This window comes from Convolutriloba macropyga, chromosome 3 (assembly GCF_964194025.1).
Source record: "Convolutriloba macropyga chromosome 3, txConMacr16.3, whole genome shotgun sequence".
NCBI classification, from domain to species: Eukaryota; Metazoa; Xenacoelomorpha; order Acoela; family Convolutidae; genus Convolutriloba; species Convolutriloba macropyga.
This window is the reverse complement of record NC_134470.1, coordinates 81,821,805-81,893,893: the sequence shown is the minus strand read 5'-3', so window position 1 is coordinate 81,893,893 and position 72,089 is coordinate 81,821,805. Positions and strand designations below refer to the sequence as shown.

General features: G+C 33.8%; 1 protein-coding gene across 1 annotated transcript; it reads right to left on the bottom strand.

Moving 5' to 3' along the window:
* Positions 1–56,550: 56,550 nt before the first annotated feature.
* On the bottom strand, positions 56,551–64,550 carry LOC142336762 (uncharacterized). Its single transcript, XM_075385674.1, has 3 exons — positions 64,276–64,550; positions 62,334–62,530; positions 56,551–56,629 (listed from the first exon to the last, which is right to left on the bottom strand). The coding sequence occupies exons 1-3, from the start codon at positions 64,474–64,476 to the stop codon at positions 56,551–56,553; spliced, it is 477 nt and encodes a 158-aa protein (XP_075241789.1). The 5' UTR covers positions 64,477–64,550.
* Positions 64,551–72,089: the final 7,539 nt, after the last annotated feature.

Genomic DNA, 72,089 nt, shown 5'->3' with positions numbered 1-72,089 from the left:
AGAATCGGATGGATTGAAAATAACTCAAAATTGCTTAGAACTGGATAATAAGAAACAATTTTCTTTAAAATTTTGACTTTAACCAGGAGATGATTGATCTATGATGTTTAACTGAGTGATTCTATGTACCTGGTTACATTTTTGAGCCGAGTCTTGGGAGGTCTTGTTAAAAGGTTGACTTGCCTTTACCACGCTACGGCAGTACTGCTCGACCTTTCTTAATGGCAACTGTGGGGAGGGTGCAACTACAGAATGCTTGAACACTTTTAATTTTAATTATTAGGCTGACTGAAGTCTAATATTAAGCTGACTGAACAATATTAATGTATCATTTGTAGGGATATCGATATCAATATTAATATTAAATATATTTCTGAATAAACAATCACTCATTTATCATTTATGAAAATTGTAGTTCTGTCATGCACCTAGATTGTAGCTGGCTATCCTTCTGAACTTCTGCCAAAAATATTGTTAGGAACTTTTTCCATTCTGAGTAGTAGTCTGTTGAGACTAGGATTCTCGGATAGCTTTCACACGCCTGAGAGAAGTTGATATAACTCTAGACGGTAGAGTAGGAATATCCTTTATCGTTCAGCAGTTGTTTCCAAGGAATATCCTTATTGTTTTCTTGATGGTCTTGTTTCACTTCCCCCATATGTATCCTCTGTCGGAAATTGTCAGTAGATATAAACGATTCAGCTTTCCCTCCATGTTATTGACTGTGGTGAGATAAGACTCAAATTTACCAATATTGAATGAACTCCTGAGTTTATTGTGGAAAGATAAATATTCCGGCACATTGACTTCAAACTTGTCCAGTGTTTCCTGATGCTCGTAACTTAGTAGGTCCTTCTTGAACTTGGAGAGGAACAACTGGAAGAGTTCTGTTTTAGTTCGTTTTCCAGTCTCACTTTCATGTTCGGCGGTGTTGTCGGGTTTGCATTTGTTCTCCTTACAAAATGTAATCATTTGAGTTGTTAAATTAGTCAACTCGTTTATCTTCTCTTCAGATAAAGAAGTGGATGATAAAGCTCCAGTTATTAAAGTCTGGTCAAATGACGAAAATTGTTTAAAATTTTTTGCTAGTTTTTGTAGTGAAGTGAAACTCATGATGAATAGCCAAAAAAGCCGTGGAGAATAAAGGTCCCCACGTGGAGAATTATTCTAGAACATTCTTTTTTCTAGAATAATCTGACATGATTTTTAAGTTAAAATTAGTTATCATTTCCCAAGTAATTACATGTTTTAAAGTAAAATAAAGATTAAATCCTTCTAGTAAATTGAATGATTTGTATAATCCATTAAAAATTAAATAAAGATTTTAATAAATACTCACTTTACTAGCTAATTTTTAAGGGTATCTTATTTTCGAAATTTTCACTTGTTTTCATTCTGTTAGTGGTGGTGGCTTTCTTTGTCAATGGCGGCGGCCATTTTAGCATGACATGCACTTTTCATCCGATCTGCTAAGCACTGTAATGCGATGTTAAACCAAGCTTATTGACTTCTTGTACTATTAGTGGTTGCTAAATATGAAAGAAAGCGAACAATAATAGCACAGTCAAAAACACTGAGATCGGTGGAAACACAGTGATTAGTGTTTTTCTATGTCTTCTTGAATACTATACATATAAACATGCTCTCTGAATTGATTTCTATTGTGACCATATCTATGTCTATGAAGATAAATACATAGTCTACATTTCCTATTTCTAAATCTATATAATGATATATGTTTATAAACATTACACATACTACATGTTAGATATTGATCAGGATCAGTATAATGATATCCCAAATGTTCTATATAATCTTTAACCTTAACCATATTTTTACATACATAGCAAGAATATTCTAATTCTTTACAATCATTACAACATTCTTTCCAAGGTTTATTTATACACTTATCGCATTTCATTTTCATTTTTCGAAAGAATTATTTTTTGATTATTTCCCTAAAAAAATACATCATGTCTCAATCAACTAATACTAGTGTCATAAACTTCTGCGATGTCTGTAATCTATCCTTTGAATCAAAGAAGGCTTTATACAGGCATCAATCATACGATCTCAAACATAAGGAACTATTGGAGAAAATGTTTGAGTCTGAAGAAGAAGAAATCTTGGAGAGGGTGTATAATTTGGATGAAGATGATTATATTATTAAAACTAAACCAGCACCAAACCTAAAACTAAAACTGAAGAGGATATCTACACCAGAATTAAGTATGAATGTAAAGAATGTCATGAAGATATTAGAAGTAAAGTAGCTCTAACTAGTCATTCATATAGTCACAATCGCATGTATCTAGAAGACACAGAAGACTTCGATATAAACTCAAGTCAGAACATGAGAGAATTTTATATTACTGATAAAGGTGGGAATTAAATTGAAGATATAGATGAAGCAACTAATTACTCTTTAGAAGAAATTAAAAACTGTTACCAGTTTGGTAAAGTTAAGAGTTTTAAATATAAGATCACGGCTGAATGTGATTATAAGAAGAGAACCAAAGAACAAGTTAAAACTACTAAAATATTTTTCAATACTGATTATATTAATAATAATGCAATATATGAATATGCTGACTTCAGTCGATGGCTAGATTTCGAAAAGGAAATATATGAAGGTTATGGTTATGATTTTGAGTTTCTTGGAATAAGAAGTATTCAGTTAAACATTGAACCAACTAAAGCATCTATTGGTAGTTATATAGATTTACCTTCAGATCTCAAAAACTCTATAATGATATTAAATATACGTAGTTATAAATACAATTGCTTACAACTAACTATAACTGCTTGGCTACATCCCGCCCCATACCATGCAACTCGAGAAAGTAAATATGTAGATAAACTAATTGAACCAAGACAACAACATGAAGATGATTTTGCTTATATAATAAGAATACAGAAATTGTATAATATTAATATTATTTGGGTATACACACCTTGTGGTAATGGTAAAATAGAATTGTTTAAACAAGTGGATGATTTTAATAAAGATAGAAAAGATGTAAGAATACTAGTTTGGAGTAATGGTCAAATAGAACACTGTGCCCTAATAAAAAATATAGAAACCTTGTTAGAACGACCAAATAAAAACAACATTAAATATTATTATTGTGATAGGTGTACCTATTGGTTTAACTCACAAATTAAATATGATAAACACGAATGCAGCACCTCATTCAAACCAGAGATTGTTTGTCCTAAGAAAAAACATATTACTTTTGTAAATGAACAGAAACATCAGAATATAAAAAACATTATAACTGCCGATATAGAATGTTGCATTGTTGATCCACGAAGCGGTTTCACCGATGTCTCAACTAATGATTTAAAATATGTAATAGCTGAACATATTCCAATAGCTGTGGGTTACACCTGGCAAGGTAACTTCAAGCACTACTTCGGTCTGGGCTTCGGTCTAGGAACTGAGAATAATTTCAAACATAATGAAGAGATGATATTCACAGAAGAAGATAAATGATATCATGAAACTAATAACACTTGTCATATCTGCAGCAAAACATATATTAATAAAGTAAGAGATCATTGTCATGAAACTGGTAAATATAGATGACCAGCATGTAAAATATGTAATCTAAGATACAAACAACAAAACTTCATTCCAGTAATATTCCAAAATGGCTCTGGCTATGACGTCAACCTACTATACAGTGAACTCTTTAAACAGAATAATGATAAAAGAAAAGTAGATAACATACCACTAGCTGCTGGTAAACCTAAGATGTTTAGCATTGGTTGTCTCAAATTTTTAGACAGTTATAACCTCTTAGCTATGCCTCTAGATCAAATGGCAAAGATATACGGATGTAAAACTAAAACATTATATCCATATGAATACTTTGGTTTGGATGATTACCAAGAAGTTATAGGTGATCTAAAAATAGAAGACTTTAAATCCTCTCTACATAATAAATTACCAACACAAGAAGAAGTAGATAACTTTAATAATGAAAACAGTAATAAAACTGGTAAAGATCTAACTATAGAGTATTTACAAAATGATGTGGAAATATTAGACTATTGCATGAATGAATATGTTAAACTAAGTATGAAAGAATTCAGGCTCAATCCACTACATTACGTTAGTCTCCCGGTTTATAGTTTTGATTGTTGGTTAATGTCAAGCGGTGTAACATTAGATACATTACAAGATAAACAAATGCTAGATGATTTTGTTGGAGCAAAGCGAGGTGTTATATGCGGAATAATGGGTGATAGATATATAAATATTAGTAATACTAATACTAATGCTAATATTAATGACAATACTAATACTAATACTAATACTAATACTAGTACTAATACTAATACTAATACTAATGATAAAATTATTAATAGAAATATATGGTACATAGACACAAACAACCTATATGGTTATGCAATGATGCAAAAGTTACCTTATAAGGATTTTGAGTTTATTACTACTACTACTACTCTAGATGTAATATTGAATACTCCAGATGATAGTTATCATGGTTACTATATAGTTTGTGATATTGATTATACTAATGAATGTAAAGAGAGAACAGAACAGTTAGCACTAATGCCTAATAAGAGAAAGATAAATGATAATGAATTGGGATACCGTCAAAGAGAGAAAAGTAAAGCAAGATCCGAGAAATTAATCTTATACCAAAACAACAAAACAGAATATATGGTTCATTATAGGAGGTTAAAGTTCTATGTTAAGATGGGAGTAAAAGTAACACAAATACATAGAGTAATTAAATTTAAACAAGATTATATATGTAGCGATTATATACAAAACAATACAAATAAAAGAGCAACAGCTAAAACTAAGCAGAAAAGGATGTAAGGAAATTAATAACTCCTTATATGGAAGAATGTGCATGAATCCTCTACACTTCTTTCAAAGCAAGTTCTTGCATGATGAAGAAAAGATAATGAAAAGTGTAAGTAAACCAACATTTAAGAATATAACTAAATATAGAGATTATAGCCAAATAGAATATATAAAGAAAAAAATAGAATATGATTCTCCAGTATATGTAGGCGTTACTATCTTAGAATTAAGTAAATTACACATGTATGATGTATTCTATAATATTCTACAACCATCCCTCAAAGATCTAACACTTCACTATATGGATACGGACAGTTTCGTATTAAGTTATAGTGAAGGTAAAATTAGTGATGAGCATATGGACTTAAGTAATCTAGAAATACCTATAAAAACTAATAATAAAGTCCCCGGCAAGTTTAAGCACGAGCTGGGAAGTAGGATTATTGAGGAATTTATAGCATTGTCCCCCAAAACATATAGCTTCAAAAATTATCCTAAAAACACTAAAGAAAAAGGAATAAAGAAGCACAATAATGCTAGACACATAGATTATTAGGATGCATTAATGAATAATACACAGAGAACAGTAGATGAATGTAGAATACAAAAAGTTGGTGATAACATGACATCAACAAAAACAATTAAGATTAGTCTAAACATTTTTGATGATAAAAGATTTTAAAATATTAAAAGCTATCCTCATGATGAGAATCTATATCTATTCAAAAGAGATTAAATAAAAATGATCCGCCAAGCATCATTAGATGGAGACAAAGACCTACTGGTTAATAATATTCTAGAACTAACCATTAATGATGATAGAAAGTTAATTGAAGTTGCTATTATATTATATAACGAGCTTTGCTAAATTTTATAACACAAAATTATAGACCTAATTTATTCATTACATCCATATGGTTGGTAGTTAGTATATTATAAATCATTATCTGAGCCATATATTTTTCCATAGTGTCTCCCATGATTGTATTCTTATGTAGTGTAGCTCCAGCTATTATATTTTTATTATATTCTAGAAATTTTATTATCTTCCCAGCCCCATCTACATATTTAGAATAAGTTGAAATTGTTAAATCATCAGGATTTGGTTCCTTAATATGATCAATAAACTCATCTATATTATTACAACGTCTTTTACAAGCTAAACATCTTTTTAGATTAAGAGAGAAGCTTTTCATTATCCATTTTTTTACTCTTATTATAATTTTTCAATACATATAAAATGACTAAACTAGATAAATTTATAGAATTAAACAATCTAGAAAAACAAAACAGAAGAAATAGAATAGAAGATAAATTAAAAAAACAAGAATATTATGTGAAATAGAAGAGTTATTTGATCCTCTAACCAAAACTATCAGAAAACTGCTTGGCAGATAAACGCAAACAATGAACAGAATCTAGCATTAAGTGAACAAACATTAAGAGCAATAGATTGGCAAAATCAAGAGTTAGATAAACAAACTAAGATGATCGAGCAAGCTGGTTCCCAGTTTAATGAAACTGCTTCCAAGATGGGTGAAACTGCTTCGTAGATTGGTGAAACGATAAAGGGGACCATAAAGTAATCTCAAGATATAGCACCAGTTTATGTTGATACAAAAACAGCCAAATTTCTTCATGACATGGGGGCTCAAACTAATCCTCAATTAAATTTAGAACTCGTAGATTTACCTAGTAGGAGATATAAAATGAATGGTGTTGATATAACTCTAGAGCAGGGTGCATTTTTAGTTAGGGATAATGTATATGAGTTTTCAGAAGGAATTACTGATTTTCTTACTAAAAAAATGTAACATATGATGATAAGGTTGAGGAAGATGAGAACAAAATTAAAAAGTTTTTAAAGGATATTAGATAGGATTTAGGAAAAGGGGATAAGAAAAGCGCTAGATATAGAACAATAAAACGTATAATGGAGGTAAGAGATGATATATTTGGCAAGGGATTAAATGGCAACCCAAATAATTTAGTAGAAAGACTAGAATTGTTAATACTAGAAACAAAAGCTGGTCATGATGGGTTATATGATGAAATGCTAGATAAATCTAAGCAACTATTATCTATGAATATTATTAATCAAAACCAACTAGATAATTTTGTTTTTAATTATGGTAAATGAGCAAGCTCACAACTTCGTTGATAGGTGAAACCATAACTACGTCCATCAGGGAACCTGCTTCGCAGATGACTATGTCCATGAATAAAACGTTAGAAAAACTACAACAACAGCAACTAGCTAAAGAAGTATTCAGTCCTCAAATAACAAAGTTTAAAAGACAAAGAATAATACCACTATATAAAGATGAAACATGGTCAGCTGATTTAATTGATAAGTCATCTCTAAGTAAATACAATAATAATTATAAGTTTATATTAACAGTTATATATACATTCACAAAATATGCATGGGCTATTCCATTAAAGAATAAATCTGGTTTATCTATAACTAATGGTTTTAAAATAGTATTAAGTGAACATCCACAAGGTGGCTCCGAACCTAGAAAACCAGAAAAGTTATGGGTAGATAGAGGTAGTGAGTTTTACAATAAAACATTTAAATCTTTACTTAAAGAATATGGAACCGGCAAAGCCGCTTCTGGGATAGAGCTATATTCTACTTATAGTGATTTAAAGGCTGTGTTTATAGAGAGATTTAATAGAACATTATTACACATAATAAATAAACCAATGTTCATCAATGGCGATGGTAATTGGGTAAAAATATTAAATGATGCTGTTGTATTTTATAACAATAACATTCACTCAACAATTAAAATGACACCAGTTGATGCTTCTAACAATCCTGTAAAGTTAAATACTATGTTAATTCTACCAAAGCAACACCAAAATTTAAAGTTGGTGATTATGTTAGAAATGTAGATAAACGTAATATCTTCTCCAAAGGTTACACTTCTAATTGGAATAGAGAATTGTTAAAGTTAATGAAGTTTTAAAAACACATCCACCAACATATAAAATAGAAGATATTAATGGAGAGATAACAGAAGGTAAATATTATGAACAGGAACTATTGAAATCCGAGTTTGATCTTGAATCTAAAAATAAGGTTTTGGAATCATTAAATATATTTCTTAATATAAATAATGACAAGAAATAGATTTAACAAAGCGAAACGTTATGTAGGGAATGGAAACAACTTAACACTAAGTGAGGCTCGTGGGTTATTCCTAGAAGATAATGATGATATTGATTTGAAGGATACCTATAAAATTACAAATGTTCATCCTCCTAGAGATGAAAAAGATGTTGTTAATAAAGAGTATTTCGACAATAACTTATTATCCTCTTCTAATAAAATAGACATTTTAAGTAGAAACATAACTGAACTAAGAAAGGTTGACTTTGATAAAGTTACAACTAAAACATTACAACTAAAAGAAACACAAGTTAATGAAGAACTAATTAATGAGTTTATTGAATCAACAAATGAAGTCAGAAATACTGTTAAGTTTTGTAATAAAGTTGCTGCAGATACTATCTCTAAATATAATCAATTAAAGCAAGAATTTGATAATAATAAGTTTAATCAGAATATCACTAACATACAACTAGATGAAATGTTTACTAACGGTCTGAGAGAAATGAAAGAATACAATAAATCTCTTAGAGGTGTTATAGTACAATATATAATTGCTATACTTTTACCAAGTAAGTTACTTGATAATAAAGAGAAAGATAGACTTGACATGCATTATAGTTTTAATCAAGAAGATATAATGAAAGAAATGGAAAGAATTTTTACTAATGAAAATAAGCAAAGCAATGACCAATCCAACAGCACCGAGTGAGAGATTACTATATCCAGATTTATCATCAGTATCAGAACGATTGATACGTGAAGCTGCTGCTGTCAATGAGCAGCAGATAAACGAAAAGATTCAAGCTAATAATAAATTTAACAACAATATTAACATTATAAAATATATTAGAAATTATTATGAAACTGAAACTAATAACTATAATAAGAAGCTAAGCAGATATAAGAATTATGTTAACGTAGCTGAGATAACAGAAATAGTATTATCATCAATAGCAACAACTGCAACAACAACATCAGTTTAATTAACAGGTATAGGATTAGCTTATTCTATACCAACAGCTTTTGCTACAGCAGCTGTTTGTGGTTCATTATCAAAAACAATTTATACTAAAATTAGAAATACAATTATAAAGTATTCACAAATGTATATATTAAGTAAACAGTTTAGTGATAAGTTTAATAAACTATATACTAAATCAATGAATGATAATAAAATAGATAATGATGAATATAATGAATTTGTTAAGTTATATGAGGATTATACGAAGAACAAGAAGAATAAGTTGAGTATTTTTTTAGATTAAAGATATTGGTGCTTAGTAATAACAATGTTTTTCGTAATAATAATATTAGTATTAATATTTATCGATAAATATATAATCATAATCATAGCTATAATCATAATCATAAACATAATATAATCATTGATATAATCATAATCATAATATAATCATAAACATAACCATAATCATAATCATAATCATAAACATAATATAACCATAATTATAATCAAATAATTATCTTTTCTTTGTAACTAAGTATAACCCTCTTCCTTTTTGTACTACTTTTATACCTTCACCAGTAGTTGCAAATTTAATTAAATCGGGTGTGGCTGATAAAGCAGCTCTAGGGTTTCTAGATGCAGCTTCACTTCCTATTTTACTTGCTATTTCTAATGCTCTTAGTGGATTATTAGCTACTTTCTTTCCAAAGTTAACTGTAGCCCTACCAACACTTTTAAAGAAATCTTTAAGTCCTTCTGCTTCTATTGTTGCTTCAGATACTGTCATTGATTTATTCCTTCTACATAAAACACAATTACCTTTTAACATTTTATTACCTTTTGAAGTAATAGCTCCTCTTATATTAACAGTACCACTATAATGTCTACCTCCAACACAATATGAATTAGTTTTGAACTTATTTAAAAGACTCATTTCTATATATAAAAAATAATGGAAGTTAAAAGTATAATCCCTTTGTTGTTATTAAGCCTAAGCCTACGGGTTCCACCCGCGAGCGAAGCTCGAAGACTGAGCCTAAGCCTAAGGTTAAGCCCAAGCCCAAGGTTAAGCTTGAAGCTAGAGGCTTGGCTCTAGAGAATAAAAAGAAATTAAACATTATTTATGCTAAGGGTTTTGTTAATACTAATAAGAAATAGTCAGGGGTTAACAAGAGTAACAATTAGAGCTGACTAGCTATAAATATAAGTATAAGTATATGGTTATGTATAAGTAAGAGTATATAATTACAACAATAACTATATTATACTATAATTATAAATTATCGCTAGAGTTATATCTAAAATTATGATTATCGCTAGAGTTATATCTATGACTGAAATTATATCTATGACTTAAATTATATCTATGACTTAAATTATATCTTTGATATTATGTCTACCATCTTATTACCATCACTATTCACACTAATAACCTTTCTAGTTAATACTAATGCATGACATATAACATCTGCAACTGCAGCACTAAATTTAAAATTAAGTTGTATTGGTTGTGGACCTATATGATCACTTTGATATCTAGTATCAAATACATATATTCTATAACTACTCTTGAATGTTCTATGATTTATATATGGTTTTATATTATGTGGTAGCCCATTATAATCTCTATTAAAGCTAACAATCTCTTTAAAAGCCTCATTATAATTATTGGTACCATAATTAAAATTCATTCTATCCTCGGGATAAAAATCACTACCAATCGTACAATAACATTCAGTAACATTCATTACATCAAATGTACTTGCATCATGAGTTTGTTCATTAACATTATTATTTTCAAAACCAACTATTATATATTGCGGTCTTTCCATACCACTTTCCATACCAAGATCAAACAAGAAGTTAGTAGCATTGGGCACATTCTTATAAAATGTCTTTCTTTCATAATAACTAAAGTCTACATTATTCTTTTTATTTAATCCTTTCTGCACAATAATTCTATTATCATTACTAGGATCAATACTAGGTACACACCATGATATATCTCTAGTTTCTATATTACCATCATTGGCAACTGCACCAGGATTAGCATTGACTCTATATAGAGCTCTATCATTATTATTCCTTTTTAATATTAGTTTAAATCCTAAACCATAAATAATCTTTTCTAAATCTTTTACGAAACCAAATAGATCACTCATTTTAACCATCATATACATATGACCTCGTTGTGCAGCAATATGGTCACCCTTGAGTTGACTATCTCTATTGCCCTGATTTCTAACAAAACCACTCTCATATTCATCATCAGTACTAGTTAATAACTTATACATCAATAGATAAGGATGACAATGATCTATATATTCAATAGTCCTACCACCACTAGTTTCAAGCTTAATTGAACTAAACAATGCCATCATACCATAATTAACTAATCTGATATTAGCATCATTAGCAAATACACCACCAGCATCATCTGATACAACAAACTCTATCTCTAGATATGAATCACGCAAATTTAAGTGATTCTCTTCTCTATTGAGAATGATATTAATATTAGTATTAACCATATTCATTGTTGCTAGATTATTAGATTTATATTTTATAATCTTACTTTTATGTATATCATTGTTATAACCATAAGTTGTATCCAAATTAAAATCCATCTTTATTAGATAAAAAATGACAGACAACTTGATTCTATATGAACTACAAAATATACACGAAGCTTTAACTAAAACTAAAGAAGAGCATACACTTAACTTTAGAATGATAAAACCAACAGAAAAGTTTTACTTCAGTAACCTATACTTAATACAACTAAATTAGGTTTAATTAGATTATCTGTTTATAATTCAGTGTTTAATGTGAATAGGAGAAACAATCAATTCTTATATGCTAGTACTGTTATAGAAGATGATGCAGCTTTACCTCGGGCTCTTAGCTCTGACCCTAACCTTAACCCTATCTCTACCTCAAGCCCAAACATTACATCTAAACTTAATCATAATTATAAAGGAATCCCATTGCTATATTCAACTATTACACCGGGAGCATATGAGTTAACTGATATAGCAGAATTAATAAAAGAAGAAACTGATGGTAATGTTATAATAGAACCTGATAAGAATACGATGAAATGTTTAATGGAAATAAAACAAGGAGCACTTAGCTTTGATATAGAAAACTCACTAGCCTCATTACTAGGATTTAGAAAAATAATTTTGTAAAAAAGGTAGATATAAATCTCAGAAAATTATTGATATTGTGGGTTTTAGTACTATTAACAATCATTGTAATGTGATATCTGGAGCTAAAGATAATGTTAAAGATACAGACATACTATATACTTTTAATCTAACTGAACCACCAGGTTAATTGATAAATATTATACCAACTAATATCTTGTATCAAAATATAACTAAAGATAGAATAGAGTATATAGAATTTCATATTAAAGATGAGCATGGAAGACCTATAGAGTTTAATGGTGATGTATTAGGTTTTACTTTTCATCTGCCATAGTCAGCAACTTCGTTGATCTGGTGTAGATATAAACTTAAACTTAAACTAATCTACAAAACTGTCCGATCCCAATTAATTCTTAGTTTACCACAAATATTTTTATTTTTATTTATATCAATGTCAATATAATTATAAGGCTCTTTCCATACCTTATTACATATATTAGCAAAATCATTATAACTAAGTTCAACATTATTAAAGAAATCTTGATATATAGATATGAGGACTTTACCTCTCTGTTCAAATAAAATAAATAGATTACAGTTCTCTCTAACACCCTGCCTATCCAGAGAGAACAGGTTTTGATTAAGATATATCATATTACAGTTGTTATGTCTACCTCTACAAAAGTATTCATTAATAACTGGTTCTTTGGCTCTAACATCATCAACATCTGCTTTTGGGTTTATTCTTTCTATACCATGGTACTGATCACCAGTAGGTCCAATGATGTTTAGCTTATCAAAGTATATACTAGCTAGAATTAGTTTTTTCAATAAGAATGTCTTACCACATTCACTAGGACCAGATATTATACATCTAAAGTTATCTGGGAATGCGGCTTCAGTAATTATATGATCATCATTTAATCATGAATATAGATCATCATTTATGTTTACAGATATCGGTGAAACCGCTTCACGGATATTATTAGTAGGACTATTACTAATGCTATTACTATTGCTATTCCTATTAGATTTACTCCTTTGATATTTTTCATCAAATAGATATATAAAATTATCTCTATCATTATCATTATCATTATCATTATTAGCAAAGCTACTTCGTAGATCATTATCATTAACATTATCATTATCATTATCATTATCATTATCATTAACATTATCATTATTAGCAAAGCTACTTCGTAGATCTTTATCAATGACAATATCACTATCATTATTAGAAAAGCTACTTCGTAGATCATTATCATTATCACTAACATTAACATTATCATTATCATTAACATTATTAGCAAAGCTACTTCGTAGATCATTATCATTATCATTAACATTAACATTATCGTTAAGATCACCTCTACTACAATTCAAACGAAAACACTCATTATATATTCCTGGATATTTACATTGATTAACTAGAATATTCAAAGCACTTTTAATTCTAAATCCTCTATCAATAAGATAGATCATGTATAAACAATAAGCCCCACAATAAGATTCATCATATTGTTGTATTTTCTTATTAGAGCCTAGATCAACATATTCTTGTAAAAATAAAGGTGGAGTTTCTACACCAAAACTATCAAAGTAATATTTTGGACCACCTTCTCTTCTTATAACTAAAACCCAATGTGTACCTTCATTTGGATGTAGATTTACAATAATATTAGAGTTAGGTTCATTTACCATTTCTGGTTTATCATCTCTCATTACAATCTCAATTGGTGTTAGACTTATATCTTTACCTATATCTTTTATTCTGATATCACTCATAGCATTATTATCAATATTAAATTTATTATTGAATTCCTCAAAAGTTAGGATGAGCATTTTTATATAATAAATTTATTAAATCTAAGTCTAATTATAAGTCTAAGTCTAAACCTAAATCAAATCTATATTTATTATATAAAAATGGAAACGGGTAGTGCAGTTTTTTTATTATTATTATTGGAGTTTTTTATATGGTATATGATTCAAGACCAAGTAAATATACAAAACTGGAAGAAAGCTTTGGTGAATTTATGAATAGGAGTCTAGATAGATTTGAATATGAAAAGTCACCACTATATACTATTGTTTATGGTGGAACTGGAACGGGTAAAACATATTTTATTAGACAATACTTAAAGTTATACTTAGACCATGATCAAATTCAAGATCAAATTCAACATCAAGTTCAAGATCAAGTTCAACATCAAGTTCAAGATCAACATCAAGTTCAAGATCAAGTTCAAGATCAAGTTCAACATCAAGTTCAAGATCAAGTTCAAGATCAACTTCAACATCAAGTTCTAGATCAAGATCAAGTTCAAGATCAAGACCAAAGGTCCATAGTTATAGTTTGTAAAGATGACAGAGACTGGATAGATCCTGAGTCTAATAAGTTCTATACTGGGTTTAATAAATGTGATATAAATATGATCACAAAAAATAATATGCATAAGTTTCAAAATTGTGTAATAGTACTTGATGATATGGGTGATAGGTTAAATAAGGATACAGGTTATTATTTTACTGAAGGCAGACATTATAATATTCAAATGATTGTAATGTGTCATAAACCAGCTCAAATAATTAATACAGCAAGAATGAGTTGTGATATTATTTATTTAACAACTTATAATGGACCTGACCTATTTAAAAACTTTAATGGGATATATAAATGTGAACATGACTTCAATAAAATAATTAGTGAATTAAATAGTAACTATTATAATTGTACAGATGGAATGTCAGATGAACTTCGTTATGGTATAATTAAATATAATAAAAAGGAAAAATACTTTTATTATTATTAGTAGTAATAGAACAATGATATATGATTCAAGAGTTGGTTTCCTTGATTTAAAAGCTCTTAGTTTAAAAGATGATTTAGAAAGAGAAGATATAAATAAACTTATAGCATATATGAAACCACTAATGATTAATGCAACAGATAGAAATGTTATTAATCATGATAATTATCAGTTTTATTTTAATAAACTTCTTACTTAAAATAATATTAAAATTCAGAATGACGTTTTAACAAAAGAGATGATTAAGGGAAAGGGTTTGAAAATTTTATCAAATAGTGGTGCAATTATAGGCACAGGTTTTGTTTATATTTAATTGTTTTTATCCTAATTCAATATCAAGAAATGCTGGAAGTGTAGCAATGGGATTAAGCACAATGTTGAGTAGAGTAAATACATTAGTTAATGTTGGATATGGAGAAGAGTTGGAAGGTGAAACACGAAGCAGTATACTGATAGAGAAACATGGTCGAAGACCTATCAGGGAAGCAGTTTGGTAAACCACGAACTTTGTTCGTATATTGATCAGTGTAACTGTGACTTCGTCAATGAAGAGATGGGAATTTTGAATAGAAAGGGGGGAAAATTTTTAAGCAAACTATATATAAATAATGAAGAATTTAGAGAAGAGATTATAAATTTTGTTAAAGATAAAAAAGAATTAGAACTTGATTTGATCTTAGATAAGAGATGTAAAACTGATACACTCAATACTTTAGGAAATAAATATTTAGCAGAGTGTATCACATCTAAAGATAATACTAAAGATTTAATTGAAATCATGGCTAAATATTATCTGCGAAGCAGTTTCACTGATCCACAAAGTTTTTACACCGATTCTACAGCATAGCTAATATTATCTGCTAATTTACAAAACAACTCTGTTGAGCAGTTTGGTAAACCACGAACAAAGTTCGTTGGAGAACCACGAGCAAAGCTCGTTCACTGATAATTTTATCTATTAAAAATGCTTTTACAATGTTTAGAGTGTAACTGTAAATGTGGAAACATTGCTGTTTTAAAATATCATTATGAATCATTTCATAAAGATAAAACTGATAAATGGATGTGTGGTAATATAATATTAAGTGGTATTTGTGCTAATGATTTTTCCCCATGGGGTTGTTCTTTAAAAAATGAATCTAGTTCTAGTTCTAAATCTAGTTCTAACCATAATTCTAATTCTAATTCTAATTCTAGTTCTAACCCTAGTTCTAGTTCTAACCCTAATTCTAACTCTAGTTCTAACCCTAGTTCTAGTTCTAGTTCTGGTTCTGGTTCTAACCCCAGTTCTAGCTCTAGTTCTGGTTCTGGTTCTATCTATGACTATAACTCTAACTCAGATCCTAACCCCAACCCTAACCCTAACCTTATCCCCAACCCTAACCCTAACCTTATCCCTAACCCTAACCTTAACCCGGGCTCAGAAGTATTAACTAGATGTTGTAATAAGTGTAGTTATATAAAACCACTAAATAATTTTGATGAGGGTAAGTATACGTGTAGAAATTGTACTTCAGCTAAAGTTAATTGTCCATATTGTACTTCTGTTGTTAGATATGATGGGATACGGGCTCATGTAAAGAAAGAACATCCAGATATAGAATTGACTAGAGGGTTTAGTAGAAATATGACTGAACGGTGTAACCGCTTCGCGGATAAAACATTTAACCCTAGTTGGCAAAGTCCTAGAGCTGTAAGTCCTTTAGTTATTAACCAAACAGAGGATCTGCGAAGCAGTTTCACTGATAGTTGTTCATGTAAATACTATAATTTTGTATCATTTCTTATTAATAATGGAATAAATATAGAAAAAATAAAAAATATATAAATTTATTGAAAAGTATAGATAATTTGAAATAAAAAGTATAAAAAAATAAAAAAAAATAACAAAAAAGAGTGGTGGTTGAATCCCTTGTTTTATCCACTACTTATCGGTCATCTAAACAGGGCTTCAGGGGCTTACCTTGTTTCCATTTTTGCTTTCGTTTGTGGAACGCGCTTTCTTTGTTTTATTTTTTTTTGCTGAGAAACTGCTAATTGAAAAAAAACCATCAAGTACGAGAAGAAGAGAACAACCATGCTTGTGAAGTCAGAAAACATTTGCCAAATGTCAAAAAACGGCAAAAATGAGTACAGCGAAACTAATTTTTCTCCCACAGAGTAACAAATGTAGCGGCTGAATTCATGAGCTACGATGTTAAGACAAAACGATGGAATTTTCAGTCTGATCATTAAAGCAATTTAACTTTAGAGCTCAAACAGATTGAGAAAAAAGTTTAATAAATCTCGGGAAAAAGGGAAAGAAATGTTTGTTACATAATTTGGAATTGTCGAGCTGAATTGGAAAGTTTTCAATTAAAAAGACAGGTGAGCAGGATAGAAAACTATCTCACAAACTTTTGCTTAATATATAAGGGACAAGGCAAAAAAGCAGGCAATACCAAAAAATGTCGAAAAACTGAAAGTTAGCAAAAAAGAGAATTTTCGTTTTTTTTCTTTTGTTCAGATCTTCGGAACCAAAAAGTTAATGCTAATATCTACTAGTGAATAGGTTTGCAATTAAATGGGCACAAGAACACAAAAATTGCAATCAACATTAAAAAACAAAAACCTAAGATTAGCAATTTATAATAAAGCGGTGCTAAATTTCGTCAAACATTACCCTCGAATAGTTTTTTGCTGCTGAAATCTCCCATTACCCCAGGGCAATCATTAGAAGACCCCATTGAACCCAAAATCTAAAAAGAATTCGAGAAAGTCACCCTAATTTTGCGCTCCAGAATTTCTAAATGTGACTTTTCACATTGAATTTAGGGTTTACTATTAAATCCATGAAGCTAAGCAGTCGGGAAAATCTTTTAAGATTACGGAAGAAACTATAATACAACCAACTACTAACTGTACTTTTTCTGTTCGTTCCGTTTGACAACTCAAAATCACAGAAAAAGAACGTGACCACATCTTACAAAAAAGACAGCACCAGCTCCAATACGATCCAAAATATTTAAATTAAAAAAAATAAGATTCACTAATAACCGGCTGAGAGGTTGACGACAACTAGAGATAAACCGCACGTAAAAATTCTCCCAAAAATTATATAGATTTTCTGATTGTGTGAATACGAAAAAAATGAGCTTCAATTCTTCTCCGAGAAATAAGAATATTGAGGAAATATTTGATATGAAGATGAAGAAAGTATTGCTAAAATCTTAGCCCTCATTTTATGGGGGGGGGGGGGGGTATGAAGAATTATATTATTTATTTTTTGTACTTATTTTTAAAATTTTATAAACAAGCAACTGTGTGCAATTGCATTATGTGACCGACGGCTCTGATTTTACGCAAAACGTCAGCGTGTAGGGTTGAACAGGATCTGTTTAAAATTTGTATAAAAAGATGAAAGAGGACATCTGGAATCAAATTTACACAATTTTCTCTTTAGGAATAAATTAAACAAGGATGCTCGTTAATGTGCGTTCGCACATGACCCGAGCTCATCTACACTTTTGACATAATTGTCAACCAAGTGAAGAGATAACAAAAATAGATGTTTGAGTTTAAAAAATTGTTTAACAACCTAAATTTTTAATGAATTACATAAGGCTACGCCACATTCCAGCGCTGACGAGATCTATTATTGAAAAAACTACGAGTAAAAAAAACAAACAACAAAATAAGCAAGAACAAAAATTTCGCGGCAAAAACTAAATATCTAAACATGAACGCACCTAGTAACAACGCCAAAATGCAATCGGATAAAAACTTAACTACACAAATTTACTTTGTCCAAAATATACAGCAGATGAAAAGTTTTTTATGAGATTAAGTAACAAAGTCGATAAAAGGAAATAATCAAGCGAAATTCAAAAATCAATCAAGATTTTTTAAACCAAATAATTTCTAAAGTCTTTAAAATCCTTAGCTTTTAACGAAATATTTTTTAATAAATTTACTCAAAATTGATTATGAGACCAATAGGGCCTGTCGTTTGTTAGATTAAGCCATACGAACGGACTACAGAAACAGAAAAACTCAAAAAAATTAAACAATTTGCGAAAACACAAATTATTGAAGTAATTAAAATCATAAGCTATTATCTGAATACTATGTATTCTTCCTTCCACTTTCATTCAAATTATTACAACTAAAATTTTACTGAAAGAATAAATAAGTTCATTTGGGCCACATTTGAAAATCATTGGGATCTGTCATTACGCGAATGTGCTAAAAGAAGAGAAAAAGTAACAAGTACACCACTAAAAATTTTTCAAAACATATTGTCCACACACCAAACATCAGTTACAAAAATATATCACTAGACATTTAAATTTTTCGAACTCAAGAAATTGAATGTAACCTCTCGATGATGAGAATAAGTTACAAGTTGACGAAAAGAACAACAAAAACTGAAAAGTACAAAAAATCAATGAAAATGTTTGATTTCACAAACTTTTAGACTATTAGCAAAAAAATGCCTGCCTCGGATAACCTCAATCCTTGAATTCTCAATTACTAGCTTCTGAGACCGGTCAGTTTTTAACACTTACCTAAAGATTAAAAAAATAGGTAAAAATTGCAAATTCAAAAAAAATTGAGCGAGAAAAGTGTCGACGCCATTAAAAAAAAACTTTTTGATAAAGAATTTTCTTTTATCAATTATTTTTCAACAGCATGAGGATCTTTCAATTAATACGACTTCAAAAAATTAATAAAATTTGATGAACAAATACATTAAAATCACGAAATTTCTGAAAAAAATCCGTAGTATCGACGCCATTAAATTCAATTGCATTCAACGGAAGGCAATAAAAGCACTCCATGGGAGTTTAATAAATATGCCTCAATGAAATCACTAAGATGATTCTCATTGACAAGTCATCGATACGAAAAGACATTACAAAAGGTTATTAACTATGAAAACAACGACAAATACAGGCGAAAACCAAAAATTAAGTAGAAAAGTGCGAGAAGAAAGTTTTGAAACAATTTAAACCATAAACTTTTCTTTGATCACTTTATCGTAGATAAATTTACGGATTTTCTAAGCCATTGGGAACTAACAATTTTAGGATAATGTGATGAGATTCCAGAAGAATCAAAAACATATCCAAAATTTTCCAAATAACCAAAAAATTTATGAAAACTCGTGCATCCAATTCATCAAAACATAAATTTGAAGATAAAGCCGCAAACTAGATTATTTTGCTGAAGTAGAAAAAAAAAGAGTTCCGGTAGTTACTGAGACATTCGAACAGTGCAAGACGATAAGTTTACGATTGGTTAATGTTCAAATATTTGTCTTCTCAAACTTTTTCTTCAAAAAACAGTCTTAACAGCCAATCAATAGTTTTTAAAAGCAGTCAAACAATAACCTCAGAAATGACTTGATCGAAAGACAAGATGTTTGTCATGAATGGGTCAATAAGGTATCACAATAAGTGTTATGGCTAGGAAAACAAAAACAAATACAGAAACCAAAAATTAATAAGAAAGGAGCGAGAACAAAGTATCCAAGCCATTTAAAACATAACCTTTATCTCAAAATTTTGTCAAAGCTTCATTGTACTTCTTCTCAAAACCAATGGGAGCTATCAATATACGGATAATGCGATTAGATTTCAACCGGAACCAAAAATACAATAATTTTAAAAAATTAAAAAATTTTTTTTGAAGTCTCGTGGCATTTAAATCATAAAACCAAGAGTTAGAAAAAACGGTAACCAGAATAATATAGGTTGCAGTAGAAAAAAAGTAAGGGACTCTGCTCATTGCTGAGAATCTCTTACAGTTCACGAAAATATGTTTAAAATTGGTTAGTGTTCAAAAATTTTTTTCGAAAAATTGTTTTTAAAGTTTTAACAGATATGAAGTTCAATAGCTCTCAACAGAAGTCAAAAAATACGCTAAGTCATGACACGATAGAATTACAAAGATGTTTGTCATGCATGGGTTACCAATGAGATATCACAATAAGTCCCATGACTATGAACACAACAACAAATACAGGCAAAAATAAGGAAAATTAGTAGAAAAATGCGAGAAGAAAGTGCCGAAGCTAATAATCCATAAACTGTTCTCTGAAAACTTTATCTATGACCCGTTGAACGTATTTACCTAAACAATGGGAGCTATCGATATTATGATAATCTAATAAGATTTGAACAGGAATAAAAATACGAAAGTGTCCAAAACTTTTAATAATGTTTTTGAAATCTTGTGGCATTGAAGTCATAAAACCAATAGTTAGAATATAAAACCGCTAAACAGATTTTTTGGTTGCAATAGAAAAGAAGAGGGTCCTGTCAGTACTGAGACTCACTTACAGTTAACAAAAATAAGTTTATGATTGGTTAATGTTCAAAAGATTCTTGAAAAACTAAATTGAAAGACTTGACAGTCATTAGCTGTCCAATCAAAGCACTAAACAGCTTCACTAACGCTCATTACGAAATTTCTTGCACTTATAGTCAACGAGTCTATGACATAGGGCTCCAAACATTTAAAAAAACCTCAAAGAAATCAAAATTTCATTAAAAATTACAAAAACTCAGAGTCGAAGCCAAAAAAACAAGTGCGATTCCTTGAAAACGAGTTTTTTGTTCACAAGGCTTCATTTAACTGTAAGTCAGGTTTATTTTTAACCAAACATTGATATTAAAGATGACCAGTCTCTAGGTGACCTAAAAAATATGAAGTTTTCTATTAAAAAAACAGCTTTTAAATAGAATTTTTTTAATAGTAAACTTCCCTACGAGACCAGAACTAGTCATTTTTATCACCTTTCGTGTATTCGGAAAACAAAATTGATTCTTTTTGGGGCCTGAAATGTAGTTTTGAATTAAAATTTGTAGAGAAAAGATCATAATTTGAAGAAAAATTACACTAAAATTGAACGAAATCATGCCAAATATCACGTGTTCACACAAAACTTCAATCCTCGATAACTCCTCGAAAAAAACCAAAATTCACAAAAATCTTTTTATTTTTCAAATTCTACACTGGACGAGCTTTTTAGTGATACCACTCACATTTCTCTACGATGAATATATCGATCGGCCAGAATTGACTGAACAAAAAAAACCAATTGAGTATATAGTTCCTCCCCCTACAAGTGGGGTCAGAACAATTAGTTTACCAGCTAGCGTATTCACTTAATAACAAGAAACGCGATTTTAAAATTCTAGACGTTATAAGAGCCCCGTTGGACCATACGGCGAAATGAATTAGAAAACTTTAGTTTAGGTTTTCGTAGGGTTTTAATTCTTGACTGTTAGTCAGGTTTATTTTTAACCAAACGTTGATATTAAAGGTGACCAGTCTCTAGGTGACCTAAAAAATATGAATTTTTCTATAAAAAAACAGCTTTCAAATAGAATTTTTTTATTAGTAAACTTCCCTACGAGACCAGAACTAGTCATTTTTATCACCTTTCGTGTATTCGGAAATAAAAATTGATTCTTTTTGGGGCCTGAAATGTACTTTTGAATTAAAATTTTTAGAGAAAAGATCATAATTTGAGGAAAAATTACACTTAAAGTGAACGAAATCATGCCAAATATCACGTGTTCACACAAAACTTCAATCCTCGATAACTCCTCGAAAAAAACAAAATTCACAAAAATCTTTTTATTTTTCAAATTCTACGCTGGACGAGCTTTTTAGTGATACCACTCACATTTCTCTACGATGAATATACCGATCGGCCAGAATTGACTGAACAAAAAAAACCAATCGAGTATATAGTTCCTCCCCCCACAAGGGAGGTCGGAACAATTAGTTTACCAGCTAGCGTATTCACTTAACCTTCTAAAAATCTCTCGTGTGAAATCACACAATTTTTTATCGTGTGATGAAAAATCACACGATTTTTCGTGTGAAAAATGCGTCTCGTGTGATTTCACACGAGAAAAGTTTCCTCGTGTGATGAAAAATTACACGATTTTTCATGTGAATGAATGTATGAGGAAATGAAGCAATTTTTATAGAAAATTCAGATTTTTCCTCGTCCTAATTTCCTTTAGAACAGACGGCTGATCTATCCATGATAGTTTAATGCTACATTGGGGTCTTTTTAGTGATTAAAACCAAAGATAATACTTTAAATTGAAAAAGTTGGGTATAAAGTGCATTTTTTTCTTTGTTTTGTCATTTAAAAAGAGAATCTGGTGACTTCAATGTAGTATACGTGAAATCAATGGTTATTTCAATGGACTAAACACCCAACAAAAAGAGCCATTTAAAAAGAGTTTAAAAATTCAATGGATAATGTGTTCAACGTAGATGTAGCGCACTCAAGAGTTATATGTTCAAAAAGTTTCTTGAATAATGCAACCTCTGTGGGTCTTTTACTCATCCCAATTTCTTTTAGAAGAATGTTCTGTCAATTGTATTCTCATGCTATTTCGGGCTTTTTTTAAGTGATTAAGATAGAACTTTAAAATGAAAAAACTGGGGTAAAGTGGGCCACCTAAAACATCCTCTCATAAAAACAGTTTTTATCTTCATGTGTTGACTGTAGGTTGTCAGTCAAACTGAAACTTAGCAGTTAATGGCCTTTGAGCCTTATATTTATGAATAACTCTGACCGGAGCCACGACCTGACGTTTTTCTTTGATAAAGAGGAATCACTTCTTTCTGTTTTGACTATAGTAATTATTTTTGAGTTTCATAACCGGAAAAGCAAGGAAAAAGTTCTTTTAGCGTTTTGAATTGCTTCTCCTAAGTGAATTCACACAAATGTACGGATAAAATGAATAAAATTTTTTCTTGACAAGTTTTTGATAGAATTTTTAAGGAGAACCTGCTAAAACATATTGAACTACAACACAGACTGAAAAGCCGAAATAGCCACATCAGGAAATGTTGCTCTAAGATGACTTACAACGGCTAACTCTTTAGCTGTGATTCATAAAGAGCTGCCATTCTTGATTTCGTGTTCTTTTAACCCTTTTTCAAGGCATAGTTGTAGAGAAAACACAATGAATCGCAAAAAGTGGGGTAAAGTGGGCCACCTAAAACATCCTCTCACAAAAACTGTTTTTATCTTCATGTGTTGACTGTAGGTTGTCAGTCAAACTGAAAATTAGCAGTTAATGGCCTTTGAGCCTTATATTTGTGAATAACTCTGACCGGAGCCAGGACCTGACGTTTTTATTTGATAAAGAGGAATCACTTCTTTCTGTTTTGACTAGAGTAATTATTTTTGAGTTTCATAACCGGAAAAGCAAGGAAAAAGTTCTCTTAGCGTTTTGAATTGCTTCTCCTAAGTGAATTCACACAAATGTACGGATAAAATGGATAAAATCTTTTCTTGACAAGTTTTTAACGGAATTTTTTACGGAGAACCTGCTAAAACATATTGAACTACAACCCAGACTGAAAAGCCGAAATAGCCACATCAGCAAATGTTGCTCTAAGATGACTTACAACGGCTAACTCTTTAGCTGTGATTCATAACGAGCTGCCATTCTTGATTTGGTCATCTTTTAACACTTTTTCAAGGAATAGTTGTAGAGAAAACACAATGAATCGCAGAATTTGGGGTAAAATGGGCCACCTAAAACATCCTCTCACAAAAACTGTTTTTATCTTCATGTGTTGACTGTAGGTTGTCAGTCAAACTATAAATTAGCAGTTAATGGGCTTTGAGCCTTATATTTATGAATAACACCGATCGGAGCCACGACCTGAAGTTTTTATTTGATAAAGGGAAATCACTTCGTTCTGTTTTGACAATAGTATTTAATCTTGAGTTTCATAACCGCACAAGCAAGGAAAAAGTTCTTCTAGCGTTTTGACTTGCTTCTCCTATATGAATTCGCACAAATGTACAAATGAACTGAATGAAAGCTTTTTTGACAAGTTTTTGATAGAATTTTTAAGGAGAACCTGCTAAAACATATTGAACTAAAACCCAGACTGAAAAGCCGAAATAGCCACATCAGCAAATGTTGCTCTAAGATGACTTACAACGGCTAACTCTTTAGCTGTGATTCATAACGAGCTGCCATTCTTGATTTGGTTGTCTTTGACCCCTTTTCAAGGCATAGTTGTAGAGAAAACACAATGAATCGCAAAAAGTGGGGAAAGTGGGCCACCTAAAACATCCTCTCATAAAAACAGTTTTTATCTTCATGTGTTGACTGTAGGTTGTCAGTCAAACTGAAACTTAGCAGTTAAAGGCCTTTGAGCCTCATATTTATGAATAACTCTGACCGGAGCCACGACCTGACGTTTTTGTTTGATAAAGGGGAATCACTTCTTTCTGTTTTGACTATAGTAATTATTTTTGAGTTTCATAACCGGAAAAGCAAGGAAAAAGTTCTTTTAGCGTTTTGACTTGCTTCTCCTAAGTGAATTCACAGAAATGTACGGATAAAATGAATGAAATCTTTTCTTGACAAGTTTTTGATAGAATTTTTAAGGAGAACCTGCTAAAATATGTTGAACTACAACACAGACTGAAAAGCCGAAATAAGATGACTTACAACGGCTAATTCTTTAGCTGTGATTCATAACGAGCTGCCATTGTTGATTTGGTTATCTTTTAACCCTTTTTCAAGGCATAGTTGTAGAGAAAACACAATGAATCGCAAAAAGTGGGGTAAAGTGGGCCACCTAAAACATCCTCTCATAAAAACAGTTTTTATCTTCATGTGTTGACTGTAGGTTGTCAGTCAAACTGAAACTTAGCAGTTAATGGCCTTTGAGCCTTATATTTATGAATAACTCTGACCGGAGCCACGACCTGACGTTTTTATTTGATAAAGGGGAATCACTTCTTTCTGTTTTGACTATAGTATTTATTTTTGAGTTTCATAACCAGAAAAGCAAGGAAAAAGTTCTTTTAGCGTTTTGAATTGCTTCTCCTAAGTGAATTCACACAAATGTACGGATAAAATGAATAAAATCTTTTCTTGACAACTTTTTGATAGAATTTTTAAGGAGAACCTGCTAAAACATATTGAACTACAACACAGACTGAAAAGCCGAAATAGCCACATCAGCAAATGTTGCTCTAAGATGACTTACAACGGCTAAATCTTTAGCTGTGATTCATAACAAGCTGCCATTCTTGATTTGGTTATCTTTTAACCATTTTTCAAGGCATAGTTGTAGAGAAAACACAATGAATCGCAAAAAGTGGGGTAAAGTGGGCCACCTAAAACATCCTCTCACAAAAACTGTTTTTATCTTCATGTGTTGACTGTAGGTTGTCAGTCAAACTGAAACTTAGCAGTTAATGGCCTTTGAGCCTTATATTTATGAATAACTCTGACCGGAGCCACGACCTGACGTTTTTATTTGATAAAGGGGAATCACTTCTTTCTGTTTTGAATATAGTATTTATTTTTGAGTTTCATAACCAGAAAAGCAAGGAAAAAGTTCTTTTAGCGTTTTGACTTGCTTCTCCTAAGTGAATTCACACATATGTACGGATAAAATGAATAAAATCTTTTCTTGACAAATTTTTGATAGAATTTTTAAGGAGAACCTGCTAAAACATATTGAACTACAACACAGACTGAAAAGCCGAAATAGCCACATCAGCAAATGTTGCTCTAAGATGACTTACAACGGCTAAATCTTTAGCTGTGATTCATAACAAGCTGCCATTCTTGATTTGGTTATCTTTTAACCCTTTTTCAAGGCATAGTTGTAGAGAAAACACAATGAATCGCAAAAAGTGGGGTAAAGTGGGCCACCTAAAACATCCTCTCACAAAAACTGTTTTTATCTTCATGTGTTGACTGTAGGTTGTCAGTCAAACTGAAAATTAGCTGTTAATGGCCTTTGAGCCTTATATTTATGAATAACTCTGACCGGAGCCACGACCTGACGTTTTTATTTGATAAAGAGTAATCACTTCTTTCTGTTTTGAATAGAGTAATTATTTTTGAGTTTCATAACCGGAAAAGCAAGGAAAAAGTTCTTTTAGCGTTTTGACTTGCTTCTCTTAAGTGAATTCACACAAATGTACGGATAAAATGAATAAGATCTTTTCTTGACAAGTTTTTGATAGAGTTTTTAAGGAGAACCTGCTAAAACATATTGAACTACAACACAGACTGAAAAGCCGAAATAGCCACATCAGCAAATGTTGCTCTAAGATGACTTATAACGGCTAAGTCTTTAGCTGTGATTCATAACGAGCTGCCATTCTTGATTTGGTCATCTTTTAACACTTTTTCAAGGAATAGTTGTAGAGAAAACACAATGAATCGCAAAAAGTGGGGTAAAGTGGGCCACCTAAAACATCCTCTCACAAAAACTGTTTTTATCTTCATGTGTTGACTGTAGGTTGTCAGTCAAATTATAAATTAGCAGTTAATGGGCTTTGAGCCTTATATTTATGAATAACACCGATCGGAGCCACGACCTGAAGTTTTTATTTGATAAAGAGAAATCACTTCGTTCTGTTTTGACAATAGTATTTATTCTTGAGTTTCATAACCGCACAAGCAAGGAAAAAGTTCTTCTAGCGTTTTGAATTGCTTCTCCTAAATGAATTCGCACAAATGTATAAATGAATTGAATGAACGCTTTTTTGACAAGTTTCTGATAGAATTTTTAAGGAGAACCTGCTAAAACATATTGAACTACAACCCAGACTGAAAAGCCGAAATAGCCACATCAGCAAATGTTGCTCTAAGATGACTTACAACGGCTAACTCTTTAGCTGTGATTCAAAACGAGCGGCCATTCTTGATTTGGTTATCTTTTAACCCTTTTTCAAGGCATAGTTGTAGAGAAAACACAATGAATCGCAAAAAGAGGGGTAAAGTGGGCCACCTAAAACTTCCTCTCATAAAAACAGTTTTTATCTTCATGTGTTGACTGTAGGTTGTCAGTCAAACTGAAATTTAGCAGTTAATGGCCTTTGAACCTTATATTTATGAATAACTCTGACCGGAGCCACGACCTGACGTTTTTATTTGATAAAGGGGAATCACTTCTTTCTGTTTTGACTATAGTATTTATTTTTGAGTTTCATAACCAGAAAAGCAAGGAAAAAGTTCTTTTAGAGTTTTGACTTGCTTCTCCTAAGTGAATTCACACAAATGTACGGATAAAATGAATAAAATCTTTTCTTGACAACTTTTTGATAGAATTTTTAAGGAGAACCTGCTAAAACATATTGAACTACAACCCAGACTGAAAAGCCGAAATAGCCACATCAGCAAATGTTGCTCTAAGATGACTTACAACGGCTAACTCTTTAGCTGTGATTCAAAACGAGCGGCCATTCTTGATTCGGTTATCTTTTAACCCTTTTTCAAGGCATAGTTGTAGAGAAAACACAATGAATCGCAAAAAGTGGGGTAAAGTGGGCCACCTAAAACTTCCTCTCATAAAAACAGTTTTTATCTTCATGTGTTGACTGTAGGTTGTCAGTCAAACTGAAATTTAGCAGTTAATGGCCTTTGAACCTTATATTTATGAATAACTCTGACCGGAGCCACGACCTGACGTTTTTATTTGATAAAGGGGATTCACTTCTTTCTGTTTTGACTATAGTAATTATTTTTGAGTTTCATAACCGGAAAAGCAAGGAAAAAGTTCTTTTAGCATTTTGACTTGCTTCTCCTAAGTGAATTCACACAAATGTACGGATAAAATGAATGAAATCTTTTCTTGACAAGTTTTGATAGAATTTTTGAGGAGAACCTGCTAAAACATATTGAACTACAACACAGACTGAAAAGCCGAAATAAGATGACTTACAACGGCTAACTCTTTAGCTGTGATTCATAACGAGCTGCCATTCTTGATTTCGTTATCTTTTAACCCTTTTTCAAGGCATAGTTGTAGAGAAAACACAATGAATCGCAAAAAGTGGGGTAAATTAGGCCACCTAAAACATCCTCTCATAAAAACAGTTTTTATCTTTATGTGTTGACTGTAGTTTGTCAGTCAAGCTGAATATTAGCAGTTAATGGGCTTTGAGCCTTATATTTATGAAAAACACCGATCGGAGCCACGACCTGAAGTTTTTATTTGATAAAGAGAAATCACTTCGTTCTGTTTTGACAATAGTATTTATTCTTGAGTTTCATAACCGCACAAGCAAGGAAAAAGTTCTTCTAGCGTTTTGACTTGCTTCTCCTAAATGAATTCGCACAAATGTACAAATGAATTGAATAAAAGCTTTTTTGACAAGTTTTTGATAGAATTTTTAAGGAGAACCTGCTAAAACATATTGAACTACAACACAGACTGAAAAGCCGAAATAGCCACATCAGCAAATGTTGCTCTAAGATGACTTACAACGGCTAACTCTTTAGCTGTGATTCAAAACAGGCTGCCATTCTTGATTTGGTTATCTTTTAACCCTTTTTCAAGGCATAGTTTTAGAGAAAACACAATGAATCGCAAAAAGTGGGGTAAAGTGGGCCACCTAAAAGATCCTCTCACGAAAACTGTTTTTATCCTTATGTGTTGACTGTTGTTTGTCAGTCAAGCTGAATATTAGCAGTTAATGGATTTTGAGCCATATAATTATGAATAACTCTGAGAGGAGCCACGACCTGAAGTTTTTATTTGATAAAGAGGAATCACTTCTTTCTGTTTTGACAATAGTATTTATTTTTGAGTTTCATAACCGGAAAAGCAAGGAAAAAGTTCTTCTAGCGTTTTGACTTGCTTCTCCTAAGTGAATTCACACAAATGTACGGATAAACTGATTCAAATCTTTTTTGACAAGTTTTTGACAGATTTTTTACGGAGAACCTGCTAAAACATATTGAACTACAACCCAGACTGAAAAGCCGAAATAGCCACATCAGCAAATGTTGCTCTAAGATGACATACAACGGCTAAGTCTTTAGCTGTGATCGATAACGAGCTGCCATTCTTAAATTGGTCATCTTTTAACCCTTTTTCAAGGCATAGTTGTAGAGAAAACACAATGAATCGCAAAAAGTGGGGTAAAGTGGGCCACCTAAAACATCCTCTCACGAAAACTGTTTTTATCCTTATGTGTTGACTGTTGTTTGTCAGTCAAGCTTAATGTTAGCAGTTAATGGCCTTTGAGCCTTATATTTATGAATAACTCTGACAGGAGCCACGACCTGAAGTTTTTATTTGATAAAGAGGAATCACTTCTTTCTGTTTTGACAATAGTATTTATTTTTGAGTTTCATAACCGGAAAAGCAAGGAAAAAGTTCTTCTAGCGTTTTGACTTGCTTCTCCTAAGTGAATTCACACAAATGTACGAATAAACTGATTCAAATCTTTTTTGACAAGTTTTTGACAGAATTTTTATGGAGAACCTGCTAAAACATATTGAACTACAACCCAAACTGAAAAGACGAAATAGCCACATCAGCAAATATTGCTCTAAGATGACTTACAAAGGCTAACTGTTTAGCTGCAATCCATAACGAGCTGCCATTTTTGATTTGGTCATCTTTTAAACTTTTTTCAAGGCATAGTTGTAGAGAAAACACAATGAATCGCAAAAAGTGGGGTAAAGTGGGCCACCTAAAAGATCCTCTCACGAATACTGTTTTTATCCTTATGTGTTGACTGTTGTTTGTCAGTCAAGCTGAATATTAGCAGTTAATGGCCTTTGAGCCATATAATTATGAATAACTCTGAGAGGAGCCACGACCTGAAGTTTTTATTTGATAAAGAGGAATCACTTCTTTCTGTTTTGACAATAGTATTTATTTTTGAGTTTCATAACCGGAAAAGCAAGTAAAAAGTTCTTCTAGCGTTTTGACTTGCTTCTCCTAGGTGAATTCGCACAAGTGTACAAATGAACTGAATGAAAGCTTTTTTGACAAGTTTTTGATAGAATTTTTAAGGAGAACCTGCTAAAACATATTGAACTAAAACCCAGACTGAAAAGCCGAAATAGCCACATCAGCAAATGTTGCTCTAAGATGACTTACAACGGCTAACTCTTTAGCTGTGATTTATAACGAGCTGCCATTCTTGATTTGGTTATCTTTTAACCCTTTTTCAAGGCATAGTTGTAGAGAAAACACAATGAATCGCAAAAAGTGGGGTAAAGTGGGCCACCTAAAACATCCTCTCACAAAAACTGTTTTTATCATCATGTGTTGACTGTAGGACGTCAGTCAAACTAAAAATTAGCAGTTAATGGGCTTTGAACCTTATATTTATGAATAACACCGATCGGAGCCACGACCTGAAGTTTTTATTTGATAAAGAGAAATCACTTCGTTCTGTTTTGACAATAGTATTTATTCTTGAGTTTCATAACTGCAAAAGCAAGGAAAAAGTTCTTCTAGCGTTTTGACTTGCTTCTCCTAAATGAATTCGCACAAATGTACAAATGAATTGAATGAAAGCTTTTTTTGACAAGTTTTTGATAGAATTTTTAAGGAGAACCTGCTAAAATATATTGAACTACAACCCAGACTGAAAAGCCGAAATAGCCACATCAGCAAATGTTGCTCTAAGATGACATACAACGGCTAAGTCTTTAGCTGTGATTCATAACGAGCTGCCATTCTTAAATTGGTCATCTTTTAACCCTTTTTCAAGGCATAGTTGTAGAGAAAACACAATGAATCGCAAAAAGTGGGGTAAAGTGGGCCACCTAAAAGATCCTCTCACAAAAACTGTTTTTAACCTTATGTATTGACTGTAGTTTGTCAGTCAAGCTGAATATTAGCAGTTAATGGCCTTTGAGCCCTATATTTATGAATAACTCTGACAGGAGCCACGACCTGAAGTTTTTATTTGACAAATAGGAATCACTTCTTTCTGTTTTGACAATAGTATTTATTTTTGAGTTTCATAACCGGAAAAGCACGGAAAAAGTTCTTCTAGGGTTTTGACTTGCTTCTCCTAAGTGAATTCACACAAATGGCGAGATAAATTGAATAAAATCTTTTTTTGACAAGTTTTTGACAGAATTTTTACGGAGAACCTGCTAAAACATATTGAACTACAACCCAGACTGAAAAGCCGAAATAGCCACATCAGCAAATGTTGCTTTAAGATGACTTACAACGGCTAAGTCTTTAGCTGTGATTCATAACGAGCTGCCATTCTTAAATTGGTCATCTTTTAACCCTTTTTCAAGGCATAGTTGTAGAGAAAACACAATGAATCGCAAAAAGTGGGGTAAAGTGGGCCACCTAAAAGATCCTCTCACAAAAACTGTTTTTAACCTTATGTATTGACTGTAGTTTGTCAGTCAAGCTGAATATTAGCATTTAATGGCCTTTGAGCCATATAATTATGAATAACTCTGAGAGGAGCCACGACCTGAAGTTTTTATTTGATAAATAGGAATCACTTCTTTCTGTTTTGACATTAGTATTTATTTTTGAGTTTCATAACCGGAAAAGCACGGAAAAGTTCTTCTAGCGTTTTGATTTGCTTCTCCTAAGTGAATTCACACAAATGGCGAGATAAATTGAATAAAATCTTTTTTTGACAAGTTTTTGACAGAATTTTTACGGAGAACCTGCTAAAACATATTGAACTACAACCCAGACTGAAAAGCCGAAATAGCCACATCCGCAAATGTTGCTCTAAGATGACTTACAACGGCTAAGTCTTTAGCTGTGATTCATAACGAGCTGCCATTCTTGATTTCGTTATCTTTTACCCCTTTTTCAAGGCATAGTTTTAGAAAAACCACAATGAATCGCAAAAAGTGGGGTAAAGTGGGCCACCTAAAAGATCCTCTCACGAAAACTGTTTTTATCCTTATGTGTTGACTGTTGTTTGTCAGTCAAGCTTAATGTTAGCAGTTAATGGCCTTTGAGCCTTATATTTATGAATAACTCTGACAGGAGCCACGACCTGAAGTTTTTATTTGATAAAGAGGAATCACTTCTTTCTGTTTTGACAATAGTATTTATTTTTGAGTTTCATAACCGGAAAAGCAAGGAAAAAGTTTTTCTAGCGTTTTGACTTGCTTCTCCTAAGTGAATTCACACAAATGTACGGATAAACTGATTGAAATCTTTTTTGACAAGTTTTTGACAGAATTTTTATGGAGAACCTGCTAAAACATATTGAACTACAACCCAGACTGAAAAGACGAAATAGCCACATCAGCAAATATTGCTCTAAGATGACTTACAACGGCTAACTGTTTAGCTGCGATTCATAACGAGCTGCCATTTTTGATTTGGTCATCTTTTAAACTTTTTTCAAGGCATAGTTGTAGAGAAAACACAATGAATCGCAAAAAAATGGGGTAAAGTGGGCCACCTAGAAGATCCTCTCACAAAAACTGTTTTTATCCTTATGTATTGACTGTAGTTTGTCAGTCAAGCTGAATATTAGCAGTTAATGGCCTTTGAGCCATATAATTATGAATAACTCTGACAGGAGCCACGACCTGAAGTTTTTATTTGATAAAGAGGAATCACTTCTTCCTGTTTTGACAATAGTATTTTTTTTTGAGTTTCATAACCGGAAAAGCAAGTAAAAAGTTCTTCTAGCGTTTTGACTTGCTTCTCCTAGGTGAATTCACACAAATGTCGAGTTAAACTGAATAAAATCTTTTTTTGACAAGTTTTTGACAGAATTTTTACGGAGAACCTGCTAAAACATATTGAACTACAAACCAGACTGAAAAGCCGAAATAGCCACATCAGCAAATGTTGCTCTAAGATGACTTACAACGGCTAAGTCTTCAGCTGTGATTCATAACGAGCTGCCATTCTTAAATTGGTCATCTTTTAACCCTTTTTCAAGGCATAGTTGTAGAGAAAACACAATGAATCGCAAAAAGTGGGGTAAAGTGGGCCACCTAAAAGATCCTCTTACAAAAACTGTTTTTAACCTTATGTATTGACTGTAGTTTGTCAGTCAAGCTGAATATTAGCAGTTAATGGCCTATGAGCCTTATATTTATGAATAACTCTGACAGGAGCCACGACCTGAAGTTTTTATTTGATAAATAGGAATCACTTCTTTCTGTTTTGACAATAGTATTTATTTTTGAGTTTCATAACCGGAAAAGCACGGAAAAAGTTCTTCTAGCGTTTTGACTTGCTTCTCCTAGGTGAATTCACACAAATGGCGAGATAAATTGAATAAAATCTTTTTTTGACAAGTTTTTGACAGAATTTTTACGGAGAACCTGCTAAAACATATTGAACTACAACCCAGACTGAAAAGCCGAAATAGCCACATCAGCATATGTTGCTCTAAGATGACTTACAACGGCTAAGTCTTTAGCTGTGATTCATAACGAGCTGCCATTTTTGATTTGGTCATCATTTAACACTTTTTCAAGGAATAGTTGTAGAGAAAACACAATGAATCGCAAAAAGTGGGGTAAAGTGGGCCACATAAAAGATCTTCTCACAAAAACTGTTTTTATCTTTATGTGTTGATTGTAAATTGTCAGTCAAGCTGAATATTAGCAGTTAATGGCCTTTGAGCCTTATATTTATGAGTAACTCTGACCAGAGCCAGGACCTGACGTTTTTATTTGATTATGAGGAATCACTTCTTTCTGTTTTGACTATAGTATTTATTTTTGAGTTTCATAACCGGAAAAGCAAGGAAAAAGTTCTTTTAGCGTTTTGACTTGCTTGTCCTAAGTGAATTCACACAAATGTACGGATAAAATGAATAAAATCTTTTCTTGACAAGTTTTTGACGGAATTTTTACGGAGAACCTGCTAAAACATATTGAACTACAACCCAGACTGAAAAGCCGAAATAGCCACATCAGCATATGTTGCTCTAAGATGACTTACAACGGCTAAGTCTTTAGCTGTGATTCATAACGAGCTGCCATTCTTAAATTGGTCATCTTTTAACCCTTTTTCAAGGCATAGTTGTAGAGAAAACACAATGAATCGCAAAAAGTGGGGTAAAGTGGGCCACATAAAAGATCCTCTCACAAAAACTGTTTTTATCTTTATGTGTTAATTGTAAATTGTCAGTCAAGCTGAATATTAGCAGTTAATGGCCTTTGAGCCTTATATTTATGAGTAACTCTGACCAGAGCCAGGACCTGACGTTTTTATTTGATTAAGAGGAATCACTTCTTTCTGTTTTGACTATAGTATTTATTTTTGAGTTTCATAACCGGAAAAGCAAGGAAAAAGTTCTTTTAGCGTTTTGACTTGCTTGTCCTAAGTGAATTCACACAAATGTACGGATAAAATGAATAAAATCTTTTTTTGACAAGTTTTTGACAGATTTTTTACGGAGAACCTGCAAAAACATATTGAACTACAACCCAGACTGAAAAGCCGAAATAGCCACATCAGCAAATGTTGCTCTAAGATGACTTACAACGGCTAAGTCTTTAGCTGTGATTCAAAACGAGCTGCCCTTCTTGATTTGGTCATCTTTTAACACTTTTTCAAGGCATAGTTGTAGAGAAAACACAATGAATCGCAAAAAGTGGGGTAAAGTGGGCCACATAAAAGATCCTCTCACAAAAACTGTTTTTATCTTTATGTGTTAATTGTAAATTGTCAGTCAAGCTGAATATTAGCAGTTAATGGCCTTTGAGCCTTATATTTATGAGTAACTCTGACCAGAGCCAGGACCTGACGTTTTTATTTGATTAAGAGGAATCACTTCTTTCTGTTTTGACTATAGTATTTATTTTTGAGTTTCATAACCGGAAAAGCAAGGAAAAAGTTCTTTTAGCGTTTTGACTTGCTTGTCCTAAGTGAATTCACACAAATGTACGGATAAAATGAATAAAATCTTTTTTTGACAAGTTTTTGACAGATTTTTTACGGAGAACCTGCAAAAACATATTGAACTACAACCCAGACTGAAAAGCCGAAATAGCCACATCAGCAAATGTTGCTCTAAGATGACTTACAACGGCTAAGTCTTTAGCTGTGATTCAAAACGAGCTGCCCTTCTTGATTTGGTCATCTTTTAACACTTTTTCAAGGAATAGTTGTAGAGAAAACACATTGAATCGCAAAAAGTGGGGTAAAGTGGGCCACATAAAAGATCCTCTTAAAAAAACTGTTTTTATCCTTATGTGTTCAATGTAGTTTGTCAGTCAAGCTGAATATTACCAGTTAATGGCTTTTTAGCCTTATGTTTATGAATAACAATGACCGGAGCCACGACTTGAAGTTTTTATTTGATAAAGAGTAATCAATTCGTTCTGTTTTGTCTATAGTATCTTTTCTTGAGTTTCATAACTGCAAATGCAGGAAAAAGTTTTTCTAGCGCTTTGATTTGTTGTTTCTAAGGGAAATTACGCAAACGTACGGATGAATTGAATAAAATCTTTTTTTGACAATTTTTTAATAGAGTTTTTATGGAGAACCTGCTAAAACATATTAAACTACAATCCAGACTAAAAAGCCGAAATAGCCACAGCAGCAACTGGTGCTCTAAGGTGACCTATAACGGCCAACTCTTTAGCTGTGATCCATATGGAAATGCCGTCGTTGATTTGGTCATCTTTTAACCCTTTTTCAAGGCATAGTTGTAGAGAAAAACAATGAATCGCGAAAAATGGGGTAAAGTGGGCCACCTAAAAGATCCTCTCATAAAAACTGTCTTTAGCCTTATGTGTTGACTGTAAATTGTCCGTCAATCTGAATATTAGCAGTTTATGGCTTTTGAGCCTTATATTAATGAATAACTCTGACCAGAGCCAAGACCTGATGTTTTTATTTGATGAAGAGAAATCACTTCGTTCTGTTTTGTCTAAAGTATTTATTCTTGAGTTTCCTAACCGCAAAAGAGCAAAAAAAGTTCTTCTAGCGTTTCGACTTGCTTTTTTTAAGTTAAAGTACTCAAACGTACTGATGAGTTGATTAATATGTGTTTTTGACAAGTTTTTGTTAGAATTTTTACGGAGAACCTGCTAAAACATTATGAACTACAATCCAGAATGAAAAGCCGAAAAATTCACCTCAGCAATTGGTGCTTTAAGACAACTTACAACGGTTTATTCTTTAGTTCAAATCTATACTGAATTTCCACTGCTGTATCAGTCATCTCTGTACCCTTTTTCAAGGCATAGTTGTACAGCAAACACAATAAGTCACAGAAAGTTGGCCAATTAAAAAATCCTCTCTCAAAAACTGTTTTTATCACTATGTGTTGACTGTAGGTTGTCAGGCAAGCTGATTATAAGCAGTGAATGGACTATGGTAGAATAGTTTTAGATCAGTTTCATAGTCAATCATCTAAATGAGTTTTCGGACTCTTTTGAGCTGCTGACTTTTTTTTTTATCAAAAATACACAAAAGACACTGGCCTTTATGAGGAGGCTGATATTTTCCCCTTTCCTGACAGAAGTTTTCGGTGTCTAACAATAGTCAGTGGATCGAGTAGGTAGTGGAAAACGTCTTGGAAGTGCTTTTTGAAACCGTTTTGCATGTTTTTACGACAACTCTGACTTCTGTCAAACCAATAAACTTTGGATAAGTTTCAGTTTTTTGCTGATTACTCAAACATTACTTTACGGATTTGCACGCTCATAGCCGCGTTTTGTTGCAACTAACCCAGTCGTGATTTCCATTTGCAGTTGATAATCTGATTTGGCCTTGCAAAAAAGTTATTAGAGCTCAAAATTGCAATTTTTCGTAATTGAACAAGTTGTGATGCAAAGGTGACAGTTTCTTCAATGTACTGGTTTAATATCCATGCATATTGTGTTATTTGATCGTGTTTGAAGGCCATGATTCTATTTGATGCGTCCAGAAACACTCGGCAAGTGATGTTTCAGGCCATTTTGCGCGTTTTCATCAAGAACTCGGGTTTTGCTTAAAACGAAAAAATGGGGTTCATTTAAGTGCTTTGCTGATTTCTCAAAAACTAAAGTACCAAAAAAAACGGGCATGGGCGCGTTTTGTTGCTACTGAACTATTCTTGACTGCTGTATTCGGTTGTCTTTCTGAATCAATAACCGCAAAAATTTATTCATTTCCAAACTTTGAGAAAATTTGCAATTTTTGGTCAATTTGGGTCATTTTTACTTTTTTTCGAATTTCTCATTCAATTTTTGACCCAAACGATTGATTATTGGCCAAATCTGTTGCTATTAAGACGTTATTCACTTGAATGGCTGATCACTGTCCTGGAAATTTTCTTTAGAACTGTTATTCAATGATGAAAGCGGACAAACGAATCTCTTCTCAAACTTTATGGCTGAGTGGTGTTTTGCGCAATTGAACAAGTCTTTCGGCGTGCGTTTTAGGTTTTCTAGACACTATTTAGGTTGTTGAAGCTAATTGTGTCAAACAATGGGATTAATTCAACTATTTTCTTTTTTCACGATTTCATCAAATTTCTGTGGATGTTGTTTTATGGCAAAACACACAAAACATCATAACCTTCATGGTGAGGTGGGAAATTTTTTCCCACCTCACCATGAAGGTTTGCCGTGACCTAGAACGTTGAAGTGGACCAGAAATACACCCACAAATACGCCGGGAACGCTGTTTCACGTTGTTTTACGTCGGATCCTGAGATCTTGGGCTTCGATTTTAGCCCATAAAATGGGGTACAGAACAGTATTTTGTTAATATCTCCTGAAGTACTGGACCAAATTAAACGGGAGTAGTCGCATTTTGTTAGCACTGAACCCTTCTTGCTTGCAGTATTTGGTTGGTTTCCCAAATCGGCCTAATCAAAAAGTTATTAATGTTCAAAGTTGAAATTGTTCGAACTTTCGGGCTATTCTGGGTGACCCAAATTTCGGTACAACAAAACACGCGATTTACCCAACAAGTGTTAGTGTTTTAGAATCCCCAGTTAGTGGGGAGTCTCCCCATATATATTTTGTATGCAGTTTTATGTAGTCCAGATGGTCAATTTTAGCGTTACATTGGCAGTACCTGTCCTATTTGCTCATTTGGTACGGAACCTTTATGTTGGAATATCTCCTCGTAGAGTGAACCGATTTTTGATCTGTTTGTTGATTTGAACTCAACTTGAGCCGCACTTGAATCCCTGTAAATAGCGTTTTGTTTCTTTCAGCCGTTTTCGAGAAATTGGCCAGGACACATACCTCCATTTTGGCCTATTCGTGTCCGGTACTTTTGCTGTACCTACATGTTAGACCACTAAAACTAGCACATTTAGACTCGATAATTAGTTCGTTAGACTCGTTTGATAATGTTGATTGTTGCCATATATATTTTACATCCCATTTTATGTAGTTCAGAAGGTCAATATTAGCTCTGAACATGGCGTATCCCTCTTCTGGGGCCAGTTGGTACGGTACCTTAATTTAGCTATAACTCCTCGAAGAATGCACCGATTGGGCTCTTTTTTTAATATGATGCGTATCTCAAGCAGTGCTACAAAATGTACTAAGGGTGTTCTTTTTTGTTCAGCCGTTTTCGAGAAATTGTCCAGTAAACTTGACCTCGATTTTAGCCTCAGAAGCGGTTGACACCAGCTTTTGACACCGTTGACACCGTTGACACCTTGAAGCTTTGAACTGTACTGAAAAAAATAGTGTTTTGAATAGCTCGTCTAGCGTAGATTCTGAATATGTATACTTTATATAGCTTTTTCAGAGGTTTAGGTGTTCAATTTTAGCTCTGAAGGTGGTGTACCTCTATTACAGGATCATTTGGTACGGTACATTAATTTTGCTATAACTTCTTGAAAAATGCACCGATTGGGCTCATTTTTCGATATGATGCGTGTCTCAAGCTGTGCTACAAACGGTACTAAGGGCGTTTGTTTTTGTACTGCCGTTTTTGAGAAATTGGCCAGGAAAGTTGGCCTCAGTTTGACCTCCTGTGGAGAGAAACACCACCTGAAGTACGATATTAAACCTTGTTGTGGGTTCAATCCACGGTGAAATTTAGTGTGATAGATTCCCCTGTTAGTGGGGAGTCTCCCCATATATATTTTACAGGTGGTTATAATGAGTGGTTATGTTATAGTACAGAAACAGGACCCCAAAATTGGTCATTTTGGTCATTTGGTACGGTACCTTTATGCTGGAATATCTCCTCGTAGAGTGAACCGATTTTTGATCTGTTTTTTGATTTGAACTCAACTTGAGCAGTACTTGATTCCGTGTAAATGGCGTCTTGTTTCTTTCAGCCGTTTTTGAGAAATTGGCTTCGACACATACGGTCATTTTGACCTTTTAGTGACTGGTACGTTTCACGTTTCTACATGTGAAATGTTGAAATTAAAGACTTTGAGTGCACGAATAGGCTCGTTGAACTCCATTTGTAACGGGGAACCTCCCCATATATATTTTGTATACGGTTTTCCGAGATCTAGGGGTTCAATTTTGACTCTGCAGATGAATGCCGTGAATGGCTATATTTTGTTTCCTTAAATACTATTATTTTTTACTCGTGGTAGCCTGTTAGTATAGGGCATGAATAGCTTGTACACAGATTTCGTGTACAGTTAGTTCACCTAACTCACGGTGAACTCGGTTTCCTTTGTGACAATACTTATTATATATTACTACTATACTAAGGTGAGGGCGTTTCGCCCCATGAGGTGCACACCCCCCCTGCCCGTAGTTGACGCCTCTGCCCCCCCCGCTTTGGTATTGTTTGTGCACCTCATGCTGGGGATGTGGACCGGCCGTTGCGTTTAGTTTCGAGTTTTCGCTATTGCTTGCCTTGAACAAAAGTTGATATCTCATACGGAAGTTTGCTATTTATTTGAAGTTTTTCCCATATGATCAATGGGAACCGAGCCAGCGGTAAAACTTGGTGCACTCATCCCCGGGTATCAGGGGACGCCACCAAGTGTGAACTGGGACCACCCACCACGGGTCAAAGTGGGACCACTCAGCCCCGGGTATCAGGGGAACTACTCTCTAGGGGTCAATTAATGTTGAATTTTATATATATATATATATATATATATATATATAACATTGTATATATTCATTTATAATGTTTAGAGCGGTTAAAATATGTTTGAATAGTGTTTTGAGATGCATTGTGTACTGATAGTTGAGAGTTTACAAAAATCAGAAAGAAAACTTGTTTTTTTGACAGGTTTTATTTCTAGTTTGATTTCAGATTTGAAAATCAATCGTACTGAGGCCAAAATAGTGACTCAGTTTTCTCTGCTGTCTTTAGCTTTGTCTTTGTTTTTAGCTTTGTCATGTTAAAAATGCCTGAGCAACGCTTACATTAATTGTATATCAAAATCAGAAAGCAAATTTCAAGACTTTTATCACTTGTGTTTTGCAATTGAGGCCACAAAAGTGACTCAAATGCTTTGCGCCAGTGATTAAATTCGAATTCCTTTGTCGGTTTTCAAATTTGTGACAATCCGAACCTGTTAGTTTTTACTAATAGACATGACTAATTTGAATAAAAACTAATTTAGGTATAGTAACCTGTAGTAAGAGAAATGCTTTCTCTACGAGTCAAAAAAGAGTTCTCGAAATTCCAACCTCTATTACAGATCATGTCCATGTTTACTGAAAGACCTGCCCCCATTAGCTTCAAGCTAAATGGCCCGAAGAAACGCAATAATAGCGTTCTAGTTGTTGGGGATTCGCATGTTGTGCGTATGGGGAAGGAGAATCTTGAACCCAACTTTTCGTTCCACGGTATTGGTGGCGGTCAGGCGCACGACTGGGTGCATCATTTCCGGGATGTCATCGAGAGACCACCTGCAAATGTTATAATGATCCAGCTGGGAGGCAATGACGTGAGCCAAAATCCTCGTCGGGTAGTGCCAGACCAGTTACCAATAGGCCGTACGGCACAATCCATCATGGAAATTATGAAATTTTGTCGAGTCGTAGGAAAAGAAGCCTACATCATTCAAACTGTAAGCAGAAATAATTCTCGAGTGCATGAAGAAGCTATTGGTCTGCTCAACAAAAGGTTGCGTGAGCAGCGCAACAATTATTTCGTTTCTCATGATATCGAGTATGAGTTCTTGAAAGACCAGATGCATCTGACCCCAAAAAAGTATGCTGAACTTTTGTGTACTGTTCATGATTTTGTGTTTGATATGTACTACTTCTAGTTTTCTTCTAGATTTAATAAATACTATACTGAGGCCACAATAGTGACTCAATTTCCCCCTGTTTTCTCTGCTGTCTTGCAAATTCAACTTCTTGTAAAAACGCATGAAAACGCAATAATCGTATATCATAATCAGAATGTAATCTGAAAAATTTTCATATAACTTGTGCTTTGCAATTGAGGCCACAAAAGTGACTCAAATGCTAGGTACCAGTGATTGAAAATCATGTCTACTGTTTGTTGATTTTAAAACAGTATTGTATCTCTTTTTCTTGGTTTCCAGGTGAGCTTTATTATGTGTACTGACTCCTTTAAAATATAGCCTCTTTTTTCGCAAATATCTCTCTTAGTTCGGTTTATTTCGGGCTTTTGCCGCCCGGAACCTGTTTTTTATCACTAGTAGACGTGTCTAAGCTGAAAAAGTACCATACTTTAAGCAGAAAAGGCTCAAGAAAAGAAAGGCTCTCTCTATGTTTCAAAAAAGTCTTCTCTCGAAATTCTTCTAAATTTAGAGATCTCTTGAATCTGAGATATTTTATATATTTTGGTCAAATATGTTGTTCCATCATCTATACCCACTATTTGCACTGCAAATAACGTAAAAATTCCGCAGAATTTCAAAATTTCTATAAAATATTAGGATTTTTGAAGAAAAGTCGGTTTTCGAAAAAAAATAGTGGTCTTCTTTACATTTTCTCGACTCCCTATAGCCAAATTGGGGAACGTAAATCAGTAGGTGTTTTGTCTAATCGTTCTTAAAACTTATGGACACGGCAGAAATTGATTTTTAAATAGTATTGTATCTTTTTTCTGGGTTTCCATGTTAGCTTTATTAGGTGTATTGACTCCTCTAAATTATAGCCTCTTTTTTCGCAAATATCTCTCTAAGTTGGGTTTATTTCGCGCTTTTGACGTTCGGGACCTGTTGTTTATCATGAGTAGACGTGTCTAAGCCGAAAAAGTACCATACTTTAGGCAGAAAAGGCTCCAAGAAAAGGAAGGCTTTCTCTATGATTCAAAAATGTCTTCTCTCTAAATTCTTCTAAATTTAGAGATCTCTTGAATCTGAGATATTTTATATATTTTGGTCAAATATGTTGTTCCATCATCTATACCCACTATTTTCACTGCAAATGACGTAAAAATTCCGCAGAATTTCAAAATTTCTGTAAAATGTTAGGATTTTTGAAGAAAAGTCAGTTTTCGAAAAAAATTGTACTCATTTATACTTTTTCTCGGCTCCCTATAGCCAAATTGTGGAATGTAAATCAGTAGATGGTTGGTCTACTCGTTCTTTAAACTTATGTGCACGACGGATTTTGATTTTAAAGTAGTATTGTATCTTTTTTCTGGGTTTCCTTTTTTGCTTTATTAGGTGTACTGACTCCTCTAAAATATAGCCTCTTTTTTCGCAAATATCTCTCTAAGTTCGGTTTATTTCGGGCTTTTGCCGTCTGGAACCTGTTTTTTATCACTAGTAGACGTGTCTAAGCTGAAAAAGTACCATACTTTAGGCAGAAAAGGCTCCAAGAAAAGGAAGGCTTTCTCTATGATTCAAAAATGTCTTCTCTCTAAATTCTTCTAAATTTAGAGATCTCTTGAATCTGAGATATTTTATCTATTTTGGTCAAATATGTTGTTCTTTCATCTGTACTCACTATTTGCACTGCAAATAACGTAAAAATTCCGCAGAATTGCAAAATATCTATAAAATGTTAGGATTTTTGAAGAAAAGTCGGTTTTCGAAAAAAAAAATAGTGGTCTTTTTTAATTTTTTCTCGACTCCCTATAGACAAATTGGGGAATGTAAATCAGTAGGTGGTTTGTCTACTCGTCCTTAAAACTTATGTACACGGCAGAAATTGATTTACAAATAGTATTATATCTTTTTTCTGGGTTTCCATGTTAGTTTTATTAGGTGTATTGACTCCTCTAAAATATAGCCTCTTTTTTCGCAAATATCTCTCTAAGTTGGGTTTATTTCGCGCTTTTGACGTTCGGGACCTGTTGTTTATCATGAGTAGACGTGTCTAAGCCGAAAAAGTACCATACTTTAGGCAGAAAAGGCTCCAAGAAAAGAAAGGCTTTCTCTATGGTTCAAAAAAGTCTTCTCTCGAAATTCTTCTAAATTTAGAGATCTCTTGAATCTGAGATAATTTATCTATTTTGGTCAAATATGTTGTTCTTTCATCTGTACCCACTATTTGCACTGCAAATAACGTAAAAATTCCGCAGAATTGCAAAATTTCTATAAAATGTTAGGATTTTTGAAGAAAAGTCGGTTTTCGAAAAAAAAATAGTGGTCTTTTTTACTTTTTCTCGACTCCCTATAGACAAATTGGGGAATGTAAATCAGTAGGTGGTTTGTCTACTCGTCCTTAAAACTTATGTACACGGCAGAAATTGATTTACAAATAGTATTATATCTTTTTTCTGGGTTTCCATGTTAGTTTTATTAGGTGTATTGACTCCTCTAAAATATAGCCTCTTTTTTCGCAAATATCTCTCTAAGTTGGGTTTATTTCGCGCTTTTGACGTTCGGGACCTGTTGTTTATCATGAGTAGACGTGTCTAAGCCGAAAAAGTACCATACTTTAGGCAGAAAAGGCTCCAAGAAAAGAAAGGCTTTCTCTATGGTTCAAAAAAGTCTTCTCTCGAAATTCTTCTAAATTTAGAGATCTCTTGAATCTGAGATAATTTATCTATTTTGGTCAAATATGTTGTTCTTTCATCTGTACCCACTATTTGCACTGCAAATAACGTAAAAATTCCGCAGAATTGCAAAATTTCTATAAAATGTTAGGATTTTTGAAGAAAAGTCGGTTTTCGAAAAAAAAATAGTGGTCTTTTTTACTTTTTCTCGACTCCCTATAGACAAATTGGGGAATGTAAATCAGTAGGTGGTTTGTCTACTCGTCCTTAAAACTTATGGACACGGCAGAAATTGATTTTCAAATAGTATTATATCTTTTTTCTGGGTTTCCATGTTAGCTTTATTAGGTGTATTGACTCCTCTAAAATATAGCCTCTTTTTTCGCAAATATCTCTCTAAGTTGGGTTTATTTCGCGCTTTTGACGTTCGGGACCTGTTGTTTATCATGAGTAGACAGACGTGTCTAAGCCGAAAAAGTACCATACTTTAGGCAGAAAAGGCTCCAAGAAAAGAAAGGCTTTCTCTATGGTTCAAAAAAGTCTTCTCTCGAAATTCTTCTAAATTTAGAGATCTCTTGAATCTGAGATATTTTATCTATTTTGGTCAAATATGTTGTTCTTTCATCTGTACCCACTATTTGCACTGCAAATGACGTAAAAGTTCCGCAGAATTTCAAAATTTCTGTAAAATGTTAGGTTTTTTGAAGAAAAGTCAGTTTTCGAAAAAAATTGTGGTCATTTTTACTTTTTCTCGGCTCCCTATAGCCAAATTGTGGAATGTAAATCAGTAGATGGTTGGTCTACTCGTTCTTTAAACTTATGGGCACGACGGATTTTGATTTTAAAGTAGTATTGTATCTTTTTTCTGGGTTTCCTTTTTTGCTTTATTAGGTGTACTGACTCCTCTAAAATATAGCCTCTTTTTTCGCAAATATCTCTCTAAGTTCGGTTTATTTCGGGCTTTTGCCGTCCGGAACCTGTTTTTTATCACTAGTAGACGTGTCTAAGCTGAAAAAGTACCATACCTTAGGCAGAAAAGGCTCCAAGAAAAGGAAGGCTTTCTCTATGATTCAAAAAAGTCTTCTCTCGAAATTCTTCTAAATTTAGAGATCTCTTGAATCTGAGATATTTTATCTATTTTGGTCAAATATGTTGTTCCTTCATCTGTACCCACTATTTGCACTGCAAATGACGTAAAAGTTCCGCAGAAATTCAAAATTTCTGTAAAATGTTAGGTTTTTTGAAGAAAAGTCAGTTTTCGAAAAAAATTGTGGTCATTTTTACTTTTTCTCGGCTCCCTATAGCCAAATTGTGGAATGTAAATCAGTAGATGGTTGGTCTACTCGTTCTTTAAACTTATGGGCACGACGGATTTTGATTTTAAAGTAGTATTGTATCTTTTTTCTGGGTTTCCTTTTTTGCTTTATTAGGTGTACTGACTCCTCTAAAATATAGCCTCTTTTTTCGCAAATATCTCTCTAAGTTCGGTTTATTTCGGGCTTTTGCCGTCCGGAACCTGTTTTTTATCACTAGTAGACGTGTCTAAGCTGAAAAAGTACCATACTTTAGGCAGAAAAGGCTCCAAGAAAAGGAAGGCTTTCTCTATGATTCAAAAAAGTCTTCTCTCGAAATTCTTCTAAATTTAGAGATCTCTTGAATCTGAGATATTTTATCTATTTTGGTCAAATATGTTGTTCTTTCATCTGTACCCACTATTTGCACTGCAAATGACGAAAAGTTCCGCAGAATTTCCAAAGTTCTGTGAAATGTTAGGTTTTTTGAAGAAAAGTCAGTTTTCGAAAAAAATTGTGGTCATTTTTACTTTTTCTCGGCTCCCTATAGCCAAATTGTGGAATGTAAACCAGTAGATGGTTGGTCTACTCGTTCTTTAAACTTATGGTCACGACGGATTTTGATTTTAAAGTAGTATTGTATCTTTTTTCTGGGTTTCCTTTTTTGCTTTATTAGGTGTACTGACTCCTCTAAAATATAGCCTCTTTTTTCGCAAATATCTCTCTAAGTTCGGTTTATTTCGGGCTTTTGCCGTCCGGAACCTGTTTTTTATCACTAGTAGACGTGTCTAAGCTAAAAAAGTACCATACTTTAGGCAGAAAAGGCTCCAAGAAAAGGAAGGCTTTCTCTATTATTCAAAAAAGTCTTCTCTCGAAATTCTTCTAAATTTAGAGATCTCTTGAATCTGAGATATTTTATCTTGTTTGGTCAAATATGTTGTTCTTTCATCTGTACCCACTATTTGCACTGCAAATAACGTAAAAATTCCGCAGAATTGCAAAATTTCTATAAAATGTTAGGATTTTTGAAGAAGAGTCGGTATTTGAAAAAATAAGTGGTTTTTTTTACTTTTTCTCGACTCCCTATAACCAAATTGGGGAATGTAAATCAGTAGGTGGTTTGTCTACTCGTTCTTAAAACTTATGGACACGGCAGAAATTGATTTTCAAATAGTATTGTATCTTTTTTCTGGGTTTCCATGTTAGCTTTATTAGGTGTATTGACTCCTCTAAAATATAGCTTCTTTTTTCAAAAATATCTCTCTAAGTTGGGTTTATTTCGCGCTTTTGACGTTCGGGATCTGTTGTTTATCATGAGTAGACGTGTCTAAGCCGAAAAAGTACCATACTTTAGGCAGAAATAGCTCCAAGAAAAGAAAGGCTCTCTCTATGTTTCAAAAAAGTCTTCTCTCGAAATTCTTCTAAATTTAGAGATCTCTTGAATCTGAGATATTTTATATATTTTGGTCAAATATGTTGTTCCATCATCTGTACCCACTATTTGCACTGCAAATAACGTAAAAGTTCCGCAGAATTGCAAAATTTCTATAAAATGTTAGGATTTTTGAGGAGGAGTCGGTTTTTGAAAAAATAATTGGTTTTTTTTTACTTTTTCTCGGCCACCTAGAGCCAATTTGGGGAATGTAAATCCGTGGATAGTTTGTCTACTCGTTCTTAAAACTTATGGACACGGAAGAACTTGATTTTCAAATAGTATTATATCATTTTTCTGGGTTTCCGTGTTCTCTTTATTTGGTGTACTGACTCCTCTAAAATATAGCCTCTTTTTTCGCATTTATCTCTCTAAGTTCGGTTTATTTTGGGCTTTCGACGCTCGGAACCTGTTGTTTGGCACTAGTAGACGTTTCTAAGCTGAAAAAGTACCATACTTTAAGCAGAAAAGGCTCCAGTAAAAGAAAGACATTCTCTATGTTTCAAAAAAGTCTTCTCTCGAAATTCTTCTAAATTTAGAGATCTCTTGAATCTGAAATATTTTAGTTTTTTTGGTCAAATATTTTGTTCCTTGATCTGTACCCGCTATTTGCATTGCAAAGGACGTAAAAATTCCGCAGAATTTCAAAATTTCTTTAAAATGTTAGGATTTTTGAGGAAGAGTCGGTTTTTGAAAAAAAAGTGGTCATTTTTACTTTTTCTTGGCCACCTAGAGCCAAATTGGGGAATGTAAATCCGTAGATAGTTTGTCTTTCGTTCTTAAAACTTATGGACACGGAAGAACTTGATTTTCAAATAGTATTATATCATTTTTCTGGGTTTCCGTGTTCTCTTTATTAGGTGTATTGACTCCTCTAAAATATAGCCTATTTTTCGCAATTATCTTTCTAAGTTCGGTTTATTTTGAGATTTCGACGTTCAGAACCTGTTGTTTATCATGAGTAGACGTGTCTAAGCCGAAAAAGTACCATACTTTAGGCAGAAAAGGCTCCAAGAAAAGAAAGGCTTTCTCTATGATTCAGAAAAGTCTTCTCTCGAAATTCTTCTAAATTTAGAGATCTCTTGAATCTGAGATATTTTATCTATTTTGGTCAAATATGTTGTTCGTTCATCTGTACCCACTATTTGCACTGCAAATAACGTAAAAATTCCGCAGAATTGCAAAATTTCTATAAAATGTTAGGATTTTTGAAGAGGAGTCGGTTTTTGAAAAAATAAGTGGTTTTTTTTAATTTTTCTCGGCCACCTAGAGCCAATTTCGGGAATGTAAATCCGTGGATAGTTTGTCTACTCGTTCTTAAAACTTATGGACACGGAAGAACTTGATTTTCAAATAGTATTATATCAATTTTCTGGGTTTCCGTGTTCTCTTTATTTGGTGTACTGACTCCTCTAAAATATAGCCTCTTTTTTCGCAATTATCTCTCTAAGTTCGGTTTATTTTGGGCTTTCGACGTTTGGAACCTGTTGTTTGGCACTAGTAGACGTTTCTAAGCTGAAAAAGTACCATACTTTAAGCAGAAAAGGCTCCAGTAAAAGAAAGACATTCTCTATGTTTCAAAAAAGTCTTCTCTCGAAATTCTTCTAAATTTAGAGATCTCTTGAATCTGAGATATTTTAGTTTTTTTTTGGTCAAATATGTTGTTCCTTCATCTGTACCCGCTATTTGCACTGCAAATAACGTAAAAATTCCGCAGAATTTCAAAATTTGTATAAAATGTTAGGATTTTTGAAGAATAGTCTGTTTTCGAAAAAAAAGTGGTCATTTTTACTTTTTCTCGGCTCCCTATAGCCAAATTGGGGAATGTAAATCAGTAAATGATTAGTCTACGCGTTGTTAAAACTAATGGACACGACAGAATTTAATTTTCAAATAGTATCGTAACTTTTTTCTGGGTTTCCATGTTAGCTTTATTAGGTGTATTGACTCCTCTAAAATATAGCCTCTTTTTTCGCAAATATCTCTCTAAGTTCGGTTTATATTGCGCTTTTGACGTTCGGAACCTGTTGTTTGGCACTAGTAGACGTTTCTAAGCTGAAACAGTACCATACATTAAGCAGAAAAGGCTCCAGTAAAAGAAAGACTTTCTCTATGTTTCAAAAAAATCTCTCGAATTTCTTCTAAATTTTGAGATCTCTTGAATCTGAGATTTTTTAGTTTTTTTTGGTCAAATATGTTGTTCCTTCATCTGTACCCGCTATTTGCACTGCAAAAGACGCAAAAAGTTCGCAGATTTTCAAAATTTCTGTAAAATGTTAGGATTTTTGAAGAATAGTCGGTTTTCGAAAAAAAATAGTGGTCATTTTTACTTTTTCTCGGCCCCTATAGCCAAATGGCGGAAAGTAAATCAGTAGATGGTTAGTCTACTCGTTCTTAAAACTTATGGGCACGATGAATTTTGATTTTAAAATAGTATTGTATCTTTTTTTCTGGGTTTCCGTGTTTGCTTTATTAGGTGTACTGAATCTTCTAAAATATAGCCTCTTTTTCGCTATTATCTCTGTAAGTTCGTTTGTTTTGGGCTTTTGACGTTCGGAACCTGTTGTTTGGCACTAGTAGACGTTTCTAAACTGAAAAAGTACCATACTTTAAGCAGAAAAAACTCCAGTAAAAGAAAGACTTTCTCTATATTTCAAAAAAGTCTTCTCTCGAATTTCTTCTAAATTTTGAGATCTCTTGAATCTGAGATATTTTAGTTTTTTTGGTCAAATCTGTTGTTCGTTCATCTGTACCCGCTATTTACACTGCAAATTACGCCAAAATTCCACAGAATTTCAAAATTTCTATAAAATGTTAGGATTTTTGAAGAAAAGTCGGTTTTCGAAAAAAATAGTGGCCTTTTTTACTTTTTCTCGACTCCATATAGCCAAATTGGGGAATGTAAATCAGTAGATGGTTAGTCTACTCGTTCTTAAGACTTATGGGCACGATGGATTTTGATTTTAAAATAGTATTGTATCTTTTTTTCTGGGTTTCCGTGTTTGCTTTATTAGGTGAACTGACTCTTCTAAAATTTAGCCTCTTTTTTCGCAATTATCTCTCTAAATTCGGTTTATTTTGGGCTTTTGACGTTCGGAAGCTGTTGTTTGGCACTAGTAGACGTGTTTAAGCTGAAAAAGTACCATACTTTAAGCAGAAAAAGTCTTCTAACATGTCTGGTGAATTCGTGACATATCAGTTTTTTAGAGTTAAAAAGTCTTCTCACTAAACATTTAAAAAACTAATAATTTATCTGCAGATTGAGATGGCCCGGCTCTATGTACGCAAAAGGAAAAGGAAGTTTAGCCAGTTTTTGATGACCTCAGTGATTGCTTATATACGAAAAACTGGCACCTCGCTAAGGGAAACTTCTAATATGTTCTCCGTACCGCGCACTACAATCCAGAGACGGATTAAAAGAGACAAAGTTTTTCTTAGTAGGGGACGAAGTGGCGCGGGAAGTCTTCAAAAAATCGAGGGAAGCAAAATCGCGTCAAGAAGTTCGGAAAATAGCTTACAAAACAGCCAAAGAACAAAATGTGAAGATGCCCAGATCCTGGATTCAAAATGAGTCAGCTGGTGTGGATTGGTGCTTAAACTTTCTGAAGAAGTATCCTTATCTGGATTTTTTGATAAAGAACAGTAAGAGGGTTGTGAAAAAAGAACAAAGGTTTGAATGTTGCGTTTGCGATGAGATTTTCTACGAGTTATCCGAATTTGTCTTATGCGAAAGTTGCTGTCAAGTGAAATGTGTTCACTGTTACAACCCGTCGAAGTGTTTGCAGAGGAAATTGATGGACGAAGTTAGTTTGCTAGTCCGTAGCGATAACAAGGGCCTGAATAATGACCTTCCCAGTTTTGCGCATGGGGTTGTGACTACAAAAAGTAGGAAAAAGAGGGGCCATAAAAATGACCTTCTTTTTTGTGCCAGTAAGGGCCATAAAAATGACCTTGTTCTTTTGTGCTAGTGATTTTCATTTGAACTTAAATGAATTCTGTTTCCCGCTTCAAAAAGAACGATCCTATTGTTTGCAGGAAATATTTTGGATGTTGATGGTGACAAATGAGGCTGAAATTTTGTGTTAGTTTTTGTCTATCGGGAAAATACAGAAGGGCCATAATATTGACCTTCTTATCTTAATTTTTCTTTGTTCAAACTGCTATCATGGGTTCGCATTTGTTTTTTAAGTGTCCTTGGATTTAAGGTTTTGTTCCTAGATCATGTCCTTAACTGACGTTGTCAAGGCTCTTGGTTATGATCCCGAACAGACGGGTCAGCTCTTGAACACTATCAGGCAAAATTTTCTGCAAATAGACTCCTTCCATCAATTGCCGGACGATAGGCTCGAGAAAATGGGGTTACCAATAGCGGTTATTTATGCCATAAGAAACAAGATACGCACAGAATCACCCGTTGGACCAGTGCAAACACCAAGCAAACAGAAACCAATGGTGAATTCTGCGGGAAGTACCCCGGTACATGTGCGAACTCCCGTTATTACGCCGGAGTCAGTTAATGCTCGGGAACCGGCTTCCATTGAAGATCTCAGAGCTCTCACAAGGGGATTAAAACCCGAAGTTGAGGGCCATAAAATGAAATTGGCGTCTATAGTTTGCGCAAAGATGGTGGAGGTAATTTTTTATGTTTTTTGAACAACCAAAATCTTGTGTACTTTTGGGTACTGCTATGATACTTTGTTCTTTAGCTACATGGAAGCAAGCCTAGTACGACAATTAAATGCCTCTACGCTCAAATGTGCATAGAGTTGTTCCCCGCTTATACAGTTGAAGGACAAAAGTATCCATATGTTAGTGTTCACAAATAACACTTGTTCAGTAGGAATATTTGAATTCACTTTAAAATGATTTTAGGGCCTCTTTTTCCAACCATCTCATAAACTCTTAGATGAGGTATCTGTGCCTCAATCGGGCATTTTTGAACATAAATTGCGCAACATCCGACAGAAAGAAAAGGAAAATTTGCCTCCTTCTGATGAGTCTAATGATGACATAGGTAACTATAGGATTTTTCCAAAATTTGGTTTATGAAAACGTGCATAAGAAATTTTTGGTTTGTAGTTGTTTTAGACAGCCAGTCCAAATCTCGTAAGAGAAAGTACGACACAAGCAGACGAGTGTTGAAAACGGCTGATCTTTCGGAGCTTAAAAGGCTTTTTTCCAGGACTGATCAGTCTAGTGAAAACATTAGAGCATCAACATTCCTTCAGCAAAAAGAAATCCTCCAAAGCACGAAAGAAGCAGCTGACATAACTGAGTACTGCTCAGTTATTGGACTCTCCTTTAACGACGCACTTCACGTTGGTTGTTTAACTAATACTTTTCAATGCTAAAAGACTTCATTTTTCCTGTTGTTAGGTTGACCTTGAGTACAAGCGCTGGACAAAAAATGCTCACGAGGAACCATTTGAAGTCTTCTTTAAGGAAGAGCAGGAAAAGATTTTGTTTATGGCAAAAACATTTGAGGACCTGCCAGAGGAAGCTGAGTCTATTTTGAGAGGTATCAAAATTTCAAATGGTTCATACTAAATGCAGGGTTGCTTTATATTTTTTATTTTTGTTCTAGACAATAATTCAAACAACAAAGCTCTTTTGCTATTGCCTCATCTTGTTCCCCAGAAAAGGATCTTTGGAAATAGTCGTCTCAGTGATACTGAGTCAAGATGTCGAATGAAGTTGAACTTCATCAGCAAAACAACTGTAAGAAAGCTCTAATTAAACCAAAGTAATTATTGTGGCTAAGAAATGTTTTCCTAGGACCAAGACAATATTGATGAGTTTGCTGCTAAATGGAATCTTTGCAATGGAGCTATTGTTCAAAGCCCTAACAAGGTACCGTTTACCAAAATCAAAAATTCAGTTTTCACTAACATATGATGCAACCAAACTCCATTATAGGCTTATGTTGTGTGTGGACGGGAATTAGCTGAGTGCGCGACATTGACTGACGCAGTTGAATTGAGCCACAAATATTTCACTTGTCTGAATCTCAAATACACAAACCAAATAGCTGTCATTTGGTCATATTTGGACAAGTATGTTTGGAAAAAGTCAGTGCCCAAATTAGTACCCGCAATGGAGGACTTCAATAGAAAATTGAACATTACTTGGGCCAAAAAAGCCTTGGAAAGTGAAGGGCCATAATTTTGACTTTCTTAATGAGAACTGTAATGACTGTGCGCTTGCTTCTTTAAATGCATAGACACTGCAAAACTGCATTCGAACTTCAAACGCTTAATTTGTAATTTATAATCAGAAATTTCCTATTGCGCTCAGAATCAATCTTGAACTTAAATAAGAGGTCATTAATGGATTGTCAGTTTGTTAATTTTTTTTGGCTTGTGATTGTTATATCAGATGCTAACTCAATTTGTACAAGCTATTTCGTACTCTTTTGTTGCTCCGCTCATAGTTCTGTTAATGTATCCCCTCTCAATATGATGTATTTAGTCAGCTTTTATGAACTGCCATCATAAGTTTTACTTAGTCACTCTTCTTGAACTGCTTGTAACACAGCTTTTGTTTTTCAGATTAATGCAGGTTTCAAAAGCAGGGCCATAATAATGACCTGCGCATTTGTTGACAGATTCTTCCTAAAAACTCAAAAGATTGCTGGGATTTCGTAATGTTGTCCTGACTCCAATGAAGACAAATTACTCAAATTTTTACAGTTGTTATGACTTAGAACCATCTAAATTGTTCATTTGACGATAAGTAAATTGGAAGTATTTTATGTATTGTATGCAGATTTAAAATTGTACTTTTTCGTTTTTGTTCTCAGAAAAAGAAAACAAGCCGTGAGTTTTCTTGATTGTGCCTAAATTTTTGCTTACGGACAGGGCCATAAAAATGACCTGTAGAACTTATATGGGTGTTTTTTTCTGGTTTCGCAGTTTATCGGTTTTAAGATTTGTACAAGAAACACATTGTTTTCTCAGTTTTAGAGGAAATTTTAAGTTCAGTTTTCAAATGGTAAAGAGAAACTTCTTAAATTCGTTCCAGAAAGGGCCATAATATTGACCTTCTGAGCAAACAACGAACTCCCGAAGTAATGTCCTCGGCAAAAGCGGCTGCGATGGTTGAGTCAACGGTGCATGACTACAAATTACTGGCTTCAATTGACTTTCGTTTGACTGAATCCCTTATTGACAAGGACGGAATGAGAAGTCACAAAGCTATTGCCCCAGAAAATGTTATCAGTTTCTCCGATCAAGATAACCTCTACCGTTTTCTTGAAGCGAATTATACAACTTCTTTCCAATCTGTTGATTATAAACCATCTGTGGATGCCTTTTTAAGTGATAATGACCGCGGTTATTGTGGTTTCTCGGTTGTTGCCAACACCAAAATAAAAAAGGGTGTGGTTATACCTGGACTGGTAGGAGTTGTGGGGAATTTGACCGAAAGTCTGGACTTTGAATTTGATTTTTCAACTTTTGTTTGTCAGTATACGCATCAAAGTCGGATAATGCTGGGACCGATCTCGTTCGTCAACCACTCTTGTCGCCCCAATGTTGTTTACAAAATACAAAAATCAAAAATGGGAGTTGTGCGTCTGGTCACTCTCTTCGACATTGACCAAGGAGACGAAATCTGCGTTAACTACGGAGCGAAATATTTTCGGAACGGAGATCTAAACGCATGTCAGTGTCCACACAGTGATCTTCATGCAGAAAAGAAGAGCCGCTCAACAAGAAACAGCAGTCGCACTTCAGACGCCAGTCATCATCATGCATTATGCTCCAATAAACAAAATTCAACATCAAATCAAGCCCTCATTGATGAAGAAACGCCACAAGATCATGTTTTGCCGGTTGTTGGCGAATCGGTTTCAGTCATGGAAGATATTCCTAGTCATCAAAATTTGGATGCCCTGACACAGCAACATAACAGACGCCCACAGCGTAAAACTGACAACTATAAAAATTTTTGGGGGAATGAAGAGAGGCAGGATTATGCCTTCAAATGTACTATTTGCGATGAGAACACTGACGTGGCTGAAATGATGTATCACATGAAACTTCATCATCGGTTCGAGGCTCAGATTCCCTGTCCTGTTTGTCAACACCTTTTTCGCTTCTGTCAGAGCTTTGTGCGTCATTTTGACAAACATCTACCAGATATTCAGAAAAGGTTGACTGTTCCTTCATTCGATTATAGTTCTAATGTTCTTTGTGATTCACAAGCTCAATCAACAGCACCTTCTAGCCAGGAAAGTGTTCCTGGTGAGAGTCATTGTTCCCAACTTTACAACGAATCTGGTTCGGACAGTGAAACTGATGGAGTATTGGAACTCAAAAGCTCTTCCTTCTTAAACAAAATTCAGCCCACGATTGTGTCACAGTCGATAGATTCCAACAAAAAGATGAAATTTGAAACAGTAAAAACACTCTCTGAGAATCGGTACAGTCTGTGTAGACAAGAGAACTGTTTCGTTATCTCTAACAATTTGCGGCTGTATTTAGTACACCTTTCTCTAGACCACGGTTTTGGTAAAAAACTTTTTCTGTCTCTTCTGTCCTCGTTTCTATTCTACACTTGGGAGCCTTCGAAGACATATAGTTCGGAATCACGCAACAGAAACGAGTAAATCTAGCAATGAATTTGAGCAAAAGGGTACTGTGATTCCGTGCTAGAGTCCGAAACTGCCGATGAAAAAGAGGAGAATTTCGAAAGACAGTTCAAGCTCATTCAGAAGATTGTCCGTGGTGATGCGGGCGATGAACTTTTATTACGTCTCCTGTCATCTTCCTCTGTTACATTAAGCAATGCTTTTAAATTCCTTGAACAAGTTGGGAGATTTTTCAGTCTTCTGACTGAGTCAATATATCAAATTCTTAAACATCCATTACAATATCCCTCTGAAAGTTGCCCGGAAAATATCGAAATTTTATGTAATTTCATTCGTAATAGTGAGATCAGTACTATAAAAAATAACAATGACCTTCGAAAATTTTTACAAAATCAAGACCGCTTTGTATCTGAAGAAGAAGTACTTTTGGGCACTAGGCAAGAAACAAGGTTAAAACTTGGTCGGCCGAGGCAAGTGTGCGTGAAACAAACTTGCTACTTTGTACCCATTTCGAAAGTGTTGAAAAACGTGCTCCTAAGGAACAACGAAGTTGTGAACCAAATTTTTGAATACAACGAGATGTTGAGAAAATTAACTGATCATGGTCTTTTAGTTGACATTCAGCAGGCTAAATCGTTTGAACAAAATGAAACGCCGTTTAACATGCCTTTACCAATTAATGTTGAAATGACTTCTCAGTCTTTTAAGTTGTGCTTACAGCTGTACTCCGATGATTTTGAGCCAGCTAACCCAATCGGTTCACGACGAACAATACACAAAGTCACATGTTTTTATTGGATTCTTCGGAATCTGCCTCCGTGGTTGACATCTCAGTCGAGTGCAATAAATGTTGCTGCAGTCTGCAACACCTTAGATTTGTACCGGTATGGTTACAAGAAAATCTTATCTAGAATCAGTAAAGACCTGGAAAGTTTGGAACAACCGTTCAATGTTGTGACTGACACTGGAAGAAAGATAACTGTGACCGGTGCTCATTTTTCATTTGTAGCTGATAGCGCTGAATATCATTCAGCGCTTGGTTTTGTGAAAAACTTTTCTAAAAGCCTCTGCTGCGAGAGATGCCTCGTAACAGCTGATGAATTCAGTTGCCAATTCGACCAGTCAAACTGCCCGTTGCGCAGTTTCAAAAGTTTTACGAAAAACGCCGAGAAGGCCGAATTGACTTCCAAGCCTTCAAAAGGTGTTCGAACAAAGTCCTACCTAGAAACAAAGCATTTCAGTGCATATCGCAATTGGACCGCTGACATCCAGCATGACCTCTTTGAAGGGGGGACACAGTACACAATGAAATTGGTGCTTCATAACCTGGTTGTCAGCAGGAAAATTATCTCCATTGATGTGCTTAATTACAGGCTACATTCTTTTGCCTACGGTCGAGAGATTGACGGCAAACCAACGGAAATAGACATAAACAGGTCAAAAATTTACACATATGTTTACTGCAGCTTCTCTTGAAACACCACTGCAATGTCTCGCAATAAGCAGTGGCATTTTTTTTAAGTTTTGAAGAAAAAGAAATATTAATTGTTTCTACTATTTTTATACTAAGTCCTTCTCTAAACGTTTAGATGAGTTAATAAAGGACTTTTTTTAGGCTCAGAGATACTAAAGATCACAGTGTACGGGGGAAAACAGATCAAATCTTCACCCTCTATAGGTTTCTGCCTATCATTTGGTGTGACCTTATCCCGCAGCACGATGAGCACTGGCAGTTTTTATTGCACTACTTTGACTTGATTTCTCTACTTCTCTCCCCATCATTCGTGCAGGCGGATTTAGTGATTCTGTCATATGAGATTCGTAAGTAGCATTAGTTGTACAATGGCATCTACACCTTCATACCCAAAGTCTGAATAACTCTTTAGAAAGTAAAAATTCTGGTTTTCATAAAGTAATTTTTTTGGAATGTCTTTGACCAAAATGCCATGTTTTAACAGGCAAGCACCTGCAAAAGTTCAAAAAGCTGTTTGCTAACCAACCGGTCATCTTCAAACAACATCGGTAATTCACTATCCAACTATCTTACAGCAGTCAGGACCATTTACCCATATGTGCGTTCTAAAATATGAAAGAAAACATCAGTTTTTCAAGCGTCTGCCTCACCAAGTGTGCAACTTCAAGAACATTTGCAAAACAATGATTAACAGACATCAGTTGGAGCATTTTGTTCACTGGTCTTCTTCGGATAATTCTTTGGCGACTGAGTTTGGTCCTGGAAAATGGGTTCCCTCTAATTACCTTTTCGCTATTGGCAATTTAAATTTATTTCAAGAAAATTTCAACCCTGAAGATGACAAAATATACGAATGCAAGAGAGCAAAAAAACTGGGAGTATGTTTTAAAGTTTGTGAAGTCGTGATTATTAACTACAATGCCTGCACTGACATGCCAGTCTTTCTGAAAATTGAAAAATTACTGCGAGTACAGGACCAATTGGTTTTTTTTGGTAATATACTTGAAGTTGTTAAATACTCCACTGCTTCCAGAAGTTATCTGACAACTGAAACAGCAGTCAGCAAGTTTGTTTCCTATAATACTCTGTTTGACTATCACTGTTTTTCTATACATCAGTGCTTTGATCAGACTTGTCGATATGGCCATATTGTTTTGCGCAATAAACTCCTCTTTGATAATTTTGCGAGCTTGCTGGCAAAACCATAACCTTTTTCGGTATATGAGTAGTTTTCAACGGAAATGCTTCTGCTTATTAATCTCTGTTTAGTATCGTCTATGCTTGAGTCAACATTTTTCTATACTCTATATATATATATATATATATATATATATATATATATATACTGAAACTTTTGATTTCCATATTTGTTTGCGTTCAATAATCAAAGATGTTTTCAATGCCGTTTTTTCTTGTCAATGTGAATTATTATGTTGAGCAATAATTAATTCAAAAATTCTTTTCAGATAATGCTAAAGAACACCGGAGTTAAAAGAGCTAGAACACAGTCCTCTTTGTTGCTTATTAATGGCCGATTGATGTACACAAGTGTGTCGAAAAAAAGAAGGTGAGCTTTTTTTGTACGCGAATCCCATGATAGCTTTTTTAAGAACTGATAGTAAAGGCGTTTAGTCTATTGCAAAATAGGGCAATGGGCTGGAAACTAGAAATGAGGTCATAGTTAGTTCATTGCTTTCACTCTTGTTGATCCCAAATTTTGGTAGCAAAACAGGGCTATAAAAATGACCAGTGGAAGGATTCTGTTTTTTACTTTAAGAAATCCTTATCAGGGTTGGGCCACAAATATGGATGTGTGTTATTAGATAAAATTGACCCGAAGTAAATGCTTATAATATCTGCTCAAACTAACGTGAATCTTTCCTGTTTGAATTAAAACTATTGGCTCTCAAAATTCAGAAAAATTTTTGTTTATTTTTTCGAAATCAACACTTTGTTGCCATTCTGTGATGAAGTCGGTCTGTGATAACTTCAAGCTCTGATTCTTGTTATAAAAAGCTTTGTTAATTTTCCGGAGGACTTTAGAGTTCTGGCGGTAAACTTGCTCTATGCTGATGTCTGTAGATTTCCCTTTTTCTTTTTTGAGATACTCAGATGCAGCTGGGCCATAAAAATGACCAGCTTCGTTGAGTTTTCGTTTCTTTTTGTGATTTTGATGGGTATGGGCCATAAAATTGACCAAATCCTGCATAGTTTTTAAAACCACGTTTCTCAACTAATTCTCTTGTTCATCCCAAATTTTGGTAGCAAAACTGGGCCATAAAAATGACCAGTTGAAGGATACTGTTTTTTACTTTAAGAAATGCTCATCGGGGTTGAGCCATAAATATGGCTAACATTAGATGTTTGTTATTAGATGAAGTTGACGCGAAGTAAATGCTTATGAAATCTGCTCAAACTAACATGAATTTTTCCCGTTTGATTTAAAATTATTCTTTCTCAAAATTCAGAAAAACCATTTTTTTCGAAATCCAAACTTTTTGTTGCCATTCTGTGATGATGCTGGTCTGTGATAACTGCAAGCTCTGTTTCTTTTTAAATACAAGCTCTGTTAATTTAGAGACTTTAGAGCTCTGGCGGTAAACTTGCCCTATGCTGGTGTCTGTAGATTTCCCTTTTTCTTTTTTTTTGAGATACTTAGATGCAGCTGGGCCATAAAAATGACCAGCTTCTTATGATTTTGATGGATTTGGGCCATAAAATTGACCAAATCTTGCATAGTTTTTAACACCACGTTTCTTAGCTAATTCTCTATAAAAATGATGCAACGAAACGCAGAGTGCCCGTTTTGTTTGGAGAAACCTGCAGACTATGCTTTGATCATCCACTCTGGTCAGTTCGGCGATCATGTGGCTTGCAAAGCGTGCTTGCGGCAATGGGTGGAGGCCTTCTTCAGACAACATTGGTCCCTTGAAGAACCGAAGTGCCCTATTTGCAGGCAAAACGTGGATGAGGTTGTTCGGGACACTTGTTTCTTTTTATGCCCAAAATGCAAGGAACTTGTGCCTAGATTTTACCTGAGTGAAGACCTATCCTCTTGCGGTGATTGTGAACGTATTAAATCGTAACCCATGAAAATTGAAAATTGTTTTCAACTGACTGCTGTGGTTATTTGTAGTTTTTGTTCGTCTGGTTGTCTTATTGGCATAATTGGTCAAAAGATTAGATTGAAAGCTTCCAGAATTGAATTGATTTGATGAGACAATAATTTTGACCAACAGCGAGAGACCAATAAATATTTGATGCATCTTTATAAGTTCGCTGTTATAACCAACCAGCGAGAACCCAAAAAAATTTTGATGCAACTTTATTATTTCTGTTTTATGATACCTGAAATCATCGCTAATGCTAATCTATTTGACTGTCTTACTCCTTGCTTTTTTAGAATAAGAGAGGGCATGCTGCGTTAGCTCATTCCAGTTGTGATTCTTCCTATAATGCTTTTATTAACTTTCAAGCTTCCTTATTATTTGCTCAATTTTGGACAAGCTCTTTTGAAAAGCGTTAAAGAAAACTCAGAGCGAAACCAATTGACTGCGTAATTCCTGTTTTCAGAATCGATAGGGGTTGTTCGGCGTTTGCTTAGTCAAAATTCATTACGAAAAACCAGATTTTTAGTTGCAGAATTAAAAAATATATTTACACGAGAATTCATGTAAAATCTCCTGAAAAATCGTGTATTTTTACCCGATTTCTCGTGTGAAAACGGACACACGATTTTAGGCTCATTTACACGAGAAATCGTTTATTTCCACACGATTTTCTCTGGCTTAACCATACGATTTTTCATATGAATCACACGATAAATCGTGTAAATTTCACGACGTTTTTCGTGTGAAAGTAACCAAAAAATCATGTGTTCTTACACGATTTTTCGTGTGATCTTTCACATGAAATTCTGACGGAAACACGTGAAAAATCGTGTGTTTTTTACACGATTTATCGTGTGATTCACATGAAAAATCTTATGGTTAAGCCCGAGAAAATCGTGTGGAAATACACTATTTCTCGTGTAAATGAGCGCAAACTCGTGTGTCCGTTTTCACACGAGAAATTGGGTAAAAATACACGATTTTTTGTGTAATTCACACGAGAAAAATTTAGAGTGTATATGGGGTCTTTCCCATTATAGCCCCCCCCCCCCCCCCAGCTTAGTGGTTAGATAGCCTATAGCCCCCCCCCCCCATCATGGTAATTATACCTTAATGGTGGGGCTATAATTTCATGGGGGAGGGGCTATAATGAGATTTGTATTATCCTTATCCCTGCATGTTGATAAAATTGTTTATTCATTCATTTTAGAAAGTTAAAAGGTATTAAGCTCTTTTCGTTAATAAATTCGGAGGATATTCATCAATACTGCATATTTTGCGTCTTTCTCACTATAACACCACCTCTTCTCATTTTTGTCACATATTTTCTTTTTTTACAAAAAATGGGTTTATACAATTATTGTCACACCTTACACAAAAAGTAAAATTATTTTTGTAACAAAATATACAAGAAACGATAAGCACAAAAATTAAAGAGCAAAATTGCGGATCTTTTCCGTTGCTGCCCCCCCCCCAGTATATTATTTGCACACCCACATAGTGAATTGCCATGTAATCACTCGTGCTCTGTAAGTGGGGGATGCATTCCTGGGGGGGGGGGGCAGAAAATGAAAAGATCCAAAATTATTTATGTTAACTGGGCTGCGGGGTCTATATATTATAATATATGCCCGCAAAGCTTAAAGGTGGGGTCGGGGGTGGGCAATGCTTGGACTATATTGGAAAGACTAAAAACTACTCGACCATTGAAAAAAATGCCGGAATTATTTTTTTTTCGGTCATTGTCTTCAACATAGGATCGTGCTATATAACTACACAAAATGTTGTTAGGGGGCATAAAAGGGTCTTTCCCATTATAGCCCCCCCATGAAATTATAGCCCCCCATTATGGTATATTTACAGTGATTGGGGGGCTATAGTTTATCTGACCACTAAGCGGGGGGGGGGGCTATAATGGGAAAGACCCGCATAAAAAAATGGGGGGGGGGGTTTGAAAAAGAGTATGTCTAATTTGGCTACCTTGCAGAGACCACGTCCTGTACTTGTCTCTCAACAGCATGAACAGTGTTGACCTCATAGAGTCCAAAGCAGGCCACAGTGACCAAGTGTACATGGGGTAGCATTGTGATGGAGATCTTGTCATCCACTGTGGCACTTGGATGGTATGCTGACACGAACAGATTCAGAAGACACAGGGCAATGTGCAAAGCCATCACCTGCAAATTGCAAAGATTTTTGGGATCTATTCTGTCCCCCCCCCCCCAGTTTAGTGGTCAGATAACCTATAGCTCCCCAATCATGCCAATTATACCATAATGGGGGCTATAGTTTGTTGGGGGGGGCTATAATGGGAAAGAACCAGATTTTTTGGGTCGTTCTCTAAAGCCCCACCCCCCCCCCCCCCCAAGGTCTTCCCCATATTTTCTCGTTATAGCCCTCCCCTACAAAATTATAGCCCCCACCTCAATTACTGTATAAAAACATGACGGGGTGGGGGTTTAAAGATTATATGACCACTATGCTGGCGGGAGGGGGGGCTATAAAGGAAAAGACCCCCCAGATTGAGGTGCCATCCGGAAGTGACCTCTGATCATACAAAGTCCAACGCACATGGTGTGCTCCCAGACCAAAATTACAGGGTCTGGGATTTGGTTCGAGCACATAATAGTATGATCAGAAGTCACTTCGGTCAGGGGATAATATGATCAGAGGTCGATTCAAGCACACATTAGTCTGATCAGAGAAGATTTTGAGCGCAATTGGGTCTGATCAGAGACCATTTCGAGCAGAAATTTTTTTTGGTTTTTTTTTACCGAGAGATGTTGGCTCTGCCAAGAGGCAACAAAAAGCAGCATTCTGATCAGAGACACTTCTAGAATCTGATGGCTTTGATCAGAATCAAAGGGGTCCAGCTGAAAGAAAAAGCCCGTCACCTTAAACGGAAATTTCCTTCCCCCCCACCCCCCCCCCGTTTTGTTAGCTCAAGTTTTTTTCGGTGATAGGATTTTAAATGGGGTGGGGTTGAAAATAGTGTTGCCGAGATTAAATCCGAGATTAAGAGGCAAAATCGATACAAAAATCGAAGCTTTTCCGTTTGCCCTCCCCACCTCGGCGCTTATTATTTGCACCCCACCACACGCACGTGCTTTATTGGGTCATTCCCATATAGCCCCTCCCCCAAGCCTAGTGGCCAGATAACCTATAGTCCCCCAATCATGGTAAATATACCATAATGGGGTTGTTATAATATTTCATGGGGGTATAATCGTTAGGACCCGCTTAATTTTATATATTGGTTTATTATGTAATGGCACGTGCTCTGTAACTGGGGGTGCAGAGTTTGTGCCCCCCCCCCCCCCACAGCTTAAAGGGTGCATATTATTTGCACCCCCCCCCCCCCAGACGCACGTGCAATATTTTTACATGATGATTTACTATGTAATGACACGAGCTCTTTAACTGGGGGTCGTATAATGTACTGGGGAGGCACAAACTGAAAGGATCCGAGATACACAAAATCACCACCTACCACAATACAGCATTATAACCATCTAAACTAAACATTCTAATGGGGGGATACTCGCAAAATCGACAAAATTTTCAGTATCTATTCTGTTTTGAAGCCTCAGTTTAGTGGTCATTGAACTTCTACGTACCCCAGGCACAGTTTGCTAATATAAACATAGTAACGTGCCACATAATAACACATAATTTGTAAGGGGGGGGGGGGTGGAGCGAAACAGAATAGATCTAAATTTTATGTAATATAAAAAAACTGATATTTTCCGTTTGTGTCCCCCCCCCAGTACGTTATGCGCCCCCCAGTTACAGAGCACGTGCCATTACATAGTAAATCATCATGTAAAAATAATTCACGTGCGTCTGGGGGGATGCAAATAATATGCACCCACTAAGCTAGGGGGCAGAAACGGAAAAGATCGAAAGATCGAAATAAACATACATTTTGGTAGACTGATGTTCCAGTCATGATAAAGTTGCGATGATTCACAAATGGACGTGGCTTCTCACTCCCCATTCCCAACAGGAATCCACCCCCTCCACCTCCTCCGCCTGACACTGGTAGACATTGACCACCCACTCCACCACGAGGTGGAAGACATTTGCAGGCTCCAGGCGACAAATACTTCTCAAAAAATCTCATTCTTTTTTAATCAAAATGACAGCGAGGGACGCACGTGAATTTTCAACGAAAAAGATACATTTTAATTGGTTAACTTTTTCCTTGCCATCACAATCTGGAAATTTATATGACTCCAAAATTTCAAAGTGGGTCAATCTCATTATAGCATCACACAAAATTATACTTATACTCCCCCCCCCCGCCCCCCAGTATAGAATATTTACGCTTTAGTGGGGATATACGTTATATAACCTCAAAGCTCTGAGGGTTAAAATAGTAAAGACCTTTTTATGCACGTGGCATATTTTTGCATTATGGTTTACTATGTAATGACACAATACTATGTTGTGATCTGTAATTGGGGGGTGTAATTGGTGATTGATAACATAAACCTTGTACAAAACTTTTAAAAAAAAGTTTTGCTGAGAAGCCAAAAAGATTGTTTGTTACAGTTGTGAAAATTGAGTTCGACAAAAAATTTCACAAAGATTGTTTGTTACAGTTGTGAAAATTGAGTTCGGTCAAGAAATCATCAAATTATTGATTTTGACAGACATTAAGAGTTTTTACATTGTTTCATTAAATGTGCGTTGTTCGAAGCTTGATAGTCCTGATAAAAAAACAATAATAAACTTTTCAGGAATCTCAATTTAAAATTAGAAACATGCTTTGAAACAATCTCACTAAAACAAACTTTTTTATGATTTGTTGTGAAAAATGGCGAAAAACGCATAGTCTTCAAAAGGTTCCCCCCCCCCCCGGTAAAAATCCATAAAACTGTATTAGGGATGAAATAAGAGAAAAAAATTTCTGTAAAAAGAATAATTTGCTAAAATATATTTCAAAATCATTAAACTAATTGACCATTAAACTATTAAACTAATTGATTAATAAAAAATATAGAATTCTAATTTTGATATTTGAGGAGAAAACTCACTCTAAATTTTCTTTCAACACATTTTAGTAGTGTCATTTTGACGTTTTTGGTCTTTGAACCTATTTCTTCAGTTCAAGATTTTCCAATTTTGTTCACAGAAGCTGCTAGTGAGATGAGCAAGCATGGCCAAAAAGAAAACGATATGCCAAATAGAGCGTTCTTTAAGCTTAAGTGGTTTACAGTTTTAAGAAATGAAGAGCAACACTTTGGAAAATTTGTTCAAGAGTTAATATGACCAATCACAATTAATCTTTTGTTAAAAAGTATCAACCTAACAACCTATCAAGACTTAACTAGGAAACTCTTCATCTGTGGAAAATATCCTCATTGGATTATATTTTTTTTTACAATTTTCCTCCAGCGCATTTTTTTTCAGTTTTACAATTTTTAAGGTTCTTTTCACATTGTTTTTTTTTAATTACAAGATTTTAAATCAAGTAAATGTATGGGAACAGTATCTCTAAAGGAGTTGAGCTACTTGAGAGTAACTATTAGAAATCTTTCAAATTCAGTCGGTTAGTTGAAAGGCATTCTTTTCTAGTTTTTCAAATTTAAATTTAAAAATTAAATTCAATAATTTGTTACAGTATAAACTTCGTTTAATATCAGCTAACACTTTGCCAGAATATAGATTTTTCGGACAAACAAAACTGATTTCGGACAAACAAAACCGGTTAAAAAAATTGAGAATATTAAACCTGATTAGAATCCAGCAAAATGAAAAAAAAAAATTAAAAAAGTATCCAATATAAAATTGATTTGGTTCTTGAGGGTTCTCCAACGATACCATTTGTATCTCTCCCAAAAAGATTTCGATCGGCGAAAATTGGCTTTGCAACAAAGAATAGAGCTGCTGTCAACTTCCTAACACCCCCCTTAATTTTTTTGGAGGTTTGGAATAATTACTCATCTACTGCCCACAGTGTTTTGGGGGTCAGATCAGATTACCGCCTAGATGACTTTCTGTATGTGTCATTAAAATCTAGTGATAATTGCTCCACTTTGATAGTGGCATTCAATTCTTATGTTAAAACGTGTTCTTAATTACCCTGGCGAATAATACTTTTGTTTTAGCTTTGATTTTATTAGCCGCTCATTTGTATAGGTGTCTCGCCTGCATATGGTCTGTCTACATATCAATATTTATCAATATTTGAACTCCAGACTACCTAATTCTTATGCCAGCAAAATTGTTCTTAAACTTGCGGTAAGTTTTTTTAATTAGACTAACTTCTTGGAAAACATTGTTTAGCACAAAATAAGTTTTTCTCTGAATAAAAATTTGAACAATTAATTTGAAAGTTATTTTTAAAATGAGTTAAAGAGGAAATCACGCCGATTTCGATCACTGTCTTAAATGCCCATTAGGCTCTGTTTTTGTGCTTCATGGGCAAAAAACAAGCGTAACAGTTTGGGAATTGATGTAAAAACATCTCGACTGGGTGACGAGAACTTAACTTTGAATAAATAAAAACAAGCATTAAAGCCTTCAGGTAGATAATTTTATAACCATAGTACCGTTTATTCACCCAATTCACTAAAACTATTTGCCTTAAAACCAACCATATTTGGTATGTTCTAACATTCTAAGCATAAAATAGGTCAAGTAATGTATTGGAAAATTCATTTGGAATATGTCGACATGTAACTTCAACCACTCTGTTATTTCACTAATAATGTTTCAGATTTTTTAGAAAACAAGTACATAGAACTGGATTGGTCAAAACTACAATGAAAATATTTTGTAACATAATCGTTTGAACTGTAATTGTTCCAACATTTTTTTCAAATCTGTTTTTCTGAAAATGCTCTTCGAACTGATCAAACTGGTCTTTGTGCGTTTGTGTAGATTAAAAGGCTAATTCATTCGTTGGTTGCAAAAGTTTTCACGTGAAAAACTAAAACTTCTTTTTTTGTTCACATAAAAATTATTAAATTTTCCTATTTCTTTAAAAACACTCTTGCATAAAAGATTGAAAGTTCCACAACGTAAATGTTATTGATAACCAATTTTCCTCAACGCTGTTAAATACGAGAGACTTCATGAACGTCTTTTAATGTTCTTTTACATGTTAGAGAAAAACAGAGGCAGAGTGCGAAAACTGTCGGAAAAATTAAAAAATGAGAAAAATTACTTAGGTTGAAGAAGTTTGCTGAAAATTGCGGTTTTAAATATAATCTATATTTTGTTTATCAAATCTAGTTGTTCTCAGATATGCGCGCCATTTTCTTAATGAAATGAACAGGCCAATTATGCTCATTAAACATCAAAAATAACAACATATTCCGAAAAACATATAGAAGCTCACTTCAGATTTTAGTGCCAATTCTGCAATTAAAGATAAAATTGCCTGCAGAAGACAACACCTAACTTACCCAAAACACCAATCAGCTTATAAAATAACGGTTATAAACATAAGTAAAAACCAGATTCCAAAAACAAAGTTTCGAAATTTTTCTCTGGTGGCGTCATTTTTTGTATTTCTGTGTGTTTGTGTGTGTTCGTGTGTTTGCGCGATTATGTGGGTGTGCTTTATATATATATATATATATATATATATATATATATATATATATATATATGTTAGACAAAAATAGAGGCAGATAGTAAAAACTGTCGGAAATTATTAACAAGAGGAAAATAACCAAAAATTTGCTGAAAATTGCACCTTGTTGTGTGTCCAATGCTGGATTTTTGTTATTGAATTCTCGCTCAAAATCCCTCTGCAAAATTTTGAAGAACTATTTGTCACAAATGCTCACAAAAGTGCAAAATAGCCAAAAGGGATCAATAAACTTTGAAAGGTTTTGTTCAGTTTTAGCGTCAATTTTACTGTTACCAAAACAATTTTCGCAAAAATTTCGCAACAAAGCAATAGGAAAAAATCATTCAAACCCTGACTGAATGGTGAATAACATTGATTAGAGATCAGATGTCGAAAATAAAACTGAAAAAAAAACACTTTTTGGTTGCAAGATTTGTTTTTATCGGTGCTGTCTGCTTGTGTGGCGGAATGTACAAGTGTGCGTTTTCGCTATGCGTGTAGTATGTTTGCGTTAGAAAGGGACTGCAAGAAAAAGATATTTCATTCGATAGAGATTGTTCCCTCCAACGGACACAAATGGAAACAGGTTGCAAAAACTATCACAAACCAAGATAAAATTTAAAATATAGGTAAATTTTGCTACAAAATGTGTTTCCGAATGTGTCGCATAGCAAAACTGTCGTGTCTAGTTGATAACACGTCCGTGAGGTCTTTTTTTCAAAAATAGTCTTTGTTTTGCTCGTAAAAGATGAAAAAATACAAAAAAATTGAAAAATTTCCAAAAAATTTTTTTCAAATAGAACCAGAGTGTGAAAACTGTCACAAATAATGACAAAGCTGGAAAAGTTACTTGTCATTTGCTACAATTTAAAAATTAAATTTCAAAATCTGCTGTCAAAATACAGTTGCCAATACAATTCCCTGAAAAAGTTGCGCCTAGTTTTCTTTAAAAAAATAAGAAAGGCCTCATTGAACATCGACGTACCTAGATTTGTGACCAGTTGCCAAAAACAAAAGTAAAGAACATAATCGCTTGTCCGAATCTTTTTTGTGTGCTGGTTTTTCTGCTAATATAAGGTGTATTTTTGTTTGTATGGTAATTCTGTGTATGCGTCTTTCAATTTGTACTACACCTTTTTTTCTGGAATTAGTTTAGGAGTACTTGCCTGCCGAATGAGCCTGCATTTTTCTCGCTTCAAAAACTAAAAAATCAATTTTCTCCAAAGCATATCAGTTGTTTTACGATACTCCCAACAGTCTCTTGAACAGAAATCAAAGTTTGTTTATGCAACCATGAGAGGTATTTTTGGCACATTCTGTGCTATGTACAGTCTCACGCGAACCGTCTTGGTGTTTCCGTCAAATCAGTGTTAAACTTATCGAAATGAACAACTGCGAAGGCATCATGACAGATTTTTGTGCTTTAAAAATTTTCAAAATATACAAAATTTTTGAAACAAATTAATATGTAAAAAAGACATCCTTAATTTCTCTTCAGTTGCCTCGGTTCTGTTTAGTTTTGTAATTTTCCGCCATTTCGGTCTTTTTTTCTTTATGATCAAAAACTGATTGATGCAAAATTTAAGCTTTATCCAATAACATTTGGTTGACTCTGAAACTTAAATTTAAAAACAGTGAAATAGTTTAATTTATTCAATTTGATATCGACTCAATTAAATTAATTAAGTAAATGACTATGCCCTCACTGTGACTACAAGGTAAGCAAAATTCTTTCTCTGCTTTTAACTCTTTTAATATGGGTTTTAAAAAATTCAATCATTCGGTCATTTACAAAAAGCTTCAAAAACTATTGATCAAGTGTGGTCGAAAAAGCTCAAAAAAGTTTCCATAAAATATATAGAAAAAACGGTTAATTTGAACAAAAAATTTCTAAACAAGATACTTGAAGCACTCGAAATCTAAGCAAAGCACATATACAAAACTTTTAATTTCTATGGAGCCGACATACAAACTAAAATTAACTGATCGTTACAATTTTTATCAAAGATTTTGTTTGTTTGTTGCAAATTAATGTTTACTTGAGTTGGTCTTGTTTTGATCTGTTGTAAAAAAGTCACGAACAATTGAAATTTTTATTATTAAACGATTGAAGCATTAAAAAAATGCATCAGTTCTATAGTAGCGCATCAGCGCACTTCTAGCTGTTTTTAGTTTTTATGTTCATTAAACTTTCGAATGAAAACTGCGGTAAGATTTTTTCCAAATTTTCAACACTTCTGAATTTTCCCTGAAAATGAGTTTTGTAAATATTACTTCAAATTTGACCAGAAAATTTCAACTAGATAAGGATTATTTGGCTATTGCCCCACTTCTTCTCTTGATTGAAATTGATGTGAAAATCTTCGAATTTAACAAGGGAGCATATTGTTTTGAAAAATAGATGCTGATCTTTATGTTCATATTTTCTCAGTAACTTATCCTGTAAGCTAGAACATTTAGCCTGTTTTGATATCTACAAAACAATTTATGTCAAATTGATTGTATTGCAGCCCAAAACATAAATGATTTCTTCTTCGAACTCAAAGTTTTGTTATTATTTCAAAAAATTTTGATCCTTTTCTGTGATTCAGTCGTTAAAGGTACGCACTCAAGTTTCAACTGAGGAAATAATATCATGTCTCGTCTCCTGCCAACCAAAGGCGTAACAGTTTTAGTCGTGAACTCATGCTTCTTGTCTTAAAATTGACTTCTTAGCTACATTTCTTGAGAAAACACTCCTAATTATGACAATTTGTCGGAGAGTTCTTCATGTAAATGCATCGTAGCAGGAAAAAAGTGGAACCGACTGATATTTTCAAACGATGTTTATGAATCTTCTAACATTTCGTTTACTGATCTGGACTCGAGTTTTTGTGACTATTTGGATGGTCTTCGGCTTCATTTTTTGGACTGAGCCTTGATCTTAATTGAGGACTTAATTTTTTGGAGATTAAATGTGTTATACTGTAGCTTTACATTTTGGCAAGCAGTTGAAAAACAAAACCGTTCAACCATCCTTTAAGTGTCTTTTAACCAATTTCTTGTTAATCATTCACAATTTCGAGCCTTTTTTGCATCTTAAGTTTAGGTTAAGGTTACTTTAAATTTATCTTAACACAAATTTAAGTTGACTTCGTTGAGAAAAAATTAACAGAACTTCATTTAGTATGTTTAGTTCTCAGAAAACTTTGATTTCTTTTCTGAGGACGAGATACGTCGAGCAGCGATCAGAAGGGATAATAAATGTTATTAAGATTTTCAAGATTTTGACAAGAGCTGTAAAGAAATCTTCTTAGTCTATCTTGATAAGATCTTATCAATATCTTATCAAGATTTACCACGAAAGGTTGGTAATGCAAGATCTTGGCAAGATGTTGTAAGTGTACCAAGAGGTGTCAATATCATGCATGTTTTATCAAGGAGTACGACGATTCAGTTCACTGGGTAGCGTCATTCGTGAATGCTGACTGCAAATGATGCAGTAGGAAGCTGTCTAGACCAGAGTTTTTATTGACCAATTGTCTTGGTTCTACTGCAAAGGTTTACAGTACTGTGTTGATGAACTTTTTTTGTCACTTTTCACTTCAATTGAGTTTTTTAAAAAATATATTTGGAGGACGATTATGATTGAATTTGCATAGCAAAAGATTTTGTTGGCAATGTAATCATTATGGGACTTTCTTAAGCTTATATTAAGATATCACCCAAAAACCTTTCCAGGTCAGGTTAAGTCCACATAAGTGAAACAGGGCGGTTAATATTTTCGACTGTTAAGTATCATTAGACACAGCTACCCTCATGAATAGGGAACGTCGAACGCGAACCGTCTTGATGTTTTCGTCAAATCAGTGTTAAACTTATCGAAATGAGCAACTGCGAAAGCATCATGACAGATTTTTGTGCGTAATATTTTTTAGATTATAAAGAAAAATTTTGAAAAAATTAATATGTAAAAAAGACATCCTTATTTTTTCTTCAGTTGCCTCGGTTCTCTTTAGTTTTGTAGTTTTCCGCCATTTCTGTTTTTTTTTTCGTTATGATCACAAACTGATTGATGCAATATTTCAGCTATATCCAATAACATTTGGTTAACTCTGAAATTTAAATTTAAAAACAGTGAAATAGTTAAATTTTTCCATCTTGATATCGAC

Bases quoted from the DNA above. Each gene is read 5' to 3' on its own strand.
- LOC142336762 (XM_075385674.1), bottom strand. From the start codon at position 64,476: ATGAGATTTTTTGAGAAGTATTTGTCGCCTGGAGCCTGCAAATGTCTT. The intron at 62,531-64,275 runs GTATGTTTATTT...TGCAATTTGCAG, and splicing joins GAACATCAGTCTACCAAAAT to GTGATGGCTTTGCACATTGC. The intron at 56,630-62,333 runs GTAGCCAAATTA...AAGGTGTTGCAG, and splicing joins CAGGACGTGGTCTCTGCAAG to ACTGCAGCAACATTTATTGC.